This window comes from Camellia sinensis, chromosome 2, assembly GCF_055761805.1.
Source record: "Camellia sinensis isolate YWXY chromosome 2, ASM5576180v1, whole genome shotgun sequence".
Lineage (NCBI taxonomy): Eukaryota > Viridiplantae > Streptophyta > Magnoliopsida > Ericales > Theaceae > Camellia > Camellia sinensis.
The window spans coordinates 200,966,140-201,038,228 of NC_138962.1; the positions used below are offsets into that span (position 1 = coordinate 200,966,140).

General features: G+C 37.0%; 2 protein-coding genes across 2 annotated transcripts in view; one reads left to right on the forward strand and one right to left on the reverse strand.

Moving 5' to 3' along the window:
- Positions 1-12,712: 12,712 nt before the first annotated feature.
- On the forward strand, positions 12,713-39,122 carry LOC114274927 (flavin-containing monooxygenase FMO GS-OX5). The gene is made up of 7 exons (XM_028216912.2): positions 12,713-13,381; positions 15,350-15,420; positions 16,077-16,229; positions 17,840-17,922; positions 19,572-19,710; positions 38,297-38,470; positions 38,689-39,122. The coding sequence occupies exons 1-7, from the start codon at positions 12,859-12,861 to the stop codon at positions 38,845-38,847; spliced, it is 1,302 nt and encodes a 433-aa protein (XP_028072713.2). The 5' UTR covers positions 12,713-12,858; the 3' UTR covers positions 38,848-39,122.
- An 18,034-nt stretch (positions 39,123-57,156) lies between these two features.
- The window catches only part of LOC145819359 (uncharacterized), a 16,291-nt gene continuing 1,358 nt past the window's right edge, over positions 57,157-72,089 (reverse strand). Inside the window, exons 3-5 of the mRNA XM_082913343.1 lie at positions 71,793-72,089; positions 71,413-71,660; positions 57,157-57,492 (exon numbers count right to left, since the gene is read on the reverse strand). The exon at positions 71,793-72,089 is cut by the window's right edge and continues 16 nt beyond it. Coding sequence (XP_082769469.1) covers positions 57,157-57,492; positions 71,413-71,660; positions 71,793-72,089 — 881 coding nt within the window. The remainder of the gene's footprint in view (positions 57,493-71,412; positions 71,661-71,792) is intronic.

Consider the following 72,089-nt stretch of genomic DNA (forward strand, 5'->3'; position numbering starts at 1 on the left):
CATTATTCTTTTAGACACTGGATAAACAGGTGGAGAGGTTTCCACGGCGATAGTCTCGACTTTATCTAAAATCTCATCAGTACGTATAATCTGAGGGCAAAGGTTCTAACTCCAAATAGGGCACTTCCACACAAGATGAAAAAATGGAGTGAAGAGTAGATCATTCTCAATGGAAGAAAAATGTGATTCTCTGAAAGGGGTAGATAACGGCTCACCCATATCACTGTCATCAAAATCAAAATGAGCCTAAGACTCACCTAACGATTTTTCTATTGAAAAACGAGAGACGGTCTCTTCTTTCCTATCGAGAATTTTAGCTATTTGCTCTAAATGGACTTCCATTTTCACAAATGATTGACTCTGGATATGCAACAACTCATAGGTGGATTCTAAGGTGCTTTGAAGAAATGGTAACACTCTATCCTTCAGATCTAAATTTTGGTGAGGTGGGATTTGGGAGTGTAACATTGGTGTATTGGATACCATATTTTGAAGAATTTACAACGTTGTCTCTTCAAAATAGGAAGAATATTGAGGAAGTGGAGTATAATGTTGATATTGAAAATAATCAAAAGGGTTTCCATATAATCGACATGCTGACTCTCATATCCCTAAAAATTATTTTCAAAATATGCCATAACTCCACTATACATAAGGCTCCAAAACACTAGATAGCTCAAACATTTACTTTTGTCAAAAGATTTTACAAGAATGCTCAACTCACTTCTTCCCCCCCCCCCCCCCTTCAAAAACAAACTAAAGAAAAACCTGCAAATTATTACAAAACAAAATGGAATAAAAATGCGGTAAGTAAATTGTGATAAATAAAAGTGCGATAAAAATAAAAAGGGGTATAAAAGCTCCCTAAAAAAATGAGATAAAGTAAATTGCAATAAAATAAATATTAATGGTTAGTAGTCAGTAGATAGTAGTTAGAAGGTTTTTTTTTTTTTAAGTTTTTTATTTTATTTATCCTCAAAGTTATATGTCCAGCAAAGGAAATCCATAGTGTCACAGTATGGATTTTTTTGTTATTTTTTTATGTTTTTTTTTTCTTTTGTATTTTCTTGTATTTTTTAGTTCACATGCACTAGACAATCTACACACAAGAAAAAAAAATAGTAACACCTGTACAAGAAAAAAAAATATATATATATATATATATATATTTTTAAATAATAAAAAAATGAATTACAATAAAAATTATCTTTGAATCAGACAACTTACCTTTAGTCTCCGGCAACGGTGCCAAAAACTGATCATGTCGTTTACACACCAAATATTATATTTATAACAAAGTAATAACTACTCTGAAGTATAGCGGTAAGATCAGGTGTCGATTCTCAGGGACTAATCGAGTTGTTTTGATACAAAAATAATAATTAAAATAATTTAAAGAGTTTGGTTTTGAAAATAATAAAACTAAAATTAATAAAACATAAAATAAATAAAATAAAATAAGAAATTTCTCAGGATTTTGAATCCATCACCAACCTTATAATCAAGAGTCATTGTATTAGGTTTTAGAAAATCATTAATTTGGATAAAATGATGCAAGTTGATCAGAAATACATAGCCAAGAGGATTTGTATATTAAAACCAGAAAGTCACGAATCATCTTCACTTAATACGAACCGTCACCAATAAACTAAACTAAAGTAAGGTTGATGCACGACCTATCTTATTAGGTATGACTCGTCTAACAATTTTAATACGCAGCAATGAAAATAATTGTATAACATGATTTGAATAAAAAGTTTATTGCACAAAAAGATCTAAAAGTTATACAATTTATCCAAATCAAATCAAACTAAAAATATCAAATACAATTCATCCCAATTACTTAATCAGAGTTTCATCTCTACCCTAAGAAATGGAAATTAGTTCCACATACTAATATTACAGTCACTATAAAATATGTACACTCTAAACCTTCTCACTCTCCATTTCTTTCTTCTTTCTTCTTTCTTCTTTCTTCTCTTGGCTTCCTTGGCCGAAGCCTCTGCCTCCTCCCCCATTTCTTCCTTGAATGCCTTTTATAGGCAAATTTCACGCCATCACCTGCAAAACAAACAAAATATAATAATATAAATAATATATATATTAGTGATAATATAATATTTTAATATATATATATATATATATATAATTGACAAATAGGGTTCTCTTTTTTTAATTTTTTAATTTTTTTCATTTTATAATACATATATATATATATATAATATAATATATAAAATATTATTTACACTAATTTATGTACAAACACCTAAAATATATATAAACATATAAAAATCACACAAAATTATAAATTAATACAAATTAATAAAGTATATCTTAGGGAGTTAAATGTGTATATTTAGGCACGATCAATACACGAAAACTAAATTTTCCTCGTAAAATCTAATTAATAAAACACTAGTAATTTGAAATATTATGTGATATTACTCATGTAGTATTTTAAATTAATGGCATAGTGATTTCTGCTTACGGCAATATTGACTCACCTTTATTATAAACACCTAATGTAATTTATGGTTCATTGAGTACCATATAAACAGTATAACCTGAAAAAGTTATTAAATCTCTGGCCATAACTAAAAAAGTTAGATTTTTTTTCAAAATTTTTTATTTTAGTGAATTTTCATAAAAGTCGTGTAAAAAAATTTACCCATTAGGTATTTTAGTTCTTGGGATCTAAAAATAAAAAAAAATTATAAAAATAAAAATAAAAAACAATTCTAACAAAATTCAGTAAAGATGAATTTTTACAAAAAAAAAAAGAAAAAGAAGAAAGAAAGAAAGAAAGAAAAGAGAAAAAGTCTTTTTGAACTTTATTTGTCACTATTTTCAACCTAAAAATTAGGGTCTTCAAATCTAATTAGATTTAAAACTGAAAAAAAAAATTAAAAATCTCTAAAGATGAAAAAATATATTAAAAAAAAAAAAACAATTTCCAAATGGGAACTCTGGTGAGAAAGACACTTCAAAACTCTTTTCCTCAGTAGCGACAGACAATGTATTTACCTGACTCAATAAGCAAACTCACTTTTTAGACTCCTATATATTTATTAAAATATTTTTATATTATATTTTAAATTTTAAAAGCTAAGCCCAAAAAAAATCAAAATATTATAAAAGCTTGTTGGGAGTGTAAATTTGGCTCATCGGCCCGCAGTCTACTCGAAACCCGTTCACAACCTGGATAGGCCCGTCCAGGCCCGGGCCTAGGCTTGGGCCGTCTGTTTTGAGGCCTGACCCAACCTGTGAGCCCAGCTCTTTAGGTTCGAATTTTATTTCCTTGTTGGTCCAACCCGGCCAGTCTAGATCGACTCAACACCCCAACGTTAACCTGTGCGGCAACAACGGTCAAAATTGTAAAAACAAATGGTTATTTGACCTTTGGCAAGCCAATGGCTAATTTTTTTTTTAATTTTTATTTTGACCCCTCCACCCAATTCCTATAATTACCACCCCTCGCCCATTTTATTTCTCACAAACACAATCACAACTAAACATCTTTCTCAACTCTCAACTCTCTCATTTAGTTTTCAAGTCTCATTCCTAAGTGACAATTGCAATTATGCAAGAAGAATCTTTTACTTGAAGAAACTAATTTTTGTATCGCACTCGCCAGTCGGTAATATTAAATGTTTCAATTAATATTTATTAGCCACTTATTTTTTTACATTAATTGTTTGTTAACATATATTACTTCTTGTTATTCATAGTTATTGTTTTTCTTTCTATTTTAATTAATTGTTGTTAATATATATTATGTTACTTAAATTACTATGGGTCCTAATTTTCTTAATGTTTATGTCGATGTTAATCAATACACACAATATGAATCTGTTGATTCATTGTACCTAATATTCCTTTTCCAACAATAGCACCATCATCATCTAGGGGCACGTCTAGTATTGTTTGAGAGCATTTTGAAAAAGTATTTGTAACTAATCCTAATGGTACAACTGTATTTAAAGCAAAATATAAATATTGTGCAAATTTACTTAGTGCTGCTTCAGTGGGATATTCTAGTCATCTAAAAAGGTATGCTCAAAGACATTTACAAAGCCAACAACCTAATATTAGAACTCAAATGCAATTAAGGAGTTCATTAACTGGTAATTTACAAACATTTTTATATTATCATGCATGTACACAAGATTCTGTAGTTAATTATATTATTAAAAAAATAACCTTTTACTACTAGCGAATGTCTCGATTTTTTAGAAATGATTCACGAAAGTTTTACACCTCAATATCAAGGTTTTTCAAGAAATACTACTACAAATAGGATTTTAAAAATTTTTGAGGATATTAAACCTAAATTATTTAACATTTTTAAAGATTTAAATGAAAAATTTTGTTTAACGTTTGATCTGTGGTGAAATAATAGTTTAGAATATCAACACATCACTGCACATTATATTAATAATGTTTGAAAACTAAATAAAATAATCATTTTATTTAAATTAGTTGAACTTCCATACAATGCTCATTTACTTGGGGTAGTAATAACGAATGTGTTATATGAGTGGATTTTGAAAAATAAAATATTTATCATTAGTTTAGATAATGCATTAACTTTACAATTATTTATTGATGATAATTTATTTCATGTTAGTTATTATACTCATATTTTAAACTTAATTGTTAAAGAAACTATGCATATATATGACACCTTTATACAGATAATAAAACATAGTTCTTACTATTATGTCTTTTCCTAATCGAATTTCAGAATATTGAAAAATTTGTCAATGAGATTGTATGCAATTTAAAATTTTAATTTTATATGTAGACACTAGGTAAAATTCAACGTATAATATGTTAAAAAAAGCTTGTAAACAAAGGAAAGTAATATATTTATTATTCTGCAACTACAGCAATGGAAGGAGTATTGACTTCCACAGAACATAATTGGCATCACGTAAACTTATATAAAGAATTTTTTTAAAAAAATTTCATACTGGAACAAATTATTTTCTTTTATATATATACATGCCCCACCATTTGTTTTACATATGTTAACAAAAGTAATGAAATTTTTCAAAAAATATATAAATAGTGAATATTATGTCATTATTATTACAATGAAAGAAAAATTTAATAAATATTTTGATCCATTGCCTCATCTTTTAGATTTAGCCATCGTAGTTGATCCTAGGTGTCAAGATATTGGTTTACAAGAATTTTTACAACTTATTTTTGCTGATGAAAAATAATTTGACCCTATTATGCAAACATTGTACAAAATTATTTGAAAAGTATAAAGTTGTACCTGCAAATAGATTCACACACACTACACCGGCCTTATCTCGAGGTGGAAGATTAAGTGTTTTTTTCAATAATAAAAATTAGAAGAACATCTCAAAATGCAACCGTAAGTAGTTCTAAATTGTAACGTTATTTGGATAACCCACATATGGATGATGACAATATTTTGATATTTTGGATTAGTGGCAACAAAATGAAACTATGTGGCATGTGCTTTCATAGATAGCCTGTGATATACTAACCATTCATATTTTTACAGTAGTTTCTGAAACAACTTTTAGTGCAAGTGGCTGGGTGTTAAGCATTTACTTCAGTAGTTAGCACTTATGATATCAAAAGATCATATGCATATGCTTACAAGAAGACAAGACTATAGTAAAAATAATAGAATTCAAGGTGATTTAGATGATATATCATATGCATATGCTTACAAGTAGACAAGGCTGTAGTGAAAATAATAAAATTCAAGGCGATTTAGATGACATATCATTGGGCTCCCCGAGTGAATTGTCCAATTCCCCGATAATAATTGATCAAAAAATTTTTTTTTTATATTTAATTTTGTAATGTTTTTATTAGATTATTAAGGTGGAGTATAATACAAATAATTGGTTGGCTCATAAGTGCCAACCTAGTTGGAATGTACTTGACCTATAGTGATGCAATTTCTCTACCATCATCAATAATCTAAATCTATTTTATGTAATGATATAAATTTTTATAATATTTTATTAGATAAATTACACTTACCTCCCTTGAGATTTCTGATAATTATAGGGACCTCCCCTCAAGTTTTGAAAATTACACGACTTTCCTTACTTTAGCTGACAATATACAAATATCTCCATTTTGTTAACTTTTCCTTAGACACTGTTAATTTTTGCGATGAAATGTCCAAAATACCCTTTATTTGTTCTTTTTCTTATCTTTTCCTCAATCAACCATTAATTATTCCCACCCTCAACTTGTAGCTACTCTAGCCATTGCTTCCCTACTTGTAGCTCAATTTCTAAAATGAAATTAATGTGTTAAATTTTTTTATATATTTTTATGACAATGTATGCATTTTTTATCGAAATGTTACTCATTAATTTGAAATATGATATAATCTATTATGATTGAGTAACATTTTCATTAAAAAAAATAATAATAATACTATCATAAAAGTACATAGCTCTATCACAATTGTTATAGCAAGCAATATTTAATAATAAATTATCATCACACTATTAGAAAATCAATTAATATTTGCTACAATTTTTTTAAAATATTTATCAAACAAATTACATAATAAAATGGGTGATGCTTATGCAAATTATGATACTTATGGTGCTGATTATCACAAATGTTAGAACTAAAAAAAATAATTAGTCATAACAAAACACAACATAAGGTATAATCAAAGACTTTTTCGATCATAACCAAAATAATAATCACAATAGATAACCAACACCATAATGAGTCATGACTAAATCATTATTAACATAAAAATAGGTCATAACCAAAAATTATAGACGTCATAATTTGGGCATATGGTATACACCCCAAAATAATGTGCATATTATAGAATTTCCCTAATAATATATATTGGCAAAATTCTGACATTTATAAAAGATGAGCATACAACTTCTTTCACCCAAATACTAGACTCATCATAAAAATTTGATCAATTCAATTCCTATTTTTTAATTTCTCATTCATTTAGAGATTCATCATTCCTAATTTTTTATTTCATTATTTCAATCAAACATTCATGCTCTGTCAAGAACACTAAACCCAAATGGGTTTGATTTCAAAATCATTATTCAACCTACTATAAAATTAAATCATGTTAATTCTTCATTTTTTGTATGAGCTGGTTTGGAGATAGAAATTGGTTGATACACTTACCACAACCACTACACCATTTTATTATGTATTTTTTTTTGGGATAAATATTACAAATTTTTGTAGCAAATATAATCTACTTTTCTGATAATGCGATGATAATTTATTATTAGATATTGTTTGTTATAACAATTGAGACACAGTTATGTACTTTTATGATAGTATTATTTTTTTTTATCAAAATGTTACTCGATCATAATAGATTATATCATATTCCAAATTATTAGTAATATTTTGATAAAAAAAAAAGCGTACAATTATCATTAAAATACATAATTGTATCATCAATTTTTTTTAAAATACAATAATTTCATTTTAGAATTGAGCTATAGGCCCAGTGGCCAGGATAACTACAAAGTGAGAGGGGAAAATGGGTATGGTTGGTGAAGGAAGAGAGATAAGAAAAGAACAAATAAATAATATTTTTGGCATTTCATTGCAAAAGTTAACGATGTCTAAGGAAAAATTAACAGAAGTGAAGTATTTGTATATTGTCAGATAAAGTATAAGAGGTCAGTATAATTTTCAAAACCTCAGGGGAGGTCCTTGTAATTATCAGAAACCTTAACGGAGGTAAATATAATTTACCCTATTCTATTTCATTTTTGTGGAAGGTAGATTTATTCTCCACAGAGAAAGCAAGATGAAGTGTCCCTTCTTTTATTCTACAAAGAGAAACCATATCATCAGTGATCATCCCCGACATTGGATGGTTGAGAAGACTCTCTGACGATCAAGTCAGAATGCTATTCAGCTAAAAGAGTATTGTATTTAAAAGCGGGTTTCTAGATTACCTCCCCTCGTTTCTTTGCTTCACCTACTTCGCCTTTTGTAGTTTTCCTGACTTGAGTCCCATCCGTTGGATCAATGGTCGATCCGAGGGTTTTGCCCGCTTCTGGGTCTGGTCAAGCAAATGGTTATGTTGTCTTTGCCTTTGATCGTTAGGTTGTCCTCTCTTGGACAGCTCAGATTGTGTCAAATGCCAATAGCCAACTTGCCAACTGCTATGTTTGTCCGATCAAGCTAATCGGATGGTTGTGTCGCTTAGTAGGCCTGACCTATGTCTTTGTATTTATCGCTTGATGTCTCCACCGTTGGATGAAAATGAATCCAGCAATCCCCTAACATTCTGTTGATCTCTTTCTAGAAGGAGATCTCACATTTTCCTTGCTCCTCATGAGCTCAACCACGTGCCTTTGTTCTACCAACTGTCTCTAATGAGCTCCTTAGAAACTTATCTGGGTCTATCATTTCCTTTGGGCTGCTTTTCCTAATTGCTTTTGGATTTGGGCCAATATTTTAACCCTCCACAATTTTAATATAAAAATTATTCATTAAATGTTATCTATTTAATTAATGATTGTAATATTTCGTTTCATTTTAATATATATAACATTATTCATTTCATTTTAATTTCTTTTGGGAAAGACTATATAAGCACCTTATAACTAAATAAGAAAATAGTATAATTTCGTATTTTTTAAGTCATAAGTACAAAATAAAAACATAATAACCAAATATATCATTAATCATAACTAAAATAATATCATAACTTAAAAAGAAAATTAGTTATAATTAAAGTAGAAAATGACATAACTTGATACTTAGTCATAATTTTAATTAAAAGAAATAAATAAATCATAACTGCACACCTCATGAGTCATACCAAATGACTTTCATGATTCATAATAACTAAAATAATGTCATAACAAAAGAAGAAAATTACATAATTTTATACATTTTAAGTTATAACTAAAAAAACATAATTTATACATACCTATTACTAAATACCACTACAATATGAAATATAACCAAACATCATATTAATCTTAACTAAAAGAATTTTTTATACCTCGTAAATAATTGATATATATTAGGGGTGGGCGCGGGTTGGTTGCGGCCACGGAACCTCCAATCCGCCATCCGTTCGCCAAATTGGCGGATTGAAAAAAATCAATCCGCATCCATCCACTAAGCCGACAGATGTGGATTGAGCGGATTGGCGGTTTGACGGATATATGCGAATTGGTTTGGCAGTTTAAGATTTTATAAATTTTCAACATAATTCAACTTGTGCACTTCCTCAAAAAAAAAAATATTACAATCAACGACTTAAAAAACTAGTGTGTTTGGTTTGAGTTTTCTAGATTAAGTTTTTTGAAAACTAAGTTTTTTTGTTTTCGTGTTTTTTTGTTTTTAGTGAATATTTTTAAAATTTTAAACATTTTTTTTTTACTTTTTTGGATGCACCTTACTTAGATGTATCTAAAAAGTAAAAAATTTGTGAAAAAATATTTTAAAAAATTAATAAATACATAAAAATATAAAAAATGTACTGAGTTCTTGTAATTTTTTTTTTGTATTTTTGGTATTTAGTGAATTTTTAAAAGATTTTTTTTACAATTTTTATACCTTTTAGGTGTATTTATGTTAGGTGCGTCTAAAAAGTAAAAAAAAATTGCTTAAAATATTAAAAAAATTCAGTAAAAACAAAAAAATACGAAAAATAAGAAAGTAGAATTTTCTGAAAAGTGTTTTTTGAAATATGAAAACAAACAAGCTGATTACAATCACTGTATGTCTCATCCAAAAAAAGAAAGTTTGAAACTTTAGAATATCACAATCACTGCATGGCTCATCCATATATTACAATAACAGCATGATTCATCCACATAAAGTATTACAATCTGTGATTCTTAAAATCTAATAATAATTCAAACCATCAAAACCATGAACAGGGCAGTAGTAGAGATTGTATGTCTCTGTATTGTTACATCTATTTATGTTTTTGAAAATAAAAACCAACTAGCATATATCATATTTTCTATTTATTATTTTTAGAGTTAAATTTAAAAACCAAAAAATATAGATAAACAATACGTTTATTTTTTTCAATTCAAAAAATATATTCAAGTTGAAAACTTTTTTTCAACTGAATATTTAAACTCTTTTTCAATTGAAAACACAAACAAAATATTTAAACAAATTGAAAACATAAAGTCTTATAAATTATTAGGGGTGTTCGCGGTTTGGTGGTTCGGTTGCGGCTAAAGGAATCTCAAATTCGCCATCCGTCCGCCAAATTGGCAGATTGGAGAAAATCAATCCGTAACCGTCCGCTCGTCATAACGCATCCGTCCAAAATGTGGCGGATCGGTTCAGATCGGTCGATTTTGGCAGATCGATATATCCGCTGCTCACCCCTAATATATATAATATATATCAATTATTTTTTTTAAAAAAAAAAGACCCACAACTCCAGCCCACAACTCCAGCCAAGCCCATGTGGCCCAACAGTAGGCCAACCTAAGCCCAGGCTCAGGTGGACCAGGCCAGGCCACGACAATTTTACAACCCAATAGCATGTACAACAAACAACCTCATTATTGAAAAATTATTAAATAGTCCTCGAGTTCCTTAGGGTGTTATCTAGGGGTACGGGTGGTTCAATTACGGCCGGGGAACCTCTAATTCACCATCCGTTTGTCGGATTGGCGGATTAAAAAAAAATCAATCTGTATTCATCTGTCAGATTGGCTGATGCAGATTGAGTGGATTGGCGAATTAGCGGATAGATGCGAATCGATTTAGCGATTTAAAATTTTAAAAATTTTGAACATAATACAACATTTTGTCAACAAATTTTTGTTTTATTTTATTTTTTTTAACAATCCAACTCAACATAATCAAAAGATTATCAAATAAATTGTCAAATACTAATTATAAATACATATAAAAAAAATCATGCATTATCAAAACTATTATTACTTTTTTTTTATTCAAAAACTATTTAATTTGATTTTTTTTAAAATGACAAAAATTAAACATTATATTTTTCACACAAAAATATTAAATATCAACACTTGCCATTTGATAAAAGAATTTTCAAATTGAAAACACAACAGAATATCTAAACTCTTTTTTAATTGAAAACACAAACAGAATATCTAAACAAATTGAAAAATAAAGTTTTATAAATTACTAAGCATGCTCGCAGTTTGGCGGTTCTATTACGGTTAAAGGAATCTCAAATCTTCTATCCGACCAAAACTAGACGAATTGAAAAAAATCAATCTGCAACTATCCACTCGTCATCACACATCTGTTCAAAATGTGACAAATTGATTCGATTCGGTTGGTTTGAATGGATCGGAATATTCGCTGAGTACCCCTAGTGTCATCTATGTAGTTATCTTAACAAATAAAAAATTACAATTTATTAAATGTGTCATTTTTTATTTCTTAACTACTAAATAACAATAAATCAAATTGGAGGTGGGATCCCTTTAGTCCAAATCTAGATTGGATGGTGTTGTTTCAATTTCAATAATTCTAACCATTTATTTTGATATGTATTTTGTGTATTTTATTTACACGAAAAATTTTAAGTTGATTTAATAATTGTAACTTATTCAATTTATTACGTTTGTCAAAAAAAATGAATAATTTATTTTTAAAAACACAATTATAATATATTTTTTAGTGACAAACGCGATAAACTAAATAGACGAAAATTATCAAATTTTTCTAACTTTTTCTTTTTTGTGAACGAAATACCGGAGCTACTCAACAAAATAAATAATTCAATTAATTGAAACGAGATACGTAATAAATCCTACAATACAAACAACACTCTCCAATTTAAATTATAGACTAAAAAAAATCCACTTCCTGTCAAATTTCTCTGTACACCAATAATTGAGATCATAATGTGGATGTTTTGAAAGTGGCTATTTTATAAGTTTTTTTAATTTTTGACTATCTTAATAAGTTATTTTAGTTTTTATGTTTAAAAAGATCTATGAAGCATGGACACGGACACGGACACGCGACACGACACGGATACGACGCGGACACGCCGACACGCTAATTTTCAAAAAATGCAGGACACGACACGTGCGAGACACGCATAAAATATATAATTCTATATATATTTATTATATGTTATATATATGGATATATCATTTAAAGATAATGAAAAATGCAATATGACACTAATTCTTATAAATTCATATGGTTTTTGTTTTATTTTGTATCTTAAATTATTTTGTTCAAACTTATAATTAATTTCACTTGTGTCTAATTGATGGACACGTGTGTTTAAGCGATAAACACATCTGTCCTCCAAGTGTCCAAAGAGTGTCCGGATCTTTAAGAAAAATTAAAAAACATGACACGTTTTGAGGAGTGTCGGACACGTGTCGGGAAGTGTCCGAAAAGTGTCGGTGTCCGACACGAATACGTCACCTTCTTAAAAGTATCCGTGCTTCTTAGAAAAAGGTAGGATAAATTTTTTTAAAATTTTTATATTAAAAAATATTTTTGAAATGGTGGTAAAATGTTAATTTACCAAACTGTCCATATAAATATTTAAAAAATACATAACGTTGGTGTAGGCGGCAGCGAGAACACTGCCACCGTCTGTCCTGTGTATCCTGGGTTTCCAAAATTTGTTTGTAAAAAATCAATGCACATGCCTTGGTACCTCAGCTACAGTAGGCCACATGGCTTTTTTTTCTTTTGTTAAAGAGGCTGAAATAACCTTACCCATGAGTTGCCAAACACCGCCAATACGACATAATCAATAGCTATCCCAAAATATCACACGCTAAACAAGCAACTCCCATTCCTTGTCACTTTCTTTGACAAAACATAGAGATACACAACATATTATATATATATATATATAATATGGGACCGTGTCTGAAGGTGGCGGTGATCGGAGCAGGTGCGGCGGGTCTCATCGCCGCCCGTGAACTTCAAAGAGAAAACCATCGAGTCACGGTCTTCGAAAAGGCCGACCAACTCGGTGGAACATGGGTCTACAGCCCACAAGTCGAGACCGATCAACTCGGTCTCGACTCAAACAGAGAGATCGTTCACAGCAGTCTCTACTTTTCGCTTCGCACCAATATCCCTCGACAGCTCATGGGTTTCACGGATTACCCGTTTGGCATCCGAGAAAATGGTGATCAAAGGAATTTTCCCAGGCACGAAGAGGTGTTGAGATTTCTCAATGACTTTGCGAGGGAATTCGGAATCACTGAGTTGATTCGGTTTGGAACTGAAGTCGTCCGAGTTGAGAGGGTTGACTTGAGGAATAATGAGTGGGTTGTTGAGTCAAGGACGAGTGAGTCGAGTCGGGAAGAGGTGTTTGAGGCAGTAGTGGTTTGCAATGGTCACAACACTCAACCTCGACTGGCCAATCTTCCAGGTTAGCTAATTTTCTTACATAAATTATTTTCCCAAAAAAAAAAAAAAAAAAAAAACTAGTAAACAAGAAAATTTATTTTAGAAATTTACTCGAAAAATTATTTTGTGAACTCATATTTGAAATCAATCTCTATGATGTAATGTGCTTTTTTTTCTGAGTAAATTTTAAGATACTTAACGTTGTTAATTATTGTCCCAAAGGTCATATTAGAATTTCATAATATCAAAATCTAGTTATTTAATTTTGTAAAAATTTTAAAACTGGTGAATTTTAAAGCATGATTTAATGGATTTAGAGGAAAAACTCAGTAAATAACTATAGTAAGACAAACGGACCGAAAAAATTGAGAACACATTTATTTTACATATGGAAAATGTCAACCTAACAAAATATTTTTTAATATATATTTTTTTAAAATTTATATGGTGTAAATTGTTTTTATTTGATATAACATTACTTATTAGCGACAGTTGAATGTAGAGTTATTTTAGATGAGATTGAATTATAAATGAGATTATTAATAGAATTGTTGGGATAAATTATATTATGAAATTAGGTGATAGATGAAATAATTTAATAAAGGTAATGAAATATTATGTTTGACTAGAATGAGATAAAAATATATAATTATGGTTTTAGAGAAAATATTATTCAGTATATGTGTAGAAAATAAATTACCCATAAATGGTAAAATTTATATATATTAATAATTAAATTTCTAAACATTTTCATGTGAGATTTTTTTTCCGAACACATTGGATTGTAATTCCCCTTTATTTTTTTGCTCGGAGGAAACTGAGAGGCCTAACCAATACTTCAATTTCTACAGAATTATTTACTTATATAGGGCCGAATACTTCCTTCAATTTCTTGTGATACTCCATTTTTTTCATTTAATCTTCCATAGTAGGACCGAATTTATACAAACTTTTAATACTTTGTAACCAAACATCCAACTAAAAAACATGTTGTATCCGGACCTTATCTCTCATCTTTATCCAACAATCAAACATATATCATATTCTGACAATGATCTATATATAAGATCAAGTTAATCAGAAATTAATAATTATATGATCATATCACATTTATTTTATTCTACAAAATTAACTATTTAAATTATTTAAATTACAATCAAGACATTTGATTTAGTGATTGTGCAACACTTTTTGTAGTGTAATGTATAAGATTCAATTCTTATGGAAGAGTTTGATATCCTTTGTGGTGATTTATTTCTCTTATTATGACGATTGTATGTAATTAGTAGTAATTGTTGGGCTTGATTTATTTATTGTGTTGAGTTTTGTTGACTTTCTAGTTATTATGAGCTAGTAGTCTATTTGATGATGTTAATGTTTTTCATATTTATAAGAATAATGCTATATGCACTAACTGATATACTAATTAGTGTACTAACAGATGATGTCACATAATTTTAAAAATTTTGAGAATTTATAATTTATATAATGAGTAGAATCATAGTATTCAAGTAGTAATTTCGTAACATATGGAGAGTGAATCCACCAAACCAAATCTTACATCTTTTTCTCATTTGGTAGTGAAGAGTTTTAACTTCAAAATTAAAAAATCATTACAAATTGTCATATCATTAATTTTTATGTTTTTCTTATAAAAAAAATAAAAAAATTATTGAAATAATTAATTTCCAAATACGCTTGATTCTTTTGAGGTGGGATCCGAATGTCAACCTCTCACCTCTTATCCCCATCTAGTGAAGTAATTATCGAATTTTTTTAGAGTTTTATGTTGGTTGTACCAAACTAGTGGCTGGATAAACAAATATAAAATCTTAGAAGGGTCATGATTTTTTGAGAATTTTATTTTGGTTGTACCAAACTAACAAGAGGATAAATGAATACATAATCTTAAAAGGGGGTCATACTAACAAGTAAACATTTTTGAGAAATTAATTAATTTGGTGATATATATAACTAAATTACTGGGCAGGTATCGAAAAATGGCCTGGTGAGCAAGTGCATAGTCATAACTATCGTCATCCAAAATCATATCAAAATCAGGTATGTGATGACTAATATGCTTTTGATTGTAGGGGAAATTTAAATCATTATTATTATTATTCTTTTTTTTAAATATATATAAGTGGTAAACTTATATATATATATATATATATATATATATATTAATAATTAAAATTATAAACTTTTTCATGATTTGTTTTATTTTTTTTGATAGGACAACTGATGGATAATTTCTCCTTGATTATATGATATAATGTGATGACTAATAGTTGCTATAAACTGCTTGTGTATGATAATCTTAATACTTAAAACTGCTTAGCCTAATTCAAGCCTAAACTGAATAAAAGTCATTTTCTTAAAACAAAACACGCCTCATTATAGCTCATATTTAAAAAAAGTTAATATTTAAAAAATATAATATTATCACATCATTTTAACAAATATATATTTTTTAATAATAGAATTTTCCTTTATGAAGGAACCCCTAAGGCCTCGTTTGGAGACTAAATATTTTAGTCAAAAAGTCACAATCAGTTGTCATATTATTCTCTTTACTTTTTTTCACATCTTTTCTTAACTAGGCAAAAAATTACGAATATAATTTGTTTCCAAACGAGACCTTAATTTAGAGTTCCTATGGAATTCAATTGATCAACAAGTATTTACTAAATATTTTAATCTCCTAATAATAATAGGTGTTGGTTATGATTGGAAATGGACCAAGTGCATTTGATATATCAAGAGAAATTGCAACGGTTGCCAAAGAAGTTCACCTTTCATCAAGATCACCTCAACATCTTCAAGTCTCAAAGCTTGACAATCACCACAACATATGGCAGCGTTCAAAGGTAGGTAGGTCTCCCTTAGACATCCAATGAAAGCCATGTTTGGTAATGGGGTTGTTATTATTAAATTAGAAATTGTAAACAAAAAAAAAAAAAACAGAAAAAATATTTGGAAACTGTTTTCAACTCCAAAAAAAAAATAAATAAAAATAGATAAATAAATAATAAATAAATTGATAACAATTTTTTAAAAATTAGAAATCAAGAAAAAAAAAAAAAACAGCTTGTTTGGTTCTAGTTTTCATAAAACAGTTTTCAGAAAATTTTACTTTTTTATTTTTCGTATTTTAATGTTTTCAACGAATTTTTAAGAATATTTTAAGCATTTTTTAAAATTTTTAGACACACCTAATATAAATACACTTAAAAAGTATAATATTTGTGAAAAAAATCTTTAAAAAATACACTAAATACCAAAAAATATATTTAAAAAAATACGAAAATTCAGTACATTTTCGTATTTTTGTGTATTTGTTAATTTTTTAAAATATTTTTTTACAAATATTTTACTATTTTAGATACATCTAAGTAAGGTACATTTAAAAAAGTAAAAAAAATTACTTAAAATTTTAAAAAAATTCACTAAAAACAAAAAAAAAATACGAAAAACAAGAAACTCAGGGTGTGTTTGGTTTGGTTTTAAGAGATAAATTTTCAAAAAATATTTTGGAGAGAAAGTATAGAAATTTTTTGGTTTGTTTGGTTTTATATTTTGGAAATAGTTTTGAAGTATGGGAGTTTGAGATGATTTGATATTTTGTTGTAGTTGAATAGATGTATGTGAGAGAAAAAATGATTGATTGATGTATAGGAGAGAGAAAGTGATTTTGGAAAAAAAATTTCAAAATCACTAAACCAAACAAAATTTTGAAAAATTTTCTCCAAAATTACTTTTCCAAAAACAAACCAAACAAGGCCTCAATTTTCAAAAAACTGAATTCAAGAAACTAAAACCAAACATACTTAATACTTATTTTGAAAACAAGTTTTCGTTCTCTGTTTTTGCCTCCCTCATCAACCACCACTACGAGCCACCCACCACTATAGCTACCTCATTAATCCTGGATTCTTTTATTTATTTATTTATTTATTTATTTTGGAGTTATATATTTTGGAAACATATACCAACTTTTGTTTTTAAAAAATGGAAAAATTTTAAAAAATTCAAAGTTTATCCCTTGCAATAAAATAAACCTTAAATTTTTAATTTTGTCAATTTAAATCTTATTTTTTGATTTATTTTTAATCTAAATCATTTTCCTATTTTTATTAAGTAAAATTGACCCCAAAAATGGTATTTTAGTCATTAAACTCAACGGTAATTTTTTTTAGACATTTTATGTATATCTTATATTGAGTTTAGTGGCTAAAATATTATTTTCTTGTCAGTTTTACTTAATGAAAATAAGCAAATAGTTTACATTGAAAATAAATCAAAAAATTAAGGTTCAAATTAATAAAATTAAAAATTGAAAATTTATTTTGTTACAATAGTCAAATTTTGAAGTTTTTTTTTTATTTTAATTTTCCAAAAAAACATTTACCAAGCATGCCTCATAAAACATTTTCCACTTAACTGGGTATGGTCCAACTGATTTTGAACTTTATTACAGATAGCGAATGTTTGTGAAGATGGGACAGTAGCCTTTGAAGATGGATTCTCTGTTCATGCAGATACCATTTTCCACTGCACTGGGTATGATCCATCATTCTTCTTGACTCTCCTCCTTTACTTTGCTTCTTTACCTTTTAATTACAATCATTAAAATTTTAAATTTTAAATTTTAATTTGAGTTTCAATGTAATCCTTTTATTATTTAAGTAAAAATTGAAACTTGAAGTACAAAACTAAAAGGGTAAATTAAACCATTGGCCTCTTCTAATTTGAGTAAAGTTTCACTTTAATTTTTGTAGTTTTAATTTGACTTCTACATATTTAATTTTGTTGCAACGTGGTCTCTCCATTAACATTTTTAAACAGAAAAAAAAAAAAAAATCGCATGCAAAACTGTAGGAATTAAAATGAAATTCGAAACAAACTTTATGGTAGTCCTTAAAGTATGATGTTTAAAATTTGTTTTGTATTCCACTTTAATCCTATTTTTGCCCGTGGTTTTTATTTGTTCAAAATTATAACGGTAAGTGATGAAATGATCACATTACAATAAAATCAAAAGTATAAGGTTCAAATTATTCAATTAAAATTAAAGGGACTAAAGTGACACCGTGTTTAAACTATAAAAAAAAAATGATATTGTAATTTACCCAAAATAAAATGGGAGTAAAAGGTCGAAGATAAAAAGTGTAAATTTGTTTCATAATATTTTTCCTTTAACATCTTATGAACTTGCTCCCCAATGTTTTAAAAATCAGACTGGTGAGCGAACCGAAAAAGGAATTGGGTGGGCGGGTCACCGGTTCAACCGTCGGGTTGAACCGGAATCAAACCGTGACGTAACAAATATATTAAAATTATATTTAAATGAAAATATAAGTAATAAAATTATAAATTAAAAAAATTAACAATATTAAATTATCTTAAATATTTCTCCTAATATTTTTTTACTATAATAATATATTTTAAAATATTATTAATTTTAATTTTGAAATAGAAAATCAAATATTCAAAATTCCCTCCATATGATTTTAATTCAAATAATTTGATTGAAAGAAGTGCAAAAATTTTGAAGAGATATCAAAATTTCAATATTTCCTCCATTACATTTGATTGAATCGCACATGGATTGCTTGAGTTTTTTTGAAAAAAAAAATTTCTTATAAATAGGTGGAGACTTTCACAATAATTTCAAGTTCTTAAAGGGATTCTTCACAAGATGAGACCCTTAAAAGAGAGTTTTCAATTAAATTTTCTTATATATATATAATAAGAAAGAAAGAAAGAAAAGATAGAAAGAATAAAAAAAAAAGTTAGAAGAAATCAAAAAAAATTAAATTTCATCGACCCGGCGAACCGGCTACGGGTCAACCAGTTCACCGGTTCAACCGTTGGTTTTCTTGGTTCTCTTTAAATCAGTTGGTTTTTAGTTTTTAATGGTTTAGAGAGTATATCCAAACTAAAATCCTGATCAGTCGACGATTCAGTCAGTTGAATCGGTCAGGCTGATTTGATTTTTAAAACCATGTTACTCACCTAACCATTAGGTGAGATACATTTTGTCAAGCTTTTTAATGGTGAATCACAAGAGGACTACTTTAAAATAAGAGTGAAAGTTTGAAGACCTAATCATTACTATTAAAATATAAGAGAGTGAAGTGAAATCTGAATAAAAGTTGAATGGTGAGAATTGTAATTTTACTTTTTATTTTTTCTTCATTTTTGTGTAGGTACAAATACAATTTTCCATTTTTGAAAACAAATGGAATTGTAAGTGTTATTGAGGATAAACGTGTTGGACCTTTATACAAACATGTTTTCCCACCGAAGCTTGCTCCTTCACTCTCTTTCATTGGAATTCCACAAAAGGTTAGTTAAAATCTCCGTTGCTTTTATATTTTTATTGTTGTGATTTTTTTAAATGATTTCTTATTACACGAAATTCCCAGTATTTCAAAAGTTTTGTAAAAAGGCCTCATTTTTATTGGGTAAATTATATTGTTGATCCCTTTTGATTGAAATTTTTATTTTGATTCTCATAGTTTTAATTTGAACAATTTAAACTTTACACTTTCAATTTTATTACAATGTGAATTTATAGTTATAATTTTAAACTGAAAAAGATCACATGCAAAACTAGAGAGATCAAAATAATTCAAAAGAAATTATATAGACAACCAATGTAATTTAGTAATTATACCGGTGGTCCCATAATTTTTTTTGAATTCTATTTTGATCCCTATAATTATGAACACAATATTTTTCTGTTTAAATTATAGCATGTTTTGGATTAATCACATGATGGTCTTCAATGCATATGCTTTGTTGTACTTTAGTTCACAATTCAAAATATTGTTAAGAATAAATTATATTGTTAGTTCCACTAATTTGAACAAAGTAATTGGTTCCTGTAGTTTTAAATTTATCAATTTAAATCTCATATAACTGAGTTTTAATGTGATCCCTCATTAATGGTTCTTGGCGTTTTTCTCATGTTAGAATTATAAAAAGTGAAAATTTCATTCGTCTCTCAAATTATTCTTGAAAACTCAATTAGACTTATGACTTTCTAAGGCCATCTCCAACATTTAATTAAATCTATCATCAAACTTGAATTTGGTGAAAAAGTACAATTTTTTTTTTCTTCTTTCCAACGATTTTATCAAAGCTATATCAATTTGAGAGCATCCCAAATCTTTTACCAAACTGAGGATGTTGTGTGCCATTCATCAAAATATTGTTCATTACCATTGTATTTTCACCACTGGATGTCTCCTCGGATATCCACCTCAAGGAAAAATTTTATGAAAATTTTATACTAGGAGGTCGACCCCCAGGATGACCCCTCAAGCGAACTTTTAATTGAAAATGTGAGGAAAGAGTATTAAGAGTGGATTGTTTTGCTAATGCATTCAACTACAAATATAGTTATCAAAATTTCCAATGAATGTTGATCCCACTTGACTATACTTATGTTTTTGGAAGAAAAAAAAATCTGAAAATAATCAATCTTTTAAAGAACTTTTTGAAACATAAAATTGTTTAGCCGTGTTTTCATTTTTTTGAAAAACACAGAAAACATGTTTATCTAAAATTTGTTCTGAAATTTTTTTAGAAAAACAACCAACTTTTTACGAAATACAACCAAATATCCATTGTTTCCAAAACTATTTCGCACAAAAATGAAAAGGCTGGGTGTTTTTCAAATATACAATCGATTTTGTTTCCAAAAATACGAAAACAAAAAACAAGCAAACAAAAACCAATTAGGCTATTTATATTACCTGCTGAATCCAATGAATAGTGAGAGAGTAATTTATTTGAAAATTGGGCCAAGCTGGATTTATGGGCCGTTCTATGGGCCATAGTAAGAAGGGCTTATTAAGTGGACCGTAAGAAGGGCTTATTAAGTGGACCGTGGTCTAGGTGTTAGCTCGGTCCAGGTATGGAAGTGACCTAGCAAGGGTTAGCTCGGCCCGGGAATAATCATGGTCGCTACGGTCAGAGTAGATAGTTAGCTCGGCCCAAGAGAGCTCCGCCGTTAGCTCGGTCACCACACTCAGAGCGGTGACAGTTAGCTCGGTCATACTATATTGAATTGAAGTATGTTGGCTTTTGCTTAGGACCTTGCTGTTAAATAGCTCGGTCCAAGCTCATTGTGGATAGCAGGGTTTCAGACAACTCAGTTGAAATATGTCAACCAAGGTACACGCGCAGTGAAAGGAAGAACCGAGCTAGTTGGAGCTCGGTCTAGTCTGCGGCTTTAGCATAACGATGCTATCTCGGTCGTAACATCCAACCATGGTAAAACCATCTCACTTGGTTTAAGCAATGAGGGGGGTGTTGAATGATAAGCATTATCTTTCAGGAGTATGATTCCTAGAAGGACTCTACATGGAGGAGTAAGAGTCCTACTAGGATTGTGCCACACAAAACCTATAAAAACTTATAACATTACCAATGGAGAGGTAACACAACTTTGATTCTCGAATACACAGAGCTTTTGTCTATTTGTCTATTTTACTGACTTAGGCATTGAAGAGGTATTCGGCACACACCCGCCGGCTAGCTCATGTTTGTGTTTTCAGGGAGTAAAGCGACGTCGTACAGAGGAGCGCAGACTTGATCAACAGGATTGTACGAGAATGTTTATTTCTTTCCCGTACAATTGGCGCCGTCTGTGGGAAAATCAGACAAAGAACAAAACCTCTTGATCAAGTTTCCCTCGCTAGTTGAATGGCACACAACGAAGATTTGCCACAGTCCGCCATCGACAGACAAACCCCAGAGGGGGATGGGAGGCACGAAGGATTACCCCCTATCCCTCCCATGGTGGACTTAGAGCCCCAGCGACAGAATCCCCCGAGGGATGCACGGGGAGGCAGAACAATAGCCCCTATCGCTCTCGCTTACAAAGTCCTGAAAGGCAAAGGCGAAGAATCGAACCTCAAGCTCTGGAGGATCGCGTAAAAGAGCAAGATGAACTAATAAGGAAGATGGCGGCGGACATGGAGTCCATGAAGCGCCAGATCAAAGGAAAAGGAATGGCAACAGGAGAGGGGCGTAAAGACAATACGCCTCCTCGCCACTCAGAAGATCATGGTAGACATACCACACCATCGCAAGCAGAGAGTAGGAGCCTCAGGACAGGTGACACTCAATCAATAACTTCCAGAACTCGTTACTCCAGGTCTAAGAAAACGAAATCATTGAGGTCTTACACTGAGGGAAGTACCTATCGGCCCTCACATACGTACCAGACATCGTCCAGACAAACGGAGTTGCCTAGATCGTCCGACTTACAGACTGTGCTTGAAGAAAGGGCATGACGAAAGGAGGATGCCAGGGCACGCGACCCACACAGAGTTTCAGCCCTCCAACGGTTGGCTCCTCGGACGCATGGAAGCGTCGAGGTTGGAATGCCAATACCACACCTTGCCTACGAACCAACAGATAAAGCATTGGCAAGACTACATAGCTCGCCGTTCGTTCCGGCGATTGAGAACGCACCATTACGCTCAGGCTTCATCCAGCCTAAATTTACCACGTACGAAGGAAAGACAGACCCTTACATGCACTTAAGCCACTTTCACCAGGTCATGGCAGTATACCGGCGGAACGAAGCTTTGATGTGCATCCTATTCCCATCCAGCCTTGGCGACCTAGATTTAACCTGGTTCGAAAGGCTACCAGAAGGCAGCATAGCCTCCTGGGCGCAATTAGCGGAGGCATTTATAACAAAGTTCAGAACGAACACCAAGACGCCAGTGGAGATTGATCAGCTACTCTCCATTGACATGGGCGATAAGGAAACATTGAGATTCTACAACAATCGCTACTGGGAGACATTCAACCAAATAGGGAATTGCCCCACCAATCTCGCCATCGCACAATACAAAAGAGGACTTCCAGTCGGAAACAGATTGTGGGATTCAATTACAATGACTCCACCCCTCACGATGGAAGCCTTGATGGAGAGAGTGCACCAACATATTCGGGTGGAGGAGGATGGCGCCCGTGCCAAGGCAAAATCTGGTGTAACAGCAACACTAGATAAGAAGACTACGACAAAAATCAACACGGTAGAACGTTCAAACAAGAATGGACGAGGCAGACGAGACAACGAAGAGGACCGAGATAAAAGGTGGTAGAGAGTCCGCACTGCCACTACCACGGTATTCAAGAAACCAATCTATTGAATTCTCAACGAGATACGCGATGAACCTTTCGTTAAATGGCTAGCTAAATTGGGAGAGGCACAGAAAGACTACGACGAAAGATCTCGGTGCACCTTCCATAAAGAAAAGGGGCACCGCACTGAAAACTGCACGCCGTTGAGACAGCATCTGGAGGAGTTAGTAGCAGCTGGTCACCTGGACCGGTACATAAAGGGAGGGACGCAGCCAGCCCCCAAAACCACGATCACCCAGATGGAACACCGATTGACGCCCCACCTCAAGGCGTGATAAACGTAATACATGAGGTATTCGAGCCTGAGCGAGTATGTGAGCTCAGGGGCATGATAAAGAAGGCTGAGCACTTAAGGGAGGTATCGAGTGCACAACCCACCATTAAAAAGGGGAAAAAAAAGGCCACAAACGTCATGTCTTTTTCAGACAGAGACTTGGCAAGGATATATTGCTCTCACAATGATGCACTGGTCGTCACTCTCCGCGTCAAGGATTACGACGTCAAGCGAATTTTGATCGATCAAGGGAGCTCATGTGAGTTAATATACTACGAAACTTTCAAACAGTTGAAACTGGAAGACAAAGATTTGGCACCTGCCGTATCTCCCTTGATCGGATTCAACTCAATGCCAAAGTGGCCAGTCGGCAAGATAATCCTCCCAGTCAGAGCAGGAAGCATGACTAAACAAGTGAAATTCTGGGTATTAAAAGTCCCTTCCACTTACAACATAATTTTGGGGAGAACATGGCTGCACGCCATGCGATCGGTAGCGTCAAACTACCATCAAGTAATGTGGTTCCCCAACGAAGCTGAAATAATTAAAGAGGTCTACGGAGACCAAATTATGTCCAAGCAATGCTTCGTCACGGTAAATGGCAGCCGAGCTGCCAATGGGTTTGTTCAGATGGTGGAAGAGCCCAAGAGTAATGAATTGTTTGCGGATGTTGGCAAAGCCGCTGAGCAGAAGGCAGTGGAAGACTTGGTACAGGTAAGCATAGATTAAAAGAACCCGGATAAGTTCTTTTTGCTTGGCTCATCTATGTCCAGTACTGAGAGAATTGAGGTCATGGAATTCTTGACCTCTAACATCGAAGTGTTTGCCTGGACGCCGTATGACATGCCTAGCATTGACCCAAGCTTCATCTGTCACCAAATGAATGTCCACCCAACTACCAGACCAATTATACAGCGCACTCGCAGATCGGCACTCCACCATGCCGAAATAGTGGCGGAAGAAGTAGAAAACCTGCTAGAAGCAGGAGCTATCAGAGAGGTGCACTACCCCAGATGGATCTCCAATACAGTAGTGGTACCTAAAAAGAATTGAAAATGGCGTGTCTGTGTGGACTACAAAATAGTCAACAAGGCATGCCCAAAAGGACAGCTTTCCTCTACCACAGATAGATCAACTGGTAGATCTGACGGTAGGACACAACCGTCTTAGCTTTCTTGATGCGTACAGAGGGTACCATCAGATCGCCATGTATGAGCCAGACCAGGAGGTTACATCTTTTACGACGCCAAGAGGACTACGTTTTTACAAGGTCATGCCCTTTGGCCTTAAGAAGGCAGGGGCAACATTCCAACGGATGGTTACCAAGATGTTCGAACCATTGTTAGGCAGAACAATGGAGGCCTACATCGACGGCATGGTGGTCAAGAGTAAGAATAAGAATGACCACCTCAGGGACCTAGGTGAGATGTTTCAGATCCTGAAGAAGCACAAACTACGCCTTAATGCATCCAAGTGTGCGTTCGGCGTAGGATCTGGCAAGTTCCTAGGCTTCCTGGTGACCAACCGAGGTATAGAAGTAGACCCCTCTCAAATCAAAGCAATTCAGGAACTAGAGAGACCCAACTCTGTAAAAGAAGTACAGCATCTCATCGGAATGGAAGCCGCGCTAAACCGGTTCATAAGTCGGTCGTCAAACAGATGTCGACCATTTTTTCAAGCATTAAAGGCCAAGTTTGAGTGGGATGAAGAATGCGACCGCGCCCTTGAAAGTTTGAAAGAATACATGTCTTCTCCACCACTGCTAGTGACCCCAATACCTAGAGAAGAACTATTTTTGTACCTGGCAGTTTCGCAGCACGCAATCAGCGCAGTGTTGGTCCGAGCAGAAGGAATCCAACATCTGCCTATCTTCTATGTCAGCAAGACATTGCTGGGCGCGAAAACCAAATACTTACCATTGGAAAAATTGGCCTTAGCCTTGATGATGGCGTTAAGGAAATTGTTGCATTACTTCCACGCCCACACAATAATCGTTCTGACAGCTTTTCCATTAAAAACTCTGTTTGAGAGGGCGAACTTTTCTGGACGAGTCTTGAAATGGGCAGTCGAGTTGGGACAGTTCGGCATCAAGTTCCAACCCAGAACCGCCATAAAAGCCCAAGCCTTGGCAGACTTTGTCGCAGAATTCACCCCAGGAAGTCATCATATCTGCCTAGTCGACCTGATTGATACCACCGAACTAGGGTTGGAAGTTGACGCCAGAATAGCGCAACCCCTGGTGCAGGATACCCAGTCAGACCCTAAGGCAGACTAGAGTAAAGTAAGGGAGAAAGAAGCAAACCATGTTACACCAAACCAAGACTCACCAACAAATAACGACTTGGTACAATCAGATAGCGAGGGGCAAATAGCAAGCATGGACCTTGAAAAAAACACCAGCAACACTCTTGATCCCAAGGCATCATCCGATCCCTCCACTTGCTGGAAACTGTTCGTTTGAGAGATGTGGAAGCTCTTTGTGGATGGAGCATCCAACAGGCACGGTGCAGGACTAGGCATAGTCCTCATCTCACCAGATAGCCTGGTAGTGGAGCAAGCAGTCAACCTTGGCTTCCCAGTATCGAACAATGAAGCAGAATATGAAGCACTTCTGGCAGACTTAAAATCAGCATCCTACATGAAGGCCACCGAGCTAATGGTTTACAGTGACTCACAACTGGTAATAAACCAAATTTTAGGTGACTACAAGGCAAAGGACGACAAGATGGCTAAGTACCAAGAGTTAGTCAGAAAAGAGATCAAGAAATTTGAAGTAAACAGTAGAGCGGACGAACTAGTAGGCTTTGCTTCAATGGCAGATACATCCGTCCCACATTCGTTACTGATTGACTACTTACCAAGACCAAGCATTGAAGAACCTGAAGTAGAAGAAGTGTGTTGCGTCGAACTAGGCCCTTCATGGATGGATCCCATCATAGCATTCTTAAAAGACGGCGTCCTACCGGAAGAGAAGAAAGAGGCCAACAAAATAAGAGCAAAGTCGCAGCGATTTTGGCTCTCCCCATCAATGGCCTTGTACAAGAAATCCTTCACAGGACCTTACCTGAAGTGTGTCCATCCCAGCAAGGTTGAAGCATTTCTGTTTGAAATTCACGAAGGCGTATGCGGAAGCCATCAAGGAGGAAGATCATTGGCCTACAGAGCAATTTCGTAAGGATATTGGTGGCCATACATGCAAGCAAATTCAGAGAAGTATGTCAAGAAGTGCGAGAAATGCCAGAAGTTCGCACACCAAATACATCAACCAGCCAGAGAGCTTCTACCATTAACTAGTCCATGGCCCTTTGCAATGTGGGGCTTGAACATAGTAGGACCACTTCCAACGGCACCTGGCAACAGAAAGTTCTTTCTTGCAGCAACAGACTACTTCACAAAGTAGGTAGAGGCAGAAGCACTAGCATCAATAAAAGAGAAAGATGTAAAGAAGTTCGTCTGGAAAAATATCATCACTCGGTTTGGCATACCGAAAGCTCTGATATCTGACAACGGCACTCAGTTCGACGGTAAAATTTTCAGAGGCTTTTGTGAAGAGTACAAGATAGAGTTCTACAATTCTACACCAGCATACCCCCAAGCGAATGGCCAGGCGGAAGCATCAAACAAAGTCTTCTTGGATGGACTAAAGAAAAGGTTAGAGAAAGCAAAAGGCAAATGGGCAGAGGAGCTCCCCCATGTTTTATGGGCTTACCGCACCACACCACGGCAGTCAATTGGCGAAACACCATTTTCCTTGGCCTATGGCATGGAAGCAGTAATACCACTGGAAGTTGGCCTCCCCACCATCAGAAGCAAAAATTTTGATCCAAACTTAAATAGAGAAGCTATAGCATTGGAGCTCGACCTTGCAGAAGAAAGAAGAGAAAGAGCACTGGTTCACATTGCTTCATACCAGCAAGAGTTGTCCAGAAAGTATAACAAAACAGTGCACCCAAGGCAATCCAAGATTAGAGATTGGGCACTATGCAAAGTAATGGGAAACACCGTGGTACTCGGAGATGGCAAGTTGGGCCCAATTGGGAAGGACCTTACAAAGTGGTTGGATTAGCAGGAAAAGGGGCATACCACTTGGAAGATGAGGACAGCAAAGCCATTCCCAAGCTATGGAACACTGTCAATCTCAAACAATTTTATTTTTAGCTTTTCTTCTAAGTATTTGTAATTTTCTTTTTTTTCTTTCTCAATAAAACAAGTAGCATCTTTTCAGCACATTCTGTAAAAGATTGTTTTAGTGAGTTAGGGACATTGTAAGCATAGTTGGCCGAAATAACCAACTTTGCACCCCTCCTAAGCCCAGGATAAGGATCCAGGCTGCAGGACGTTTGGTCGGAAAAACCAAACACTTTACTCTTCGTTGGTAGGAAAAACTAACTTAGAGGTTGGCTGGAAAAACCAACACCCCTCCTAAGCCCAGGATAAGGATCCAGGCTGCAGGATGTTTGGTCGGAATAACCAAACACTTCACTCTAGGTTGGCAGAAATAACCAACTTAGAGGTTGGCTGGTGTACACATCCCATTTTTTACCGTCCTCAAGACTTGGACGTCATCGTTTGAACACTCGATGATCATCCCTGTTCGTATTCGTCCTGAGTTCTCGGAGGTCTCGGCTACGCGCCTTGCCTCAAGATCTCTCAGCTCGACTGTTTTGTGCTTGGTTGGACCAAACACTTGTTGGTTTTTGCTTTGGAGGGTAGAGAATGGTTTGTTTGCCATTTCCTAAACCCACCGGCCATGGCTTGAGGCCACCGGCCCTTTTTTCTTTCCACCGGCCATTGGTGATGGTCGGTCGGCACATTTTGTGGTCGGTCGGCCAACTTTGTTGGCCGATTAGCTACTTTTTCTGGCCGAGACCTTTTCTTGAGGGGGTTTGAACCTTTTGAACCCTTGGTTCTAGCTTCTTGAGGAAGCTTGAACCTTTTGAATCCTTGGTTTTAGCTTCTTAAGGAAGCTTGAACCTTTTGAACCTTTGTTTTAGCTTCTCCAAGAAGCTTGAACCTTTGTTTTAGCTTCTCCAAGAAGCTTAAACCCTTCTAAGCTTCCAAGAGAAGCTTGCACCTTTTGCACCTTTTCCTCTAGCTTCTCCAAGAAGCTTGAACCCTTGTCTAGCTTCTCCAAGAAGTTTCAACCTTTGTTTTAGCTTCTCCAAGAAGCTTGAACCCTTCTAAGCTTCCAAGAGAAACTTGCACTTTTTGACTTAGCTTCCCTTAGAAGCTTGCCCCCTTTGACCCTTTTGCCTTAGCTTCTCCAAGAAGCTTAGGCATTTTGCCTTGCTCTATAAATAGAGGACCTCTCCTCCCATTTCAAGGGTTAGAAAAATCTGATATATAGGATATATATCACTCCCTCTCTATATCTCCCTCTCTCTCTACATTTGTGTGGGTTAAAGGGTTCAAAAGGGTCTAGTTCTTGCACATTTACACTACAACTCTTGGCCTAACACCTCCATCATCAACCTAAGGAGCTTGGAGGCCATTTTCAGAAGCTAAGGGACTGTCTTTTGGACCAAGAGGCTGCTGTCCCCTTTTGGCTACAAAGGTAACTCCTTTTCCCTGTTTATTCCCTGTTTTTGCACACACTTTTAGCCTATCTTGCTTGTTGTTTTGAGCTTTATGTATAACATAAAAAAGTTCTATTTTTTTGTGTTTAAGATACTTCATTAAAGTCACTTTTGTGTTTGGGGTCGTTTACCCCCTCTTAGGCCTTGTTTGGCCTCATTTTTATGTGCTTTTGGTGAGCTTCGGGACCACCTTGTTTGGGCGTCCTCACCACTGAAATCTTGAGGGATTTCAGTGGTGAAGATAGTGGTTTGAGGTCCTAAGAAGGAGAGGGTCATTCCCTCTCCTTATTGTCTTGATTACTTGCATTTTTGGCCTTACAAAGGAGCTCCTATTTTCAAGCTTCTAAGCTTTATTTCCAGCATTTTTCAGTAGGTTTTAGGACCCCCATAAGTCATTTCCAGATCTGGTTTTGCCATGTTAAGCGTCCTTGTTGCATGTGTAGAGTAACCCTCTTATTGGCCTTTCAAAGGAACACATCTTTCTTGCATGCATGGACCTTGTTTCCATGGGTTTTTGGGGCTTATTTGACATACCATGTTACTATTTTTAGCTGGTTTGATGAGCTCTCACATGCTTCATATAGGTGTAGTGTAAACCATGCTTACTAGCCTATGTTGCATGTTGTTTTGGCCAAGCATGCTAGCTTATTTTGGCTACATTTCATACATGTTTTAGCATTATTTTGGGCTGCATATGGACGGTTTGGGGCTGGTTTCATCATTCGAGCATCGCTTTGCATGTTTATAGTGTATTGCATTTCACTAGCTTTAGTGCTTGAGTCCTTAATAATGCATTACATGACTGTTTCCATGCTTTTGAGTCATTTTGGAGTCATTTGGCATGCCATTTCAGATCTGGAACATGCACCATTGTATGCCATATTCCCTCCTTGCCATGCTTTGGTAGAGTTGCATTTTTGTGCCTTAAGCTTGGTTAATGCATTGTGCATGCATTCCATGTATTTTGTTGCCTCACTTGCATCATTATGGCCACTGATTTTGGCATGTTTGCGAGCTATCCATGTTAGTTTAAGTCCATCATCGCATGTTGTTGCGTGCCATATTTGTTTACATGTTTAGGTTGTGTGCCCATTGCATATTAAATGCATTGCATAATCATGTTGCATTAGCCTTGCTTGCATGCTTAGGTTGCAATGCATTGTGCATGCATCCCTTGCCTCTTGATTAAGCATATAGAGGTTGGGGCCTTTGATGTGTTTTGTGTGTGCATTTCATTTGATATTGAAGTTGCACACTTGGCTTTTGGGCCATCACGCATTGAAATGCGCGATTGGTGGTCCGAGAATCGAGCACCATACCCCTTTGAGTCACAAACATGATAAGGGATGTGGTGGTGCACACATTTGCTTGACATGCATTGCCATGCCATGTTTTGCCCTCTGCTGCTGTCAAAACAGGTTCTGCAGGAAGCTTTGGCCGGCCGGCCATCTATACTGCCGACCGGACATCCATTGTTGGCCGATGGCTTTACAAATGGTCGATAACCATCCGGACATGGCCGGTGGTGTTCCGTCTTAGCCGGTGGTGTTCCACAGTGTCCATAGAGTGCTCCCTGGGACTTTTGTAATTTTCAGAGGAGCAGAGCAGGGAAAACAGAGGCAAACTTGTGCATGGAGTTGGATTTCCGAGCAAACCCGAGCACGCGCGCATTAGATCCTCTTCCCGAGGCCTTTACTGCTTTCTTAGCATAGTTAATTTCCTTAACTAGTTAAGTGGTCTGTAATATTTAATTAACTTGTAGGTTAATTGATTTGTATTATTCTTTTGGTCCCTCTGAGCGAGGGCGAATTTGTAATAAGTGTGGGTGCGTGTGTGCATGTCTTCCAACCCCCACTTCTTTCTCCCTTTTACTTACCTACTTTCAATGGTTAGTATTAGGGCATATTTAAATTAGCATGCCTTATGCTATGCATGCGTGCATTCATTCATTCATTTTGCATGCACCGGGCTCGGCGCAACATTCTAACTGCATTTGTATTTCAATTCCAAATTGAATACGTGCTAGTTGTAGCATTTCACCTGTCATTGTAGATTAGCCGAGCCTATCGTAACCGCATCTTGCATGTGTTGCATTAGCCATCTTGACATGAACTAGGATCATGCATATGATTACTAACTAGTTTCTGTTTTGGCTTGGAGTACTCGGTAAGCATTTATGTTTTAGCATCCTTGCATGCGTGTGAGTGTTGACATGACAGCATGCCTACCATGAGGCTATTTGCTTATATGATATAACTGCTTGGATGCCTGTGGATGGAGGTTGAATTACCTAAATTGGAATAATGCACTAAAACTGTGAGTTTTAAGCCCACTAGATAGTGGCAAAATCATCTTTTCTAAAGCCCACTTGAGGGTGGTAAAATCTGCATTTTAGCCTACTTACGAGTAGCAAACCATTTCCAAAACAAACATGAAATGTTTTGTTCCAATTTAGGCGATTTGGTCTATACTTGTTTGCTGTGCGCCTAACATAGTAATTCTAGGCTAATAACCGGAATAAGAGCATATAATGTTTTCAAAACAAAATATCATGGTTAGTAGAGGTCGATCTTTGATCGGGCGAGAGGGGGTGCTCATAGCTGACTTTCCCCAATCGTACCCAAGTTCCCGAGCCGAGGCAGCTTTGGTGATGATGGACACGTGGCCTTTGGCACTGAGTCAGGGTTTCCTAAATTTCCCAAAATAAAATATTTAGGTGGCAACTCTGTATCTGGCAAAGCAGTCCATGTTTGGCACTTCTTTTCTAAAAATTTGTTTTCCAAAACGATTTGCCAGATTTGGACTCTTTGGTTCAGATTAAGAACCGTGACAATTTGAGAGTCCTGAACTGTAGTGAGCCCAAAACGAACAGAATGGGACTCATCCTCCCAGGGCGTTCGGGGACGTCTACAACTGGAAAAACTAACACTTATTGTTCTTCAGCCGAGATAAGGATCTACGCTGAAAAGGTTGGCTGGAAAAACCCAACACTTCTTACTCTTCAGCCGAAGTAAGGATCTAGGCTGAAGAGTGGTTGGCTGGAAAAACCAACACTTATTGTTCTTCAGCCGAGATAAGGATCTAGGCTGAAGAGGTTGGCTGGAAAAACCCAGCACTTCTTACTCCTCAGCCGAAGTAAGGATCTAGGCTGAAGAGTGATTGGCTGAAAAAACCAACGCTTATTGTTTTTCAGCCGAGATAAGGATCTAGGCTGAAGAGGTTGGCTGGAAAAACCAACACTTAGTACTTTTCAGCCAGAGTAAGGATCTAGGCTGAAGAGTGGTTGGCTAGAAAAACCAATGCTTATTGTTCTTTAGCCGAGATAAGGATCAAGGCTAAAGAGGTTGGCAGGTATGGCCAGTCAGATTGCAAAGCTAAAATCGAGATATTTACCTCGGCTGGAAAATGTTATACTACATTCAGAATACTTTTGAAAAGTAAAGGCAAGCATAAGAATAAACCGAAATAACAGTTGAAAAACAAAAGAAGCTTTCATTGAAGATTCAAATCAAGTACATAAGAGGGGCCTCAGCCCGGTTACAATTTTTTGTCCAAAAATAAAAAGAAGAAAAGTACAAAATCAAGCAAAAAGATCATCTAAGTCAGCATCAAGAACAATCCGGTCTTCACCCAGGGGTAGCTCGGTTGTGGCAAGCACCCCTTAGTTAGGCTCGGTTGAAATCACCGCATCAGCAGGCAAAGGTGGGATGGAGACCTCTGGAGTGGGGGAGGTAGACTGGCGACCGGACTGAGTGTTGTCTTCTGGAGCCTCATCCCCATCCTCCTCCTCCAAAATTTTTTGCTGAATGGCAGCTGCATACTCCTTCATAGAGCTTGGTATGAAATATAGAGGAGGATTGAAGACCTCGGTCTCAGGACCATGACCGAGCTGCGCCACGACCCCCCTCCACCCGCATTTGAAGAGCAGATCCTTCGCAGCCTCACACTACTTGATGTACAAGACTTCGCCCTCTTTGAAACCGCGGTTCTCCGCATCCTCCAGCTTCTTCTCAAGCTTGGTTATTTCGGCATTCTTTTTCCCTTCAAGCTTGGCCAACTCGCGCAAATATTTGTCTTTTATCACGGTTGCAGCCTTTTGTTTGTCCGCCTCAGCCGAGCTAACAAGACCGGTCAAACGACCATTCTCGGTTCGTAGCTCGGCTATCTGCTTCCTGGCCTCTTCTAGCTCGGTGATTTTTTCAGTTACTTCGGCCATAGCCTGCCTTGTTTTTCGAAGTTCCAACACTCGCTTGTGAGCGATATGGTTCTTCTGTACGGCCTACAAAAGGATGGAAAGAAACTTTTTAAGTACGACCGAGCTGAAAGTTGTAAGAATTTGAAAGATAAGCAAGGGAGCTACTTACCAGCACCATGGATTTTGTGGATGAGCGAAGGGCCTTCAGCTCGATTAGGTGGTCATGGTGCTCCATGTCGGGTGGAAGGCAAACACTCTTGGCCAGATTGAATGCCATTAGGTGGTCTTTTTCGGCGACCACTGAATCAGTATCTCGTATAGCACGGTTCTGAAAAGTGATCTTGGGAGCCCACTTGGAAAAGCTAGCTTGGTCGGAACGCTCCGGCTAAGGGTTCGGTGGAGGGCTTGGCGGAAGGATGGGATCTTCTTCATCAACAAGCCGTGGCTCGGTTGTGGAAGTCCGAGCACGCTTATTGGTACGAGATGATGAAGGTTGATGAGATGGAAGGGCCACCACGGTCTCCTGAGTCTGACCGACTGGTGGTACCTCGGGCTGGTTTGTTTCGGTCAAGAGTGCCCTTACAGCTCGTTTCTTGGCCATCGCTTGCTCAGCGGTTAGAGGGATCAATCTGATTAAGGTGTTAGCTCGGTCCAGGTATGGAAGTGACCTAGCAAAGGTTAGCTCGGCCCGGGAATATTCATGGTCGCCACGGTCAGAGTAGATAGTTAGCCCGGTCCAAGAGAGCTCCGTTGTTAGCTCGGTCACCACACTCAGAGCGATGACAGTTAGCTCGGTCATACTATATTGGACCGAAGTATGTTGGCTTTTGCTTAGGACCTTGCTGTTAAATAGCTCGATCCAAGCTCATTGTGGATAGCACGGTTTCAGACAACCCAGTTGGAATATGTCAACCGAGGTACACGCGCAGTGAAAGGAAGAACCGAGCTAGTTGGAGCTCGGTCTAGTCTGCGGTTTTAGCATAGCCATGCTATCTCGGTCGTAACATCCAACCATGGTAAAACCATCTCACTTGGTTTAAGCAGTGAGGGGGTGTTGAATGATAAGCATTATCTTTCAGGAGTATGATTCCTAGAAGGACTCTAGATGGAGGAGTAAGAGTCCTACTAGGATTGTGCCACACGGAACCTATAAAAGCTCATAACATTACCTATGGAGAGGTAACACAACTTTGATTCTCGAATACACAGAGCTTTTGTCTATTTGTCTATTTTACTGACTTAGGCATCGGAGAGATATCCGGCACACACCCGCCGGCTAGCTCACGTTTGTGTTTTCAGGGAGTAAAGCGACGTCGTACGGAGGAGCGCAGACTTGATCAACAGGATTATATGAGAAGGTTTATTTCTTTCCCGTACAAATAGCATTTTTCTCATCATCACAAAGTATTTTCGTTGAAGATATTGTAAGTTTCTTGAATTGCCCTCCTTAAAACACACTTTTTTCATTTGCTCTTACGTTCGGTTGGTCATCCCCCCGGACAACCTGTGTTTTGATAATAGGTATAAATTCACTGTTAGAGTGGTTGATATCAGAAAATCGTACTTTTTTATTAAGATTTGATGAAATATTTGGTGAACCGTTGGAGATACCCTAACTATATCAATTTTACACATGAACTATTTGAACTAGTATTAATTTGACCCATGTTGTTCTCTGTTTTCTACAATCATATAAAATCTATTGACCTAGGCCCAAGACTATTCTTTGGAGGGATAATAAAGTCTTGCTTATGACCATCAACTCTACACATAAAAGACAACCACAAGTGGGGGTTATATTAAGGTTCCAAATCGTAATTAGAGTTGTTTTTCACTTGTGAAGCTGCTAAACATAGGCAAGCAACTTTTTCATCCAAAGAAGAGTTTTACGATTAGCAAATTTTGTCCGATTGTTGATGGGAAGTGACAACATGTCACGATCCAAACTCGCCCCTATAGGTTTAGCGTCTTAACCGGCCAGTAATCCTTGGATTACCAAAGGCCTCTGAACAAAATAATAGATAACTAGGGGCTGCAGAAGCAAATATACAAAATATACATAGTCCATTGAGCTCTGCAGACATACATGGGACAAAAAAACTGAATTAGATACATACATATGTGACGTTAAACTTCCTTAAGTCTTACATCACCTTACAAGTAATATCATAAGGGAGTTAATCCAATGTACAAATAAACAAAACAAAAACAGCTATAGCATGGTCACAAAACTTGATTTCTCAATGGGGAACCTCCCTGAGAGGCACGATGGCTGGCTAACCTAAAACTCTCTAGGCAACAGCTTAGGCCTAGTCACGTTCCTGCTCACCCACATACATAAATAATTATAGTGTGGTAGAGCCCAGTGAATAATAACAAAGTAAAAAGTTTTAATGAATGATGTCCGTCTCAGAGTCAGAAATTAGAGGTTATGTCTCAAACAGATTCTTATGCACAATCAGATCTCAAATCAGAACAGATTCGTGTACATATTCTTATTCTTATTCAAAGTTCATACATTTCACATGATAGTTCGTGGTACATCCATTAGCGTTAACAAATCCGATGAAAAGGAACGGCCGTGAAGGCACTCTAATGACCCATAAAGGAACAGCCATAAGATATTCCGATGACTCAAGTGCACAGAGACGTTTCCGATGACCCATAAAGGGACGGCCATAAAGGCATTCTGATGACTCATGTGCACAGAGACGTTTCCGATGACCCATAAAGGGATGCATATCATAAGACGCTAAGGATGCCACAAATACATTTCAAAATCTTGGGCAATCATTCATTCATACAAAACATAGCATTTTAGAAACTGATCATTTCATCTTCATAAGAAAATAATTAAAGTTAAACATACCTTTGCAGAGTCATTACTCACCGATGGCTCCAAATACAGATAGATAGAGCAGACTAATCAAATGGCTTACAGTGCGTGACCTACATAAACATAACATATACACATATTGAAACACACACCCAGATAATACGTGACTCATTTCATTCAGTTCTTAGTGTGTTTCTAAGTCTTAACCTCCTTATTATGTCTTAATCATGGCCTAGGAATACCTAGGATGCAATGAGGATGCCAAAACATGATGTTTAACACTTAGGTAAATTTGTTGAAAAATGGTCCTCGCTCGAGCGTAGCTTTCCTTGCTCGAGCGGGGTTCAAAATGTGAGAGGTCTCTCGAGCGGCGGAAGTTCTGCTCGAGCAGTCTCTAAACTTTGCAAAAGTACTGGTTGTGTGATTTTTCCGCTCAACGCACGCTTGACGGTCGCTCGAGTGTGGCGTAGGACTAAGGTCCTCGCTCAAACGCAACTCTTGTCGCTCGAGCAGTCTGCAAAACATGTAAACTTCTAGAAGCATGCATTTTACGCTCGAGCCAAATTTTGGTAGCTAGAGCGGAAGTGCAAAACACAAAGTGGTCACTCGAGCGCAGGTTCTGTCGCTCGAGCGAAGAGGTAGAATCTAGAATTTCCAGATTGCTGTTCAAGCTTCAAAACCCGAATTCAACCCAACAAAACACATCATTTTGGCCCCAAAACTTGAGAAAACATGTCTAAACTTGGAAAACATGGAGAATTAAAGATCATTTCATGAAAGCAAGGCCCAAAAGCATGTCAATTGAAGAATATGGTATGAACATGACATGCATGAGTTGTTATGAACTCAATCTTTCCAAAACATGATCAATTTAGGTCAAATGGTGTGAAACTTGATGAATTCTCAAAACAAAGGCAAGATGAACACATGCATGTGACAATTCTTTGCAATTGAACTCAAAATGCTATGATATATGTATGCATGCATGGAATGCTCTTCCTCTCTACTTCCTAAGCTCATATCCCAAGCCCAAACACTTAAACCTCTTGAATCTATGCATTAGTTAGCTCAATCACATAACCAAGAGCTTGAGTTCTTACCTTAGATGTTCAATGGTGCTCTAGAGTGCTAAAATTCTCCAAATTCTCTTCAAGTGTCTAGCAATCCCTCTCTTTCCTTGTTTGTTGAACTCAATCCTCAATCTTTTCGTCTCCCTCTCTTCTCACGTTTTGAGCTTAAGGAGGATGAAATAAAGGTGCAAAAATGAACTAAGGGAGTCAAATTAGCCTTTTATAGGCTCAATTAAGAAGGCTTAATTAAACTTGACTTAAATTAATCAAATTGACATGAATTATTCTAATTTAATTCATTCCAAATCAGATTTCAATTCAACCTACCATAGAATTCTAAAAAATGCCAAATAACACATAGACCATGTCAGTTTCGTGATTGGATGCCGATAAGGCTTTTAATTCACATAACGGATTAGAAATGTAGACAGATAATCCTACCATAAACAGATACAATGCAATTAACACATAAGACAGACAAGTTACACATGATTTCCTCTTAATTACTTATCTGACATCCTTAATCATGGTTTATAGGCTAATCACAAATCAGGATTGTTACAGAACATGAGTCAAATATTTATCATTATTCAAATAGCTTAATTGTAAAATTGATATAGCTAAAAGGATAAGAGTCTAATTAATTTTTGAGAAATAGGAGGTAATCATGAAATTTTTTTCTTTTAGAACAAGTGATCCATATGATTTTTGTTGAATTTCACTTCAATCTCTCTACTTTCGCACACTCTTTTTTCATATTTTAATCCATAGTGTTAAAAGCAAATTGCAAACTTTCTTCGCAATGTGAATCAGGGTATAGCTTTTCTTCTTATGGAGTTCCAATCAAAGTGGATAGCAAGGGTTTTATCTGGTAAGTTGCTTTTGCCATCTGAAGAGGAGATGCTAGCTGATGTTCAACAACATTACCTCCACATGGAGGAATCTCAAATTCCCAAGCGTCATACCCATCTTCTTAATCCATTTGAGGTTAATTCTCATCATAGTTTCTACTTATCATTTTTCCAAATTCTTGCTTAATTAAAAAATATGCACACTAATACAAATAAGAGATGGTATTACTCTATAAACAAAAGGTGACATTACAATTGAACTTAAAATATAAGAGATTAAAATGTAAATGATTAACTGTTACAACTAAAAATATACTTTTGGTGATTTTCTTTTTGTGATTTGATGAATGGTAGTTTGGGTACATGGACTGGCTAGCGGCTCAAGTAGGATTACCACCGGCAGATCAACGGCTGATAGAGATTTTTAGTCAACTTGTTACGTGCGTGATTTTGGGAAAGGAAAGCTTTAGGGATGAACTGGATATTGAAAGCTTGACACGTGTTGCGACGTGATTGCTGCATCACTATTGCAATTTATGTATTTTCTAGAAAATTTTAGGGTTAATGACATTAAGAACCATAATTATTAGCAAATATCAATTAATTCCCTTTTATCTATGAATCCGAACATATTAATTCCCTTAATTATAAAAATCGTATAAATACATATTTTTTTGAGGTGGTGTGAAAGAGGTCTGTAATGGATAAAAGTGATACATTTTTACAATTGAAATAATCAAATTGTATGAATTCATATATGAATAAAATAAAATAATATTTGCTAATAATTGAGAAGGTTATTGTGTAAATAACTTAAAATTTTAGTTGTTTTATTTTGATTTAAATTGATTTCAGTACTTGTAAGCTTCTAATCACATTTGAGGAAGTCCATATGAGGTGATGCTTTGAATAATGATGATGTAAAATATATCTCAAAGTCACATTTGTTACATTTGTTTGGACATGATGTTGGAATTGAATTAATAATTCAATAAAACATGTAATTCATTGTTTAGTAACGTCCGTACTAGTAGTCTATGTGGGTGTTTAGAAAGTGGATTTTTTTGTAGGTTTTTTTAGTTGTAGAATATTATTGAAGAAATTTTTTTTTATGTTTGGAAAGATAGTTGGGTTTTTTATGGTTGGATGTGATATTTGTGAGAGAAAAAATGAAATGATTATGAAGTTTGATGTGATATTTTGTTTGGACTTGTTTTTTTTTTTATTTTGTAACCAATTTATCTTTTAAAAAAAATTATAAAAAAAAATCAAAAAATTTCCTTCCCAAACACCACCTATGTATACATGTTATCTCATATGTAATTCAAGAGAGGGGAGAGGGGGTAGGTACAAGTTGAAGTATTAAGGTGAGATTGCATAGACTAATTAGTTAAATATGTTATTATCACAGTGAATGTATGTATGTGTAAATAAATGTATAAATAAAATAAAAATAAATAATCAAGAAAATGATTTAATAAATTAAATTCATAATTACATGCTTACTGAAACTTTAAACGTCAAGACTTGTGTTGGACACAATCTTTTTAAGCTAGATTTCGCTCTCGCTCCGGTGCTCCGAGATTTAATAACATCTACTTCTCAGGATGTAACGACTAACACTTGATTTGCAGCACTACAAAATCAAGTCTGGTGAACCAAAACTCTACTGTGACTCTTTTTTTCTTCCTAAATTAAAATACGGAACAGATACAGAAATATAAGGACGAAAAGAGAAAGAAGAATGAAGGAAATTCGATGATTAAACATTGCTGGAAGGCAGGCTATTTATAGGAAACCTGGTAGCTTTTCAGAACAGCTACCAACAAGAGAAAAACCTTTTTGGAACAAGAACAAATCTGTTCAGAATAGAAACAGATATATTCGAGTAGTATTAAACCTGTTCAAGTGGATTTTAACAAATATGAACCTGTTGGGGATCTGTTTGGTAAAGGAAAAAATCTGGACCAATTTATTTTGAATTTTGAAACCAAAATTAAAAAATAAATAAATAAAATTTTTTGCCCAAAAAGATAAGTATTGGGCCGGACAAGCCCTACTCAACCTCACACCACGCACCCGCACCTAGGTCCAACCTAGCAGGCCCGACCGACCAAACGGACGGATGGCGGGGCGCGAATGATTTTTGTTTTGGCTCCAATAGGTCTAGCCCACTTTACTCATAACCTCACATTTCCACAAACTTGTGGACCCCTTGGGGCCCATCCCACGTATCCCAAGCTTGAGTTTATATACCCATGTAAATTCTTAAGCCTTTCCAATATGGGACAAGCACATTTCACAAATGTGTAGGAAACCCACCTAAAGCCATATCCACGAACCCGAAAATACGCGTTTATAGCTCAACTTTTTCGCACCTCCTTTCGGAATACGAAATAAGCCCTACAATTCGGACTCTCGCGGTTCTGAATCTAATTTCACGAGTGCAATGTGAAATAGATAATCACCAAAGAGTCCAAATCTAACAAATCTTTTGAAAAATCGATTTCGAATCAAATTGCCAAAAATGAATTACTTTGCCAGATACGGAGTCGCCACCTAAATATTTTATTTTGAAGAAATTTAGGAAATCCATGACTCGTGCCAAAGGCCACGTGCCCATCATCACCAAAATTGTCTCAGCTCGGGAACTTAGATACGAGAGGGGAAGGTCATGAATGAATTTGAGCACCCCCGCTCACTCGATCAAAAATCGGCCTCTACTAATCATGATATGAATCTCATGTACAATATATGCTCTTGTTCCGATTTATTAGACTAGCATTACTATGTGATGCGCACACACAAGTATAGACTAACTTTGCAAGAATTAGAACATTTTGAGTCATGTTTGTTTTGCAAAATTGTTTCGAAATATGTACCACTTGAAAAAGTGATCGCATATAAACACTACTCAAATTATTCCAATTCAAGCAATAAGCCTTCATCCACAGGCATTCAAGCAATTATAGCACTTAAGCACTTAGCCTCATGGTCAGCATGCTAAACATGGCAACAATCACACACATGCAATATGCTAAAGCGCCTAAAGGCTCACCTAGTACTCCAAGCTAAAAAGATAAATGACTTTAGAAAAATACATTGTCCTAACTATGTGAAATGACTAATGGAACACATGCAATATGCAATTACTGGGCTCAACTATTTAACATGATATGTAAAGCAATTTTGATAGCATGCGGTCTGAGCACGTATTTAAAGAAGTATTAAACCAACAATGCAGTTAGAATGATGAACAAAGTCTTCGTGCATGCAATATAAATGAATGCAAACATGAAGAATGCTAATTGAAATATGATGTCCCTAAACTAACCATCGTAAGCTAGTAAATAAAAGGGAGAAAGATGTAGGGTCAGAAGACATATACATTATTACATTACACTCTCATGAAGGAGAGTCCGAATGAACTAAGCTAACTAGCTAAGCTGATTAATTATTACAAAACAAATGAATAAATAGCTAAACTACTTGACTAATTATTACAACAAATGAATTAACTATTCTAGTTAACAAAATCAAACAACTAGTTAACTAACTAATTAATTACAACACAAGTGCAATTTAAAAAAGCAATTTAAAGCACTAAGCTTACTCCACCTCGGGAAACAAGAGATGTTCATGCGCATACTCGGTTTCCACCCGAAAAAGCCACGGTTTTGCTTCCAGAAAGCCTCTGTTGCACAGAGAACACATACACTGTTGCCCACTTCCAAAATAACTCTGCTCTGCTCAAAAAACACACTGCTTGATTTTGCATCCGTGGCCAGCAGGCCAATGATGAGGACTGCCGGCCACCAGTGATGGCCAGTCGAGCACCTGCCGGCCACTGTTGCCCAGTTCTCCTTGCTGCAACAGAGAACAAACAGAGCATGCACAGGGTATTTTCAAGGGTTGTCTGCATAACTCACCTCTCCTTTTCATAAACAAATCAAATGAGAAGAGAGCTTTAGCCACAAACCACCAATTCAAGCAATTTCATTGCATGATGACTTGTGAACCAAAGTGTGTAAGTTCAATAAATACAACAAAATAAGACTCTCAAAACCACCTCTCTATCATGACAGATCAAGGGAAGTAGTGACCTTGGAATCTTGAATCATTTCATCACCAATGAATATGAAATGGTTCAAGCTTCCATGTGTTCAATTAACGTCTGATTGACCACAACTAAATTATTATCTTGCATCCCTTTTAGCCTAAATTTTAGTTACTCAATTTTAAATTACCAACAATCCTTTAATCCATTAAGTCCAATTGTGAGTTTAAGTCCTCTAAATGAAAAGAAGGCTCAAACCAAAAGTTGTTTTAGGTATGAAAGAGACATCATGCTGTTGGTAATGAACCCCTAAAAAGATTAAACCATTAAGCATGACATCTCAATCTCATGCTTTAAACAAACAAGTTGTTTGAACTACTTTCAAAGCAAAATAAAAAGTCAAGAAATGAGGGAGGTTGCAGAGATTATTAATGTTGAAAATAAGTGAAAAGCATAAATAAATGCTATCAACTCAAACAAGATAGTGTCCAAGGCCTAAAACACCAATCTCATGAGGACAATTACACTATAAGCATGCAAAACAAGGCTCAAATGCAACTAACATCCCAAAACAGTGCTAAAACAATCTAAAATAAGTCCTAAAACATGGTAGAATTAAGCTAAAAAAAGCTAGATTAACATGCTAAAATATGGCACAAACTAGGCTAATAAGCAAGACACAAGGAGGGGAGGCTAACCCCTCCAAATTTGGACTTCAAAACATGATTTTGGCCACTGAAAAAGCTCTAAAAATCAGTGTTTAAAATCTCAGAAAAAGATAGTAAAATGGTGGAAAACACAAGGGTAAAGGCCTCCAAAACAAAGCACAAAGAAGGGGTATCAACCCCTCAACCTTTAATGCCCTTAAAACCCAAGCTTCAGCTCAAAAATACAGAAGTTTTGCAGCCCAAAATCAGTTGGAAAACAACAAGTAAAATAGTAGAAAAAGCAAGCAAAGAGGCAAAACCTTATGCCTCTTAAAGAGAAGAAGCAATTCAAGCAACAAAACCAAGACAACACACCCTTCAAGAGCTCAAACCAAGCTCAAAAGTGCCTTAGCTCAAAGATGAGAATGTTTGGTTAAGGGTGTATAGGCAAAGGTTAAGGATTTGTAAGCAAAAGTGTAGGAATTTGCTAGAAAGAGAGAGAAAGTTTTGCTCTAAAATTTTCTAACCTTTAAAACATGAAGGAAGGTCCTCTATATATAGAAAACCAAGCAATTCCCTCAAAAACATTCAGCCCTACACATGGGGGCAGATGCATGCATCTGTGCAAATAGCTGTCACAACTGTCACAAAATATCTACAAAAGAGACTAGTGGCCGGCAACTAAGAAGCGATGGCCGACAGCCTACAGGGGTGGCCGGCAGGCCACCTGAGGCTGCAGGCTTAAAGAACCAAGGGTTAGTCCAAAACTGAGGCAACAGGGGTGCAAGGTTTGAAAAAGCTCAAAGCTGTGGCATTCCGCTGAGGATTTCGAGCACTTGTTTGGAGCAACCAAATACACGATGTTATTTACTGCACGGCTTTAAATATGAATCCAATTAGTAACAGTTAAAAATAACGCTTGGGTCCCACCTTAATTAATGCTCAAAGTTAGCAAAAAAGTAAGATTTTTCCAAAGCCATTTTCCAACAATCCCCCACATAGATGGAATTCACGATAACAGACATGCAAAAAAATGCAAACAAAGAAAAAGTACATTAAGAAGATACACCACATCGAGATAGGTAGCTTTTGGTTTTGAACCTCCTCTAGTGAAAGCATATTGGACTTATTGGCTAACTAGTGGATACAAAACCTTGAACTATTCAGCTATTTGTGTAAGCCAAGACAATAAACTACACGTAGTGTATGCACAGACACAATTTGGTTCTTACAATTATGTTCATTTTGGCCCTAAACAACATTTGATAATTCATGAGTGCTCTAGAGAATTTCACCTTTTCAATTCTCACAGAACCAGCCCAGTTCACACTCATATAGGTGACTGCTTATTAAGAGTATCCTGTCATACCCCACTTAGATGTCCAAGCTATAAGAATCATTAAAAGCAAAGCTTATTTTACTAAGCTGCAGGTATCACTCTTCTTATCATAGAAATGGATAGGAGAAACCCTTCTTAGTGATAAGTGAAGTCATCCATAATTCGGTTGTCCTTTTGAATCTAGATCTTGGGATTTCTAGTCAACTAGGTTGGGTTACTATTACAGCGACTTTTAAGTAATAGGTTTTAATCTCATTCCCCTCGATAAATGGTACACGTGGTCTATGGCTAGCCCTTTAGTCAATGGATCTGCAATATTCTCCCTTGACTTTACATATTCTATGGATATTATTCAATGTGAAAGCAAATGCCTAGCGACATTATGTCTTCGACGAATATGTCGAGACTTATTGTTATACATATGATTATGTACTTGTCCTATTGCTGCTTCACCATCATAGTGAATTCATATAGCTGGCATAGGTTTTGGCCATATTGGAATGTCTTCTAAGAAATTACGAAGTCATTCGGCTTCTTCTCTTATTTTATCTAATGCGATAAACTCAGATTCCATTGTCGACCTTGCTATATATGTCTGCTTGGAGGATTTCTAAGAGACTGCAACACCTCCCAAGGTAAAGACATATCCATTAGTGGATTTTGAGTCTTTAGTGTCCGATATCCAATTTGCAACGTTGTACCCCTCGAGTACAACTGGATATGTAACTGTAATAACCCTCGTCACTGATTACCGAATAACCACTGATTACTGTTAAACTGAACTGATTATGACTGATAAGTGAACTGATTGAAATACTGAACTGACTGACTAAAATTTGAAACTGAATCGATTGAGTACATCTGTTTGAATTGCATTCTATCTGTTGATTGTTTATTTGATCTGTTCGTATTTTAGTGTTTAAACTGCTAATTAAATTTTACGATCTTTGTGATTTATGTGATTTTATGGTGTAATTATCTGAAAACTGATTAGGTATGATTAAATTAGATTAAATGGTACCAAATTACATGAATTGGACTTATTTACATTAGTGCCACTTAGTGGCCCACTTCATACCATATTTGAGGCTTGAATTATCCTTAGACACACCATTTCATCAGCTCTTTTCTTGACTCCCACCGAATTTGAGAGAGAGTGAATTGAATACAACTTGATTTTGTGCATTGACTTGAAGATTTGCTTGGTAATCGAAGTATAGATTGCATTTTGAGCTTCTAGTCTTGCATTGAGGACCTAAGGTAGAGTAACTACTCTTTTGTTCTGGACTTTAAGTAAATTCTTGCATGATTTATAGCAAATTGAAGCCTTGAGCCAAGTTATGGCTCTTACATGTTGAATTGTAGCTTAATTGTTGCATGCATGGCATACTCTTGCATTTTTGAGCTTGTTCTTCACAAAATTGTACATGCATGCTCATATTTTTACAAGAGACTATGAACTCATCATGGTTTTTGAAAGATTTGGCTCTCTAGAGCATGAAATTGAAGCTTTGAATTGGTTTGAATTCATGCATGTTTGCATGTTCTCCATGTTCATGAAATTGGTTTCAAATTGAGTTTGAATTAAACACCCTTGGGCTTTGATTTCTCAAATTGAGTTTTGAAACATGTCATTCTATGAGTTTATAAGAGTTTACCATAAAATGGCCAAGAGGATCGGTTTTGATGCATTTAAACATGAGTTTGAGCCTGGAGGTGCAATCTGGGTTTTCTAGATTTTGCACTACCGCTCGAGCGGGGAAAGTGGCGCTCGAGCGGGGAATCCGAGCCTCCAGTTTTTCTTTGCACTGTTTTACAGTCCGCCCGAGCGGAGGATTGGACGCTCGAGCGGAGGCATGTGTCTCACGCTCGAGCGGGCGTCGAGCGTCCGTCGAGCGGAGATTTCACCCATCCAGTACTTTTACAGTACGCTCGAGCGGGGGATTTGCCGCTCGAGCGTGTACCTTTGTTGCATGTCCGCTCAAGCGGGGAAACCCGAGCTCGAGCGGGACTCTGTTTTTCTGAAAATCCTGAAACTGTTTTCTGATCACATCTTTGCATCCTCATCCCATTCTAGGCATTCTTAGGCCTAGTTTAAGGCATCTTAGTGAGGATATAGATGTAGAAACACACCGAGGCAATTAGGGATTAAGTTATTATTTTCCCAACCGTGTAGCTTAGTGTGTGTTGATCTGTAACTGTGTAGGTTTGGCTTTCCGAAGAGGCACGCTCTAGCATACTGTAGCCCAGAACTCTGTGAGTAACGATTGTGTAAAGATATGTTGACAAATGATTATCTTCTGAACAACTGAACCGTACTGTTTTCTGAACTGATTTACTGTTAACTGAATGAATGTATGTCCTATATTCTGAACTGTATTGTGGCATCCTTAGCACCTACTGTTTACTGTTACTGTGACAGAATTATCTATCGGTTCCCTTGTTGGAACCACCACTGTTTACTGACTGATGGCCATCATTACTGCTCGGTCTTTTAAGACCTACTGTTTACTGTACTGTTATGCTAATGAGTGTACCACATATGACTGTACTAACTGAACGACTGAAATACTGATTTAATGAACTGTTTTCATTACTGTAAGGACATTCATTCTTAACCCTTTTACGCATTATGTTATTCACTGGGCTTTAGCTCACTGCTCATATATATATGTAGGTGTTCAGGCACCAGACCGCGGCTAGGAGCGTCCGGATTACTCCAGTTTTGTCAAGCCAACTACCGTGCCTCATTGCGAGGTTCCGAGCCTATCATGCTAAGGTTTAGGGGTGTTTTACAATTCCTCCTTCTGTACTATCTTACTGTTTTGTATAGGCCGAATGCTTACTGTACTGTGATGTGAAGGGTTGAGTCCCTAGTCTGAATGATTGTGCATTTTGTGCATACTGTTCTGTACTGATTATATATATATGTATGAAAGTCTTTTTGTATACAGACTGTCACAGCTCATTGGACATTGTTTATTTACTGTATTGGCTTCCGCCAGGCCCTGTACTCTGTTTTACTGTTCTACTATTCTGCAGGCCTTCGGTAATCTCGGATTACTGGCCGGTTACGGTGCTAAACCCATAGGGCCGGGTTTGGGTCGTGACAGAGTGGTATCAGAGCGATACTTAACCACGAGTTATACTGCACACACTTGTCCAAATGAGCTATAGGGTGTCCTAGAAAAGTAATTACGGCATCTCATAAGCATGATAAGTGTGTGATATGACTGACTGAATATATGCTAATGTGTTAAACTGTTAAACAAATGACTGCTTATGTTTAAAACGGTTATAACTGCTTATAGTGAAATGGATAATGCAAACACTGCAAACGAAACTGAATCCTCATCCTCTGAGGCCAGAATGGCCAGACTGGAACAAATGATGGAGCTGATAACTGCAAGACTGGACCAACAACTGAACCAACAGCCCCTACCTCCTCCTCCTCCTCCTCCTCCGGTAGTACCGGAACAGAATGTGAATGTAAATGATGGGGACATAATTGCTCTGACCCATAAGTTCAGCAAAATGAAACCGCCGTCCTTTCAGGGAGACCTTGAACCGTTAAAGACTGAAGCATGGGTTCTTGAGACAGAGAAATTATTTGAGGTTTTTCCGTGCTCTGAAGCACATAAAGTGCTATTGGCCACCTTTACTCTGCAAGAAGAAGCTAGAAGGTGGTGGATGCTTATCCGTAATGAAAATACTATAATGGCTTGGGCTCAATTCAAAGGAGCCTTCTTCGAGAAGTATTTCCCTCAGTGTGTTAGGGATAGAAAGGTGACTGAATTTGAACAGCTGAAACAAGGCACGATGTCTGTTGTTGAATATGAGACAAAATTTACTGAACTTGCCCGATATGCACCACACATGGTGGATACTGAGTATAAGAAGGCCAGAAAATTTGAAGGCGGCCTTAATGTTGCAATTCTTGACCGAATAAATGTTCTGAAACTACCGAATTATGTAAATGTTCTTGACAGAGCCTTGATGGCTGAATCAAACATTGAAGCACTGAAAACTGAAACGCCAGCGTCTGAATGGCGGGGTAAAAGACAGGGTTTCAAGTTTAAGAAAGGCAAGCATAGTCCATTGAACAAGAAACAGAATACGGGGTCAACGACTACGTCTAGTCAAGGAAACCGTACAATGCCGCCCTGTTCTGAATGTGGTAAAAATCACAAGGGAGTTTGTTACAAGATATCAGGAGCCTGTTATAGGTGTGGCAAAGTGGGCCACATGGTTAAAGACTGTCCCTCTGCTCCACAAGCTAGTAGTAAAGCTACACCAAGCGTAGCGGCATCAACTGTTACACCAAAACTGAACCCCAAAGCTACTGGGAAAGAGCCTATAAGGCAGGGCCGAGTGTTCGCCCTAGTGCCGGGAGACGTCCAGAATACCGAGACCGTTGTGTCAGGTATTCTCTCTATTGTACTCAGAATGCTTATGTACTGATTGATTCGGGGTCTACGCATTTTTATGTATCGCATGCGTTTTCTCGAAAATTGAATAGACCCTTAGAACCCATGAACTATCTGTTAGCTGTATCATCACCCGTTGGGGGATCTATGACCTGTGCATACATGTACCCTGCTTGTGAAATCATTGTTGGAGATGCACATCTATTTATTGATTTACTGCCATTGAACATTGATCATTTTGATGTAATATTGGGGATGGACTGGTTAACGAAATATCATGCCACCATAGACTGTGTAACGAAACAAGTAGTTTTCCATCCACCTGGTCTACCTGAATTTGTGTTTAATGGGGTTGGAGTAGTACCTCCCCCGTATCTGATTTCATCTGTGAAAGCTGTAAAATTGATTAGAAAGGGTTGTAAGGGGTATCTGTGTTCTGTACTGACTGTATCGACTGATGATAATGCTAATGTGAACTGCATTCCTATAGTCAGAGAATTCCCAGATGTTTTTCCAGACAATTTGCCAGGGGATTTGATTGACAGTGAGATTGAGTTTACTGTTGATGTGGTTCCCGGAACACAGCCAGTTTCTAAAGCTCTTTACCGAATAGCTCCAACTGAATTCAAAGAACTGAAAGTGCAACTGCAAGAACTGTTAGACAAAAAGTTCATCAGACCCAGTACCTCACCATGGGGTGCGCCTGCTTTGTTCGTAAAGAAGAAAGACGGCTCACTGAGACTGTGCATTGACTACCGTGGACTGAATAAGGTAACTGTAAAGAATAAATACCCATTACCGCGTATTGATGACCTGTTTGATCAGTTACAGGGTGCTAAAGTATTTTCGAAGATTGATCTCAGATCCGGATACCATCAGTTGAAAGTTAAATCAGATGACATTGATAAAACTGCTTTTAGAACGAGGTATGGACATTACGAATTTTTAGTTATGCCTTTCGGAGTCACGAACGCACCAGCTGCATTTATGGACCTCATGAACAGAATCTTTAAACCGTACCTTGACAATTTTATTGTTGTATTTATTGATGACATATTGATTTACTCCAAGAATGTAGAAGAACATGAACATCATCTGAGACTTGCCCTACAAACCCTAAAAGAACAGAAACTGTATGCTAAACTGTCTAAATGTGAATTTTGGCTTGACCATGTTATGTTTTTGGGGCATGTTGTTAGCAAAGATGGAATTTCCGTTGATCCGCAGAAAATCGAAGCTGTAGTGAACTGACCTAGACCAACCAACGTAACTGAAGTCCGAAGCTTTTTGGGTTTGGCTGGATATTATAGAAGATTTGTCAGAGATTTCTCCAAAATTGCTTTACCGTTGACTCAACTGACTCAAAAGGGGATATCATTTGACTAGACTGACCAAAGAGAATCTGTTTTCCAGGAGTTAAAAACTCGATTAGTGACTGCACCTGTTCTGACCTTACCTTCAGGTACGGATGGTTATACTGTGTTTAGTGATGCTTCTCATAAGGGTTTGGGGTGTGTTTTAATGCAGAATGGGAGAGTAATTGCCTATGCTTCCCGACAACTGAGACCGCACAAAAAGAACTACCCGACCCATGATCTGGAACTTGCTGCAGTGGTATTTGCCTTGAAAATTTGGCGTCACTATCTGTATGGGGTGACATGTGAAGTATATACTGACCACAAGAGTTTAAAATATTTCTTCACACAGAAAGAATTGAACATGAGACAGCAGAGATGGCTAGAACTGATTAAAGACTATGACCTACAGATTTTGTACCACCCGGGAAAAGCCATCACCGTTGCCGATGCATTGAGCCGAAAATCGATTGGAAACTTGGCATGTTTACTTACCGGACAGAAAGAGTTGCTTTGTGACCTTGAAAAATCTGAAATTGAAATTGTTTTACGAAAACAATGTGGAACCTTAGCTACTATTTCTGCTCAACCGACACTAATTGAAGAGATTAAAGAGAAACAGCAACTGGATGACTTCTTGAAAAAGATCATCGAGGAAAGAGAATCTAAACCGAGACCGGGATTCAAATTTGAGCATAATATACTGAAATTTCAAAAAAGATTGTGTGTACCAAATGATACTGAACTGAAAAGAAGAGTTCTGCAAGAGGGCCACAACTCAAGATTTTCTATCCATCCGGGGAATACGAAAATGTACCAAGACCTGAAACTGAACTTTTGGTGGCCGGGAATGAAGAAAGAGATTGCTGATTTTGTATCGAAATGTCTTCATTGCCAACAAGTTAAAGCCAAACATCAACGACCCGCAGGCTTATTGCAGCCCTTACCGATACCGGAGTGGAAATGGGAGCATATCACCATGGATTTTATAGTGGGATTGCCTCGCTCCAGTAAAGGTATGGACTCGATTTGGGTTATTGTTGATAGACTGACTAAATCTGCTCACTTCTTACCTGTTAAGACAATTTATAATGCGGACAAATTGGCTATACTCTATATTGATGAAATTGTTAGACTGCATGGAGTGCCTGTGTCCATTGTTTCTGACAGGGATTCGAAATTTACATCGAGGTTTTGGCAAAGCCTACAGACTGCACTGGGTACTGAATTGAGACTGAGTAGTGCCTATCATCCTCAGACAGATGGCCAGTCAAAAAGGACCATCCAGACTCTAGAGGATTTACTGAGAATGTGTGTCCTTGATTTTCAAGGAAACTGGGAAAGTCATTTGCCCTTAGCTGAATTCGCCTACAACAACAGCTATCATTCAAGTATTGGTATGGCGCCTTTCGAGGCATTGTATGGCAGAAAATGTAGATCTCCGATTTGCTGGGCAGAAGTTGGAGACGGGCCTTTGCTTGGGCCCGAGATTGTTTATGAAACAACTGAGAAAGTGAAACTAATACAACAGAGATTGAAAACTGCACAAAGCGGACAGAAGAGTTATGCTGATGTCAGAAGACGAGACAGAGAGTATGAAGTGGGTGATCACGTTTTTGTGAAAGTGACACCAATGAAAGGCCAGACTCATTTCGGAGTCAAAGGCAAGTTAGCACCGAGATACGTCAGACCATATGAGATTATTGAGAAAATCAATCCGGTGGCGTATCAAGTTGCGCTTCCTCCTGAAATGGAGCATATGCATAACGTCTTCCACATTTCTATGTTGAGGGACTACCTCCGGGATCCTTTCCATGTAATAGAGCCTACTCGTGTAGTGCTGAGTGATGACTACACTTACAAGGAACGGCCTATACAGATTGTGAACAGGCGGATTAAGAAGTTGAGAAACAAAGAGATCCCACTAGTGAAAGTCGACTGGCAAAACCATGGTGGCGTGTATGCCACTTGGGAAAGGGAAGATGACATGGCTAAAAGATATCCTGAACTGTTTCCATTGAACCCTGTTTTCTTCCAGAACGAAGGTAACTCGAGTTTAGAGGACTAAACTCTTTATAAGGAGGGGAGACTGTAATAACCCTCGTCACTGATTACCGAATAACCACTGATTACCGTTAAACTGAACTGATTATGACTGATAAGTGAACTGATTGAAATACTGAACTGACTGACTGAAATTTGAAACTGAATCGATTGAGTACATCTGTTTGAATTGCATTCTATCTGTTGATTGTTTATTTGATCTGTTCGTATTTTAGTGTTTAAACTGCTAATTGAAGGCCTTATCGGCGGCCGAACCGGGAATTGGTTAAGTGTTTTACGATCATTGTGATTTATGTGATTTTATGGTGTAATTATCTGAAAACTGATTAGGTATGATTAAATTAGATTAAATGGTACCAAATTACATGAATTGGACTTATTTACATTAGTGCCACTTAGTGGCCCACTTCATACCATATTTGAGGCTTGAATTATCCTTAGACACACCATTTCATCAGCTCTTTTCTTGACTCCCACCGAATTTGAGAGAGAGTGAATTGAATACAACTTGATTTTGTGCATTGACTTGAAGATTTGCTTGATAATCGAAGTATAGATTGCATTTTGAGCTTCTAGTCTTGCATTGAGGACCTAAGGTAGAGTAACTACTCTTTTGTTCTGGACTTTAAGTAAATTCTTGCATGATTTATAGCAAATTGAAGCCTTGAGCCAAGTTATGGCTCTTACATGTTGAATTGTAGCTTAATTGTTGCATGCATGGCATACTCTTGCATTTTTGAGCTTGTTCTTCACAAAATTGTACATGCATGCTCATATTTTTACAAGAGACCATGAACTCATCATGGTTTTTGAAAGATTTGGCTCTCTAGAGCATGAAATTGAAGCTTTGAATTGGTTTGAATTCATGCATGTTTGCATGTTCTCCATGTTCATGAAATTGGTTTCAAATTGAGTTTGAATTAAACACCCTTGGGCTTTGATTTCTCAAATTGAGTTTTGAAACATGTCATTCTATGAGTTTATAAGAGTTTTCCATAAAATGGCCAAGAGGATCGATTTTGATGCATTTAAACTTGAGTTTGAGCTTGGAGGTGCAATCTGGGTTTTCCAGATTTTGCACTACCGCTCGAGCGGGGAAAGTGGCGCTCGAGCGGGGAATCCGAGCCTCCAGTTTTTCTTTGCACTGTTTTACAGTCCGCCCGAGCGGAGGATTGGACGCTCGAGCGGAGGCATGTGTCTCACGCTCGAGTGGGCGTCGAGCGTTCGTCGAGCGGTGATTTCACCCATCTAGTACTTTTACAGTACGCTCGAGCGGGGGATTTGCCGCTCGAGCGTATACCTTTGTTGCATGTCCGCTCGAGCGGGGAAACCCGAGCTCGAGCGGGACTCTGTTTTTCTGAAAATCCTGAAACTGTTTTCTGATCACATCTTTGCATCCTCATCCCATTCTAGGCATTCTTAGGCCTAGTTTAAGGCATCTTAGTGAGGATATAGATGTAGAAACACACCGAGGCAATTAGGGATTAAGTTATTATTTTCCCAACCGTGTAGCTTAGTGTGTGTTGATCTGTAACTGTGTAGGTTTGGCTTTTCGACGAGACACGCTCTAGCATACTGTAGCCCAGAACTCTGTGAGTAACGATTATGTAAAGATATGTTGACAAATGATTATCTTCTGAACAACTGAACCGTACTGTTTTCTGAACTGATTTACTGTTAACTGAATGAATGTATGTCCTATATTCTGAATTGTATTGTGGCATCCTTAGCACCTACTGTTTACTGTTACTGTGACAGAATTCTCTGTCGATTCCCTTGTTGGAACCACCACTGTTTACTGACTGATGGTCATCATTACTGCTCGGTCTTTTAAGACCTACTGTTTACTGTACTGTTATGCTAATGGGTGTACCACATATGACTGTACTGACTGAACGACTGAAATACTGATTTAATGAACTGTTTTCATTACTGTAAGGACATTCATTCTTAACCCCTTTACGCATTATGTTATTCACTGGGCTTTAGCTCACTGCTCATATATATATGTAGGTGTTCAGGCACCAGACCGCGGCTAGGAGGGTCAGTGTTACCCCAGTTTTGTCAAGCCAACTACCGTGCCTCACTGCGAGGTTCCGAGCCTATCATGCTAAGGCTTAGGGGTGTTTTACAATTCCTCCTTCTGTACTGTCTTACTGTTTTGTATAGACCGAATGCTTACTGTACTGTGATGTGAAGGGTTGAGTCCCTAGTCTGAATGATTGTGCATTTTGTGCATACTGTTCTGTACTGATTATGTATATATGTATGAAAGTCTTTTTGCATACAGACTGTCACAGCTCATTGGACATTGTTTATTTACTGAATTGGCTTCCGCCAGGCCCTGTACTCTGTTTTACTGTTCTACTGTTCTGCAGGCCTTCAGTAATCTCGGATTACTGGCCGGTTACGGTGCTAAACCCATAGGGCCGGGTTTGGGTCGTGACAGTAACCCATAATTCTAGGTTTGTCTTAGATACCTAAGTACCCTAATTATCGATTTCCAATGATCGAACTCTGGATTACTTGTGTACCTACTCAATTTGCTTACAACATAGGCTATATCTGGCCTAATGCAATTCATTAAGTACATCAAGCTTCTGATTATCCGAGAGTACTTTAATTGTGATATGCCTGCACTTGTATTTTTTGACAAATGAAAACTAATATCAACAGGTGTTTTAGCAGGATGGTCATCATGTTTTCCAAATTTTTCTAGAATCTTCTCAACATAGTGAGATTGAGATAAACCATATCCTTCAGATGTTCTAGCAATTTTTATTCCTAAAATAACATCTGCTACTCCCAGATCTTTCATAGCAAACTTTTTGTTCAACATTTTCTTTGTGGATTTAATCATGTCATTATTACTTCAAATAATGAGCATGTCATCCACATAAAGACAAACTATGACATAGAATTTGTCTGTGCTTTTAACATAGACGCATTTGTCACATTCGTTTATCTTAAAACCATCCAAAAGCATAGCGTGATCAAATTTTTCATGCTATTATTTCGGAGCTTGTTTTAATCCATAAAGGGTTTTGAAAAGTTTATAAACATTTTTCTCTTGGCCAGGAACTTGAAACCCTTTAGTTTGTTTCATATAGATTTCTTCATTTAACTTGCCATTCAAAAAGGCTGTTTTAACATCCATTTGATGTATCTCCACATTATACAAAGCTGCAATTGCAATTAGCATGCAAATAGATGTTATTATTGTCACTGGTGAATATGTGTCAAAATAATCAAGGCCTTCCTTCTGCCTATAGCCCTTAACAACAAGCCTAGCCTTGTATTTATCAATTGAACCATTTGCTTTTTTATTTTTCTCTTGAATATCCACTTATATTCAAGAGGCTTACACCCTGGTAGAAGATCCACCAATTCTCAAGTATGATTTTGCAGTATTAATTCAATTTCACTATTCACAGCCTCTTTCCACAATAGAGCTTTAAGACTTGGCATTGCTTTCTTGAAGTTTTGAGGCTCATTTTCTAACAGGTATGTTAGAAAATCTGGACCAAATGATTTAGAGATCCTAGCCCTCTTGCTACGTCTGGGTTTATCTATTTTATTATCATTTTGGTCTTCACTACCACTTATAGCAGTATCAAAAGTTTTTTTTATTTGAACTTGTCTCTTCAGTTTCCTTGCAAGGAAAAATGTGTTCAAAAAACGACGCATTCCTTGACTCAATAATAGGGTTTATATGCATATCAGGATTTTCAGATCTATGAACTAAAAATCTATATGCACTATTATTATTTATATAACCAATGAACACACAATCAACGATTTTTTATCCTATCTTAGTCGTTTTAGGACTAGGGACTGCCACATTGGCCAAACACCCCCACACTTTGAAGTAATTATAGGTAGGTCGCCGACATTTCCATACTTCATAAGGTGTTTGATTGATTTTCTTATAGAGTACCCTGTTAAGGATAAAGTTAGCAGACAAAATCGCCTTCCCCCACAAGTTCAGACGTAACCCTGAACTAATCAATATGACATTCATCATCTCTTTAAAAGTTTTATTCTTTCTCTCAACAATTCCATTTGGCTGGGGAGAATAGGATGCAGTGGTTTGGTGAATAATACCATGTTCTAAGCAAAATTCCTCAAATGGTGAATCATATTCACCACCTCTGTCACTCTTCACTATCTTAATAGTTTTGCCAAGCTATTTTCAACCTCAAGTTTATATTGCTTAAAAACTTCTAAGGCTTCATCTTTACTTCTCAATAAGTAAACATAACATTATCGGGTGCAATCATCAATAAAAGTAATAAAGTACTTTTTACCTTCTCTAGTTTGAACACATTTTAAATCACAGATATCTATGTGAATTAAACTTAGAGGTTTAGTACTTATTTCTACTTTATTAAATGATGCCTTAGTAAGTTTTGTCTCAATACAAATTTCATATTTATGATTAGAATCAAACTCTAAGTTTGGTAAACATTCTAAAGAAATAAGTCTATGCAAAGAATTAAAATTAACAAGTCCTAATCTACCATGACATAAAAAAGAAGACTATAAATAGAAGATGTGTTCTTATTGTTAATAGCCAAATTTGGTACAACAGGTAATACATTGAGCTTAAACAGCCCATCACCCATGTAACCTTGCTCCGCATACATTCCACGCTTGGAGAGTACAACCTTATCAGATCAAAGACTAATCTAAACCCATTCTTGATCAACAATGACCTAGAAATCAAATTTTTGCGAATCTCCGACACATAGAGTATATTGTTAAAAGTGAGTTCTTTCCTCGAGGTCATTTTCAACATAATCTTTCATTATCCTTCTACAGTTGATGTGGAGAAGTTTCCCATAAAAAGTTGTTCCCCACTTTCTACCACTTTGTAGGTTGTGAATATCTATTTATCTGCACAGATATGGCGGGTTGCTCCACTATCTACCTACTACTCCTTGGGATTGCCCACCAAATTTTCCTCAGAGACTACTGCAGCAAGGTTGATGTTTGTCACTCCATCGGAAAGATAAAAATCCTCGGCTATGTTGGCTTGTGCTGGCTTTTTGCTTGAACTCCCTCCGTCTTTGCAAACGTGACAATTCTTAACATGATGACCATCTTTGCTGCACACAAAACACTTGCCTTTAAATCTCTTATTGAACCCGGTGTTGATCCCTTTGTTGATCTTACTAATGGATCCTTGTTTGGAACCATTGCCATCATGCTTCTGCTTTTTGTTGTTGAACTTTGGCCCTTGTCCATGTTCCACAACATTTGCTTTAGCCTGTATGACATGATTTCTTGACTTGTTATCGGAACCACGGTTGTCCTCCTCAATTCTGAGTCGCGCTATTAGTTCCTCTAATTTCATCTCCTTGCACTTATGTTTTAGATAATTCTTGAATTCTTTCTAGGATGGTGACAATTTTTCAATGATTGCCGCTAGCTGGAAAGATTTACTGAGAACCATTCCTTCCGCATGTATGTCATGGAGAATTAATTGGAGATCTTGAACCTAGCTAATAACTGTCTTAGAATTTATCATTTTAAAATCCAAAAAGCAACCGACAATAAATTTCTTTGTATAGGCATCCTCTGTCTTATATTTATGAATTAAAAATTCCCACAGTTCTTTTGTAGTGCTTTTGACATTAGCACAACAAGTGTAGGGGTCGAAGTAAAAACAGTCCCAGTACTGTTTGTTTCAGTTGTCATATTTCTGATTAAATAATAATACACCAATCACAAATTTATACATAATAGAATTTATACACAATAGAATTTATACACAAAATATACAGAATAATATTTTGTAACAAAATTCGAATGATAAACAGTATATGACTACTATGTTATCAAAGAAACTATTAACCAGTATATTACTACTATTTAAGAAATTAAACAGTGTATGACTACTATTTAATTTCTCGAAACAAAATATTTGTCTGTCTAACACACAAATAAAAATAAAATTAAAAAACATAAATCTATTTTAAGATTGTTATTACCACAGTGGATGTGTGTATATGTAAATAAATATATAAATAAAATAAACAACAAAATAAAAATAGATAATCCAAAAAATAATTTAATAAATTAAATTCTGAATTAAATGCTTACAGGAACTTTAAACGTCGAGCTTGTGTTGGACACACTCTGCTTAAAGTAGATTATGCCCTCGCTCCGGTGCTGCGAGATTTAACGGCGTCTACTTCCCAGGATGCAACAACTAACACTTGATTTGCAGCACTACAAAATCAAGTCTGGTGAAACAAAACTCTACTGTGATTTTCTCTTTTTCTTTCTAAATTAAAATGCAGAACACATGCAGAAACAAGAGGATGAAAAGAGAAAGAAGAATGAAGGAAATTCAATGATTAAACATTGTTGGAAGACAGGCTATTTATAGAAACCTGGTGGTTTTTCAAAACAAGTACCAATAGGAAAAAAAAACCTGTTCGGAACAGGAACAGGTCTATTCAAAACAGAAACAGATCTGTTCGGGTGGTATTAAACCTGTTCGAGTGGATTTTAACAGGTATGAACTTGTTTGGGATTTGTTTGGGTGAAGGAAAAAATCTGGACCAATTTATTTTGAATTTTGAAACCAAAATTAAAAAATAAATAAATACAATTCAATGTTTTTGGCCAAAAAATATAAGTATTGGGTCAAACAAGCCCAACCCAACCCAACCTCACATCCGCGCCCAAGCCCAGGTTTAGCCGAACCTAGCCCGACTGGACGGAGGCGGCGCATGTATGCAATTTTTGTTTTGGGTCCAATGGGTCTAGCCCACTTTATCTATAACCTCACCCTTCCACAAACTTGGGTATCCCTTGGGGCCCATCCCAAGTATCCCAAGCCTGAGTTTATATACACATATAAATTCTTAAGCCTTTCCAATATGGGGATAAGCACATTTCACAAATGTGTAGGAAATTTACCTAAAGTTATATCCACGAACCCGAAAATGCACGTTGAATTTTCATTCATCCGGAAATGGTTTTGTGCAACCAAATAGACGATGTTATTCACTACGCGGCATTAAACATGAATGCAATTAGTAATGTTAAAAATAACGCTTGGGTCTCACTTTAATTAATGCTCAAAGTTAACAAAAAATAAGATTTTTCCAAAGTCATTTTCCAACTAAATAACAAACGGGAAAGGCTATTGCTTATACTAAAAATATGGTGTATATAAAAACTAGTATTTGGTAAAGTTTTAGAATTATGATTTGAGAATAGAGTTGTATTTTGAGTTTGTGAGTTTTGAAATTATTATTTGAGTGTGGAAAATTTGTTTGGTTATGAGTTTTGAATTGAATTTTAGAGGAAGTTTCGAGTTTTTGAAATTAGAAAAGTTATTTGATTCAAAAACTTACAACTCATAAACAAACACACAACCCAAAATTCTATTCAAAACTCATATAAAAATTTAAAAATTTTCAAAAATATTTTTTATTTGAATATAAAAAATAACAGGTACAAAAAAAATCATAAAAAAATTTTAAAAAATCCAATCATATTTTTTATTTACAATATAAAAAATAACAGGTGAAAAAAAAACTGTTTCGGATGTCCGAGAGGACAATCGATCAGACTGAGTTTTTAAAATGTCACATTGGAATCAACATTTGAAAACCGAAACCAGACACGGCATTGAAAAATGCATTGGAATCACATTTTAAAAGCATAACCAAACACATATAACTTTTTACTTCTCACAAAAAATATAATTTTAATTATACATAACTTTAAGGGTGCACATCATAATTCTATCATTTATAACTATCATCACAAAAATTTGTAACTCTCATCACAAAAATTTTTAACTTTCATTAGAAAAATTATAACTTTTATTACGATAGGTAAGTGCACATTGTAATATTTTTCATTGTAATAATTGATAGAATTTTGTTAATTTCTTTTTATAATTTTGAATCAACCCAAACATGAAATAAGATATATAATCTAAATAAATAAAAATACTAATTCCATCTAATTTAATTCATCCAAACAAATATGTCCTCAAGAGTTTATTTATGGAATAAAGTTAGCTATGCCTTTGACTAAATTGAGATTTAGAGTTGTTTTGAGGATTAATATTTTAATAATTTTTTAACATTTTATAAACAAAAGTTGTAAAGGACATAAATTTATAATTTATAATTTTTTCATAATAACTTTTTAACTTTCCCTTAAAATTATGACTTCTCAAAAATAGGCTTATGTTTTACGTGGTTTAGTTGGATCTTTTTGTTTCCCCTAGGGAAAGAAAATCAGTGATACATATGACTATGTTTTTATTTATAATTTTTTATTTGAATCTTAATAATAAAAACAAAAAGACATGTCTCTTGATTAAATTATATTTATTTGCACTAAATTTTTTGATAATTACATATATCTCTGTTGAAGTTTATAAAATGACACTGTTGTAAACAACACTGTTGTTCCTTTTAGTCTTTTTATCCATTATAGATTCTCTAATTATTTTTGTTTGTTTTTTTTTTTTTTTTATGAGTGGGTGTCTGGCTCAGTTTATGCACACTTCGACTAATCTTGAGACCCACGTAAAATGCCCCTCTATGTGGATCACACAGAGCCTGCGGGTGTGACCTCAAGGAGCGTATTGCCCGTAATGGGAGTTGAACCTGAGATTTGGAGAGAACACACTACTAAACCCTAAATTGCACCCACTAGGCTAATTTGTTAATGAGATGTTAACAAGGGGAACATAATTTATTTATCAAAATAATAATAATAAGTGAAACAGAATTTGCTGAGCTCAATTTGTTTTATTCTAATTTTTCATTTTTTTGTCTTATTTTATGTGCAGACGTAAGAACATCTTCAATGGCAAATGTTATAATATTATTGCCATTACTATAATTTGGCAACGAATAGTAGAAAATGGTAGAATTATAACAATTGTGCTCCAATGGTCAGATATTATTTTAGCAGAACCAAACACTGAAACTGTTGTCTTGGGTCTTCCGGCTGGTCATCTTAAACACACCAGTTCTTGTGTTTGGTTCTACAAAAATGGCAATTTTGCAAAAATTTATCTATTTTGCTAGGAGAAATGGAGGTTTTGCTTATGGCAGCTACTAAAACTTGTATCCAATTTGGCACCGACATGGGGTCATTACTGTGCCCCCGTGTTTGGTTCTACAAAAATGGCGATTTTGCAAAAATTTATCTATTTTGCTAGGAGAAATGGAGGTTTTGCTTATGGCAGCTACTAAAACTTGTATCCAATTTGGCACGGACACGAGGTCACTACTGTGCCCCTTCCCTGCTGTGTTCCCACTGTGCCGTAAAATGACACAGTTTCACCCCTTCTTTTTTTTTTTTTCTCCTCCATGTTCTCACTATGTTTTTTGGCAAGATAAATTACACTTTACCCTAAACCTAAACCTAAACCTAAACCCTAAAATAAATATAAAAAAAATTAAGAATTAAACCTAAACCCTAAACCCTAAACCCTAAAATAAAAAATAAATTTTAAAAATTAAACCCTAAATCCTAAACCCTAAACCCTAAAATTAAAAAAAAAAAAAATTTAAGAATTAAACCCTAAATCCAAAAATAAAAAAAAATAAAAAAATTTTAAGAATTAAACCTAAACCCTAAACCTTAAAATAAAAAAATAAAATTAAAAAATTAAACCCTAAATCCTAAACCCTAAACCCTAAAAATAAAAATAAATAAATAAATTTTAAGAATTAAACCTTAAACCCTAAACCTTAAAATAAAAATAATAATAATAATAATTAAGAATTAAACCCTAAATCCTAAAACAAAAAAAAAATTAAGAATTAAATCCTAAACCCTAAACCCTAAAATAAAAAATAAATAAATTTTATCCCTAAATCCTAAAATAAAAAAATAAAGAAATTTTAAAAATTAAACCCTAAACCCTAAAATAAAATAAAAAAATAAAAGAGAGGAAACTGAAACTGTGTCGTTTTAGGCACAGCAGGGACACAACAGGAAAGGGGCACAGCAGTGACCCTGCTTCCATTTGGCACAAGTTTTAACATTTGTCAAATTTGACAGCTACCATATAGCACTATTAGAGCACCATTTTTTTCTCCAGCTGCCAAATTATAACAATAACAACTTCAATAACAAACCATTAGAGATGCTCTAATGCCCTCCATATTCCTCCCAAACTTGGTAAAAATGAAAGAACATAGAAATTTGAGAGCCTTCCCAAAAATTAATGTTTCTGTTCTCAATTTTTTTTTTTTTTTTTTTTTTTTTTTTTTTTTTTTTTTGCCTGTTGCCTATCCAACGGTTTATGTTTCAGGCTTAAAGCAACGATTTTAAATAAGATTTTTATATTTTAAAAGAATTATAAAATTTATTTTTCTTACTTTTGAGATTAAAAAAATGTATTAATTAAAAATTTTACTTTAATTTTTTTTTATTTTCATTGGTCTAATTGATATTTGAAGGATAAAATAAAATTTCAAATAAAGTTTGAGTGTCACCTCAATATCTTCTATTTGATTTAGACGGAAGGTAATTGCATGGGTCAAATTGATATAAAATTACATAAGTTAAGTGTAAATTAATATAATAAAAAAGACAAAACTGAATTGATTATTCAATGATAATTTAAAGGATAAAAGACATCAGTTCCTAAAATATGCGTTCTTTTTTATTTTAATCCATTAAGTTTTAATTTTGTCATTTTAGTTTTTGAAGTTGTCAATTTAAATCAATTTTGTCCTAACTCTAATGCCTGTCTACATTGATTAAGGGAACAATACCAATAAATGACATTTTTAGTCCATAAAATAAGCATTCATTGTCATTTTAAATATCAAAGTTGTCAATTTGAGTAAATTTAATCATAGTTGTAATCAATGGAGTTAGCTAACAAGGGGTGTTAGTATAATTTTAAGGATTAAAGGGGATGACAGTGATATGTCAAAAAATAGAGGAGGGGCATTTGCCCAAGTCTAATTAGGCCCAAATTGCATATAAATGTGTTTTTTGTTTTTTGTTTTTGTTTTTTTTGTGCAACTAAATTAATTAATTTGTTAAAATTAGATTTTTTTAATATAAAATCATTAGTAATATCAAAACAAATAATTTATATAATGTTAAAGAGATAGGAATTGAAGAACTGGTGTGCAACTATAATCTATAGTGGTCTTTATAATTTCGGAGTCAAAAATGAAAATATATAAGATTTTGTTTTGTGTTATGAGAGGGTAATTTTTGGGAAAATTGGGCCGAACTTCGAGTTTGGTTTTGAGGCCCAAAACGCAGTGGACTAGGTAAAAAGGCCGTACAGAATACTCCGGCCCAGAAGGGCAAAGTTACTCCGGCCTTGGGAAGACAAAGCTACTTCGGCCCAAGGAGGCAAAATTACTCCGGCTCAAGAAGAGATCGTTACTTCAGCCCGAGGAAGAGTAAAATTACTCCGGTCTGGAGGCAATTCACAGTTAGGCCGGTCTCAGAGTTAGTCCGGTCGCAGTATGTTCTGAGAAGGCCGGTGTCGGAATTAGTCCAGTCGTGACTTACATTGGTTAGGTCGGTCCGAACTTGTTACTTGGAAGTTTGATCTAAGCGCATCAAGGTCGAACAGGGCAGCCGAAGTAAAGAGTTGGAGGAGAAGACCGAGCTAAGGATAGTTCGGCCTTCTGTGGCTCGGTATAGCCAAGTTTACTTCGGTCAAAAGGAAGTTCGGCCGTAAAGAAAACCATCCCACTTGGTTTAAGCAGTGGGGGAGGGTGTAAAAGGATAAGCATTATCCTTAAGAGATTGAATCCTAGGAGGACTCTGTATGGAGAAATACAAGTCCTACTAGGATTGTGCCATATGAAACTTATAAAAGCTCACAAGCATCACCTTGGAGGAGGTAATTGAACATAATCTTTCTGAGAACTTAGAGCTTTGTCTATTTGTCAAGTTTTCTGACTTAGGCATCGGAGAGGTTTCCGGCACACACCCGCCGGCTAGCTCACGTTTGTGTTTTCAGGTGACAAAGCGACGTCGTACGGAGAAGCGTGGACTTGGTCAACAGGATTATACGAGGAGAATTATTTCCTCCCCGTACAATTGGCGCCGTCTGTGGGAAGAACAGACAAGAACAAAAATCTCTTGACTAAGCTTCTCCTTTTCTCATTCAATGGCACACATTGAAGACTTGCCGCAGTCCGCCGTCGACGGACTAACTCCAGAAGGGGGCGCAAGGCGTGAGGGATTACCTGCTGTCCCTCCCATGGCGGACTTGGAGCCCCAACAACATAATTCCAGGAGGAGCGGCAGGGGAAGGCGGAATGGCAGCCCTCGTCACTCTCAAAGTCCCGACAGGCAAAGGAGGAGGATTGATCCTCAAGTCCTGGAAGATCGCGTAAAGGAACAGGATGAACTGATTCGGAGGATGGCGGCGGACATGGAGGCCTTGAAACGCCAGATGAAGACCAAAGATGTGGCGACAGGAGAGGGGCGCAGGCACAAGACGCCCCCTCGCCACTCAGAGAGTCGTAGTAGGAATACTACACCTTCCCAAAGAGAGAGCAGAAGCCTCAGGACAGGCGACACTCACTCCTTATCTTCAAGAACTCGTCACTCCAGGTCTGAAAGGACGAGATCCGAAAGATCATACACTGAGGGAAGCACGTATTGGCCTTCACATTCACACCAAACCAGATCCAGACAAACCGAGCTACCCAGGTCATCCGACTTACGAACCGTGCTAGAAGAAAAAGCACGATGCAAGGAGGATGCCAGGGCAAGGGATCCACACCGAGTTTCAGCCTTACAACGGTTGGCTCCTCGGACGCACGGAAGCGTCGAGGTTGGAATGCCAATACCGCGACCGGCCTACGAACCAACGGACAAGGCATTGGCAAGACTACAGACTTCGCCGTTTGTCCCAGCGATCGAAAACGCACCCCTACCATCAGGCTTCCTTCAGCCGAAGTTCAATACATATGAAGGGAAGACGGATCCGTATTCTCACCTGAGCCACTTTCGCCAAGTCATGGCTGTGTACAGGCGAAACGAGGCCCTAATGTGCATACTCTTCCCATCAAGTCTGGGCGACTTAGGCCTGACTTGGTTCGAAAAACTCCCAGAGGGCAGCATAGCCTCCTGGGCCCAATTGGCAGAAGCGTTCGTAACAAGGTTTCGGACAAATACTAAAACACCGGTGGAGATAGACCAGTTACTCTCCATCGACATGGGTGAGAAAGAAACCCTCAGATCTTACAACAGTCGCTACTGGGAAACATTCAACCAGATTGGAGACTGCCCCACCAATCTAGCCATTGCGCAATATAAAAGAGGCCTACCAGTAGGGAACCGACTAAGGGATTCAATTACCATGACGCCACCCCTCACCATGGAGGCCCTGATGGAGAGAGTGCATCAGCACATCAGGGTAGAAGAGGATGGCGCACGTGCAAAGGCGAAATCTAGCACTACCATAGTACCAGAAAAGAAGACCTCAGCAAAGGTCAATACAGTAGATAGACAGAACAAAAATGGACGTGGCAGACGAGATAACGGAGAAGACCCAGACAAAAGATGGCTGAGAATTCGCACTGCCATAACCACGGTGTTCAAAAAACCAATATATCGGATTCTGAGCGAAATCAAGGATGAGCCTTTTGTCAAGTGGCCAGCCAAGCTTGGGGAAGCTCAGAAGAATTACGACGACAGATCACGGTGCACCTTCCACAAAGAAAAGGGGCACCGAACTGAGAATTGCACGCCCCTAAGACAGCATTTAGAAGAATTGGTGGCAGCAGGCCACTTGGACGAATACATTGAAGGAGGAGCGCAACCGGCCCCCCAAGATCATGACCAACCCAACAGAATGCCAAACGACGCACCACCGCAAGGCATTATCAATGTAATTCATGGAGTTTTTGAACCTGAGCGCGTATGCGAGCTTAGAGGTTCAATCAAGAAGGCTGAACACTTTAGGGAAGTATTAAGTTCCCAACCCGCCATCAAGAAGGGGAGGACAGAGGCAACAAACGTCATGTCCTTTTCGGATAAGGACTTGGAGCGAATTTACTGCCCCCATAATGATGCCCTGGTTGTCACTCTCCGAGTCAAGGATTTTGACGTCAAGCGGATTCTGATTGACCAGGGTAGTTCATGTGAGATCATGTATTACGACACATTCAAGCAACTAAAGCTGCAGGACAAAGACTTGGCTCCCGCAGTTTCTCCCCTGATTGGATTCAACTCCATGCCAGAGTGGCCTGTCGGCAAAATAATCCTTCCAGTCAGAGCAGGAAGTGTATCAAAACAGGTGGAGTTCTGGGTATTGAAGGTCCCCTCCACCTACAACATCATCCTGGGCAGAACATGGCTGCATGCCATGCGTTCGGTAGCGTCATCATATCATCAGGTAATGCGGTTCCCCAATGACGCCGGTATAATCGAAGAAGTTTATGGCGATCAGATCATGTCAAAACAATGCTTCGCCACAGCAAATGGGAGCCGAGCTGCCAAAGGATATGTTCATTCGGTGGAGGAGCCAGAAAGTAATGAACTATTCGCGGATGTCGGCAAAGAGGCTGATCAGAAAGCGGTGGAAGACTTGGTGGAGGTAAAAATAGATGAGAAGAACCCGGATAAGTTCTTCTTGCTTGGCTCATCATTGTCCAGCGCTGAGAGATTAGAGGTCTTGGAATTCTTGACTTCTAATATCGAAGTGTTTGCCTGGACACCTTACGACATGCCAGGCATTGATCCAAACTTCATCAGTCACCAGCTCAATGTCCACCCATCCGCCAGACCAGTCATTCAACGCACGCGCAGATCGGCACTCCACCACGCCGAAATAGTGGCAGAAGAGGTAGGCAACCTGCTGGAAGCAGGAGCGATAAGGGAAGTGCACTACCCAAAATGGATCTCCAACACCGTCGTAGTGCCAAAAAAGAATGGTAAATGGCGTGTCTGCGTCGACTACAAAACAGTCAACAAAGCGTGCCCAAAAGATAGCTTCCCTCTACCAAGGATAGATCAACTGGTGGACTTAACGGCAGGACATAACCGACTTAGCTTTTTGGATGCATACAGAGGCTACCACCAGATCGCCATGCATGAACCAGACCAGGAGGTCACATCCTTCACAACACCAAGGGGGTTATATTGCTACAAGGTCATGCCCTTCGGCCTAAAGAACGCAGGGGCGACATTCCAAAGGATGGTCACCAAGATGTTTGAACCATTGTTAGGCAGAACAATGGAGGCGTACATCGACGACATGGTGGTCAAAAGCAAGGATAAGAATGACCATCTGAAAGACTTAGGCGAGATGTTCCAGATCCTGAAGAAACACAAGTTGCGTCTCAACACATCCAAATGCGCATTCGGAGTTGGATCTGGCAAATTCTTGGGCTTCCTGGTGACCAACCGAGGTATAGAAGCAGACCCCTCTCAGATCAAAGCAATCCAGGAGTTGGAGAGACCAAACTCAGTCAAAGAAGTACAGCATCTCACTGGAATGGCAGCTGCGCTAAACCGGTTCATAAGCAGGTCGTCAGACAGACTACGACCGTTCTTCCAAGCTTTAAAAGCCAAGTTTGAGTGGGATGAAGAATGCGACCAAGCTCTGGAAAGCTTGAAGGAATACATGTCTTCCCCACCACTACTTGTAACTCCAGTTCCTGGTGAAGAACTCTTTTTATACCTGGCGGTGTCTCAGCACGCAGTTAGCGCAGTGTTGGTTCGTGCAGAAGGAATACAACACCTGCCCATCTTTTATGTAAGCAAGACATTGTTGGGAGCCGAAACAAGGTACTTGCCCTTAGAAAAGCTAGCATTAGCGTTAATGATGGCATCTAGAAAGTTGGCGCATTACTTTCACGCCCACACCATAGTCGTCCTCACAGCCTTTCCACTAAAAGCTCTGTTTGAAAGGGCGAACTTCAGTGGGCGAATTTTGAAATGGGCAGTAGAGTTGGGACAATTCGACATCAAGTTCCAACCAAAGACCGCAATAAAAGCCCAATCCTTGGCAGACTTCGTCGCAGAATTCACCCCTGGAAGTCATCATATCTGCCCAGTCGACCTGACTGACACAACCGAACTAGGGACGGAAGTTGACGCCGGAATAGCGCAACCCCTAGTAGAAGGTAGTCAATCAAGCACCAAGACAGACCATGCTAAGGATAGCAAGGAAGAGACAGACAAAGGCTTGCCAAAAGTTCAAACAGAGGACGAAGGACAGATAGCCAACATGGACCTTGAAGATAACACCATTCTAGACCTCACGGCATCATCTGATCCTTCCACTTGCTGGAAATTATTCGTTGGAGAGATGTGGAAGCTCTTTGTGGATGGAGCATCCAACCGACATGGCGCAGGGCTTGGCATAGTCCTCATCTCTCCAGACGGTCTGGTTATAGAGCAAGCAATCAACCTTGGCTTCCCAGCATCCAACAATGAAGCAGAGTATGAGGCGCTTATCGCAGGACTCAAGTCAGCACACTTCATGAAAGCAGCCGAACTAATGGTATACAGTGACTCTCTGCTGGTGGTAAACCAAATTTCGGGCGAATACGAAGCAAAGGACGACAGAATGGCCAAGTACCAAGAGTTAGTCAGAACAGAGATCAAGAAGTTTGATGTGGTAAGGATAGAACAAATTGGCAGGGAGGAAAACAGCCGAGCGGACGAGCTAGCAGGCCTGGCCTCAATGGCAGATACATCGATCCCTCATCCATTACTCATCGACTTCTTACCAAGACCAAGTATAGAAGACCCCGAAGCAGAAGAAGTATATTGCACTGAATTAGGCCCTTCATGGATGGATCCCATCATCCTGTTCCTAAAAGACGGCATCCTACCAGCAGAGAAAAAAGAAGCCAACAAAATAAGGGCAAAGTCGCAGCGATTTTGGCTATCTCCATCTTTGGCATTATACAAGAAGTCATTCTCTGGGCCTTACCTCAAGTGCGTTCATCCCAGCAAAGTAGAAGCCTTCCTATTCGAAATACATGAAGGGGTATGTGGAAGTCATCAAGGGGGAAGGTCGCTCGCCTACAGGGCTATTTCGCAAGGATATTGGTGGCCATATATGCAAGCAGACTCAGAAAAATATGTGAAGAAGTGTGAAAAATGCCATAAATTCGCGCACCAAATACATCAACCAGCAAGAGAACTCCTACCTTTAACTAGCCCATGGCCTTTCGCAATGTGGGGCTTAGACATAGTAGGACCACTTCCAACAGCACCCGGAGGCAGAAAATTCTTTCTCGCAGCAACAGACTACTTCACAAAGTGGGTGGAAGCAGAAGCATTGGCGTCAATCAAAGAGAAGGATGTGAAGAAGTTTGTTTGGCAGAATATTATCACTCGGTTTGGCATACCAAAAGCACTGATCTCAGACAATGGAACTCAGTTTGACGGCAGGATCTTTAGAAGCTTTTGTGAAGAGTACAAGATAGAGTTCTACAATTCCACACCGGCATATCCCCAAGCAAATGGGCAAGCAGAAGCATCAAATAAAGTCGTCTTGGATGGACTAAAGAAAAGGCTAGAGAAGGCAAAAGGCAAGTGGGCAGATGAACTTCCTCATGTTTTATGGGCCTACCGCACCACACCTCGGCGATCAACAGGAGAAACACCATTCTCCTTAGCATATGGAATGGAAGCGGTGATCCCACTAGAAGTTGGCCTCCCCACAATTCGAAGCGAAAATTTTGATCCAGACTTAAATGGAGAAGCCATAGCCTTAGAACTCAACCTTGCAGAAGAAAGAAGAGAAAGAGCATTGGTCCACATCGCCTCATACCAACGAGAGTTAATCAAAAAATACAGCAAAAAGGTTCATCCAAGACAATTCAAAATTGGCGATTGGGTACTGCGCAAAGTAATGGGAAACACCTTGGTCCCAGGAGACGGCAAGTTAGGCCCCAATTGGGAAGGTCCCTATAAGGTGGTTGGGTTAGCCGGCAAAGGGGCATACCACCTAGAAGACAAGGATGGCAAGGCAATCCCTAGGCCATGGAATACGGCCAATCTCAAGTTATTTTACTTTTAGCTTTTCTTTTTTAAACATGTAATTTTCTCTTCCTTCAATAAAATGAGCTATTCTTTTTGGCACAAATTACTCTTTGTAAAAATTAGCTTTCAAGACTTGAGTATATGGCAAACATGTTATTCTAAGTTAGCTGGAAAAAACTAACTTAGAGGTTGGCTGGATTAAACCAACACCCTTCCTAAGCCCAGGATAAGGATCCAGGCTGCAGGACATTTGGTCAGAATAACCAAAATACTATAAGTTGGCCGGAAAAACTAACTTAGAGGTTGGCTGGAATAAACCAACACTTGTTACTCTTCAGCCGAAGTAAGGGTAAGGCTGAAGGGTGGTTGGCTGGAATAAACCAACTCTTGTTACTCTTCAGCCGAAGTAAGTGTATGGCTGAAGAGTGGTTGGCTGGAATAAACCAACTCTTGTTACTCTTCAGCCGAAGTAAGTGTGAGGCTGAAGAGTGGTTGGCTGGAATAAACCAACTCTTGTTACTCTTCAGCCGAAGTAAGTGTATGGCTGAAGAGTAGTTGGCTGGAATAAACCAACTCTTGTTACTCTTCAGCCGAAGTAAGTGTGAGGCTGAAGAGTGGTTGGCTGGAATAAACCAACACTTGTTACTCTTCAGCCGAAGTAAGTGTAAGGCTGAAGGGTGGTTGGCTGGAATAAACCAACTCTTGTTACTCTTCAGCCGAAGTAAGTGTATGGCTGAAGGGTGGTTGGCTGGAATAAACCAACTCTTGTTACTCTTCAGCCGAAGTAAGTGTATGGCTGAAGGGTGGTTGGCTGGAATAAACCAACTCTTGTTACTCTTCAGCCGAAGTAAGTGTATGGCTGAAGAGTGGTTGGCTGGAATAAACCAACTCTTGTTTCTCTTCAGCCGAAGTAAGTGTAAGGCTGAAGAGTGGTTGGCTGGATTAAACCAACACTTAATACTCCTCAGCCGAAGTAATTATGTCGGCTAAGGAGTGGTTGGCTGGTAAGTATAGTTTAACCAACCAAAAACCGAAATAACACTTGGAGTAATAGGAGACATTACAAACGCAAGCATACACACAATAACCGGAATAAGAGACGTAAAATTTTTCATTCAAAGAGAAGTCATTACAAGGGGGCTTAATTCGGTTACAAAGGAGAAAAAGTAAAAAATCAAGAGAAAAGTTCATCAATTTCAGCGTCGAAAACCGCATCGGCATCAACTTGAAGACCAGTCTCCGGAGGGAGCTCATTCACACTAGGATGAGCCACTTCGGCTACGGTTCCACTGGGAGGATCAACAGTTAGGTCTTCAGCAGTGGGCACCGACCGAACTGGCTGGTCCACATTTTCGGCCGGAGCATCTTCATCAGAGGCATCATCAGAGTCAGAGTCTTCCAAAAACTGTTGTTGCAGAGCAGCCGCATACTCCGCCAGGGACTCCGGTATAAAATAATCTGGAGGGTTGAAGACCTCGGTCTGTTGATCTTGACCGAGCTTCTCCACTGCCGCCCTCCAGCCGCATTTAAAGAACAGCTCCTTTGCAGCGTCACATTGTTGGACGTAGGCGTCTTCGGCCTTTTTGTAACCTTGTTTATAGCCCTCCTTTTCGGCCTCCACCATGTTTTTTCTTAATTCACCTATTTCGGCGTCTTTCCTCCTCTCAAGCTTCACCAACTCCCGCAAATACTTGTCCTTCATAACGATGGCAGCTTTCTGCTTCTCCGCTTCCGCCGAATTAACTAGATCGGCAAGACGGCCGTTTTCTGCTTCTAGCTCGGCCATCCTCTTTTCGGCTTGTAGTAGTTCGGCCGACTTGGCTTCGGCTTCCGCCATTGCCTGCCTTGTGGTTTTGCGGAGCTCTTGGACTTTCCTATAAGTGACAT

Excerpts from the sequence above, each read along its gene's own strand:
- LOC114274927 (XM_028216912.2), top strand. The coding sequence starts at position 12,859 with ATGGGACCGTGTCTGAAGGTGGCGGTGATCGGAGCAGGTGCGGCGGGT. Across the intron at positions 13,382-15,349 it reads TCGACTGGCCAATCTTCCAG|GTATCGAAAAATGGCCTGGT; the intron begins GTTAGCTAATTT and ends ATTACTGGGCAG. Across the intron at positions 17,923-19,571 it reads ACCATTTTCCACTGCACTGG|GTACAAATACAATTTTCCAT; the intron begins GTATGATCCATC and ends ATTTTTGTGTAG.